This window comes from Ammospiza nelsoni, chromosome 2 (assembly GCF_027579445.1).
Source record: "Ammospiza nelsoni isolate bAmmNel1 chromosome 2, bAmmNel1.pri, whole genome shotgun sequence".
NCBI classification, from domain to species: domain Eukaryota; kingdom Metazoa; phylum Chordata; class Aves; order Passeriformes; family Passerellidae; genus Ammospiza; species Ammospiza nelsoni.
Window position 1 is genome coordinate 79,521,222 of NC_080634.1, and position 72,089 is coordinate 79,593,310.

A 72,089-nucleotide genomic window follows, 5' to 3' on the forward strand; every position below is an offset into this window, starting at 1 on the left:
GTCCCGCCCCGTTGGCTGTTGCCGTGGCGACACGGGAAGGAGGAGGCGGGGCCGCCGCCCCACCCCGGCCGCGCCGCAGCCCGTGAGCGCGGCCCCGCCGCCGGCAGCGCCGCCCAGGAGCCGCCGCGGCGGCCCGGAGCATCCGCCGGGCGGGGAGCGGAGCGGAGGCGGCTGCGGCGGCGGGCACAGGGCGGGGCGGCCGATGGCGGGGGGGTGAGGAGGGGCCGTCGGCAGGTGCGGGTCGGGCGGGCGGTCCGCGCTGGCGGGAGGATGCGCGAGTACAAGGTGGTGGTGCTGGGCTCGGGCGGGGTGGGGAAGTCGGCGCTCACGGTGCAGTTCGTGACCGGCACCTTCATCGAGAAGTACGACCCCACCATCGAGGACTTCTACCGCAAGGAGATCGAGGTGGACGCCTCCCCCTCCGTCCTGGAGATCCTGGACACGGCGGGCACTGAGCAGTTTGCCTCCATGCGGGACCTCTACATCAAGAACGGGCAGGGCTTCATCCTCGTCTACAGCCTGGTCAACCAGCAGAGCTTCCAGGACATCCGACCCATGCGCGACCAGATCATCCGCGTCAAGAGGTGACTTGCCCGGCGGCCGCTCCTCCGGCGGCCGCGCCCGACGCCCACCTGCGGCCCGGCCCGCCCCGCCGGGGCCTGCGGGCCTCCCGCCCCCCCCCTCCGTGCCCTCCTCCCCCGCCCCGGTGCCCGGATCTCCGGCCCGGGGGCTGCCCACGCCCGCTCAGGTGCCTGCCCCGCGGCTCCCTTCCCTCGCCCGCCTCCCTCCGCCCTCCCCCGGGCTGCGGGGCATTGCCCCCGGCCCGCCGCCCCCTCCGCAGCCGCGCCCGCAGCCCCGGGCTCCCCGTGGGCGGGCGCCGGCCGGGGGTGGTGGAGCGGGGGCAGGGGCCGGGGGCTCCCGTGGTTTCCGCCGCTCGCCCTCCTCCCAGCTGCGTGTGCGGGGAGTTTGGGGTGCTCCCGTATGGAATACGGTGGAGAATCTGGCCAGAGGCTGGCAGCGTGGGGGCGGAAAAGCAGTTCCCCAGCGGTGTGTCGGGTCAGCCAGCCCTCGAGTGCACTTTCTTGGTGGACGTGCTGTGGCCGATGTGCAGGGGAAGCACCTGGATGCTTTCGTGCGGCAGGCGAGAGGTCTGCCTGCTGAGATACCTGCATAGGTATTTCCATGAACTTCCCACTCTTAAAAGTGCAGGGCGCCAGCCTCCTTCCCGGTGGCAGTGGCAGTGTGAGTGTTAGGCCTCATGTGTGCTGGTGTTGCTCTTAAATTTCCCACGGTCTCGTTGCCAGCCGCTCTGTTAGGAGCGAGCCCACGGTGGAGAAACACCGGTGCCTACTGCCAGTTTGTTTTTATAATCGCTGTGTTGTTTAGATGTGCATCAATCAGTCAGATGTCGGCAGCTGAAATGCAGCCAGTCGCGCTAAAATAAGGGTAGATGCACCATTTGAAATCATAGCAACCGTTTGAACCGGAGCGGAGATGAGAAAATGCCGCTGGCCACATCGCCGCAGACAGAGGTCTGTTAGTGCCTGTGGAGAGAGGCTGTAATTATATCGCAGAACTGGTTGTAGCTTTGGCTTGGACATCTGAAAGGGAAACCCTTGTAAATAACTTAGTTGGACCACATCTGTTGGATTTGCATCTTAGTGTAGAGTATAAAAGGTGATAGTAATAATGGCTAATCATATGGTCGGGTATGGTCTGTTCACAGAAACTGCCATTCCAGACCAAGGCCTGGGGAAGATGTATTTTGAAATTGGGGAGGAGGGTGAGTAGGGGAAAGGGGAGGGAGGAGGCAAAGCGCTGCTATTTTTAAAGACTTGCAACTTCTTCATAGTGGGTGTTTCTTAATGTGTGTCCTGACTCTTTCAGTGGAGATTTCTAAAGACCTATGTAATGGAGTTATTTTGAATTTATTATGGAAAGTGCATTTTCAGTATCCTTCTGTTCTTATCATTCGCACATACCTTAGAGAGGAAGGTTTTTTCTGTAAGTAGTTCAGGTAGACTTTATTCATTAATAAATGCTTTTGGTTTTCTTGTATTTAATCATCACTATAAATTCATTTAGCTTCTGAATTTATATTTGTGGCTTTTTTAGCTTGCTTTGTACCTTGTGCTGGAGCATCTGCATTCAGACCCCAGCTGACCAGCTGTAGATAGGTGAAGCAGAATAGAAAGCAACTTGTACTTCCATAGTTACATTGACTAAGCACTGCTCAGAGTGGGTCTGAATGCTGCTCTCATTTTTCATCTGCCAGCTCTTTTACTGCAAGACTCCAGCGTTTGGTTAGATATTTTGTGAGACATATGAGCAACATTGTAATCCTAAATTTCATTTATGCAAAGTAATCTAAATGCAGCTGAAATCCTGAAAATTTTAACAAGCCCAGATAATTTTAATTGAGTTGTAGTTGAAAGGAATATGATGCATTAAAAGGATGTAGCTTCAGCGAGGGTACCAGATTTTTACTTGTTAACTTGCCTGATTTGCATATGTGGGTTGTGGTGGAGGTGTTATGTTTTGGAACTTAGGTTTGCAGGCAGTGTAAGACCTAATGTGCTGTAGACTTAAGCTTGCATCCTTCTTACCAGTTGAACCTGAAAAATGCATATTTACAGATACAATATGCATCTGTACAAGGACTTCTAAATTATAATTTAGTCACAGAAAGGCATTTAATCCATGCTGAGGAACAAATAATCGTACGACTTTTTTGGGGGTTTTGGATGACAACTATGTGCTTATATTGATACAAAACCATGTTCTGAAAAGTCTCTGAGCTTTAGTTGTACTGAAAACCAATTGGCCAGTCCCTAAGTGGTAGGTATCTGTGCATTTTACATATTGTCCTTGCTATTTTATTTTCGGATTAAAGAATCCCAGTGTTATAACATAATTAGAGAGTAATTTTAATTACACTCTCTAAAGTAGAAAAGCCTTGAGTCTTCTGCTTCCCTGGTCTAACCAGCCCATACCAGGCCAGCCAAGCTCAGCGAGTCCTTTGCCCTACCTGATGAATCTGAGTGATCCTAGAGGAATGAATGACATGTTCATGAATGAAAGAGAGGAAACAAGTGGACCTTCACTGAACTCTGAAGCTTAGTGGTTAGAAGAGATTGAGATCATTCTTCCCACTCTAGTTTCTGTTCTCTTTAAATGGCTATTTAATATTAGCACATAAATAGGCTTAGTCTGAAATCCAGCTCTGCCAGCTTGCAGAGAACTCCCCTAATGGCAAAACTGTGAAGTTGAGCTTCCTTGTGTAGTGTCTGTAGGCCTTGCATCCCTTTCAGTCATGGTGCACAGCTTTATCCAGAGTGGAGGATGTCTCCATGCCTTTTGAACAGGTATTTAAAAGTCTTTTTCAGAAAATGTTTTAAATGTAAACAGTATTCCTCTTCTCAAATTAAAAAAATGAGTTTTGTTTAGATCTTTCTAAGAGAGAGTCCAGGTGCTTTACCTTGAGAAGGGAGCCCTGCCAGTTCTGGGTGGACAGGGCACCCCCAGCAGCTCTGCCTAGACAGAGGATGAGGAGGAGGAAGATGTTTCTTAGGTGCTCGCTGTACTCTGGGCCAGAGTTTCCTGCAGCACAGAGCGCTGCCAGCGCTGGATGAAGGATCATGGTGGTACGAAATCACAGCTGCCATTCTTCCTCCTGATGCTTCATCTGAAACACCCTGATCCAATCCCAGTTTGGGCACCTGGAACTGGTTTCTGAACCCTGCTTTTGCCAAATAGGTCCTTTAAGCTTCGTTTCTCGATTCTTGCATAGGCTGAAGGTTTGTACTGCTAGGAGGGTGGAGTGTGCATAAGGTAGCTTTGAACACTACTTATTTTCTGTATTCAAGAAGGACAAAGAGAATCAGCTGCTGCTTTACTGCCTCCTGGTGAGGTAATACACAAGGTATGCCACCTGTGCATTGGTGGGTGCTGCAGCTCTGGGACCTTCTTCCTTAGATTTAGGCTTGGCAGCAAAGAGTTGTTTATGCTGCAGACTGAACTCACCGTAGTTTCAGAATGAGCTGTTTTCTGGAGGAACCTTCTATTTGTGAGAGCAGGGCAAAATTGGATGAGTGGGCCCATGCCAACAAAGGTCTGCAGTGAAGGAAGAACAGAAGCTGTCAGAAGAACAGATTGGAAGTGGTACACCCCAGTTAGATGTCGAGATTTAGAAGTAATTAGTGAGTATGAAGATTAGGTAGTGCAAATTTTAATTTTATTTTTGTGGGAAAAGGAGTTGGGTATCTTCTAACACTTTTGTGTTTGTTGTGTGATTAGGAAGCTCTCTAAAGAGAATCTGCTGGTATTTGCCAAATACTGAATTTTAATTTTTAATATGACAGCCAATGTTTTTCCATTATGGAGGTATGTTTAAAACTCACTGGGTATCAATTCTAGGTGCTTGCTTAGCCTTCAATAGTGTAATTTCTCAATCTGTTCTACAGGCATTTTTATAGTGTTTTTTTCAGTTGAACCCCAAGAAAGAGGAAAGTATTATTTCTATTCAAGCAGAAAACTAGTGCCTAGAAGTAAAAGCAAACTCATAGTTCTGAGTTCTTCACTTGTAGTAATTTCTCTAGTGTCTGATGTGTGCTTTAGGTACAGGACTGTTGCATTCACATTTTAGAGACTAACAGAGCCTACTTAAGTATTCATACTTAAGTATTTCTCAAAAGGACTATTTTACTCCAAGTAGTGAAAAAAACTCTCCTTTTCATTAATCTAATGCTTCTTCTCTAGAAGAAAAAGACCAGAAAAATTATTTTATTTAGATTGGATGGAAATGTAGACTAAATTATTTAAGTATATTGCTATGAAATATCACAGAAATGTGTCTTTGAGTTGACAATGTTTTGTAGCTGTGGTTTATGATCAGGATGAAAATCTGCCTCTCAGTCTAGGGATTCTGTGTAATATTAAAACATACAAGAGATGTAATTATTAAAATTTATTAATTGTGAAATCAGCATCTTCAGTCAATGATAGTTGATGTATTTAGTGACTTAATGGTGATTAAGTCTGGAGAACTATATTTGAAATTACAAATTGCTCAAAAGTTTAGTTGAAAATATTGCTTTCCAAATACTTTGAAATTGAAGTTTGGTTTTTATTCAGAGAACATAAGACCTCTTTAAACAAGGTCAAATTTTTCAGTTTTTGAAGTTCTGTGTGTGTTGCAGCCTTATTTTCAGAACGCATTTTTTCTACTTTTAAGAAGTAGTTAGAGGATTCTTTGTAAACACTGGTATAACACTTTCAATCCCAAACATGGCTTCAACCTTTCAGGTAGAAACGCTGAAGTGTTTGGTAGAAGTGAAATAAGGAAAATCCTGTTTCTTCTGAAGTGTACTTGACAAATGTCTGGGGATTTTCATATGTTCTAGCTGTGTAGAGATGGCAGAAATAAGCACACACTGAAATCCTTAAGTCTTTTTTAGGAAGAGTTGTTTTTCTTGCAGTCATCTTAATGTAATGGATTGTTTTGAGTACTCATCTTCGGGTAAAAATGGCAATTTTGGTAAAAAGTATGGCCCCCATTCTGCCCTTGGCCAAGCTGCCAGCCACTCTTGCGCACCCATGAGATGAAATTTAGGAGTTCATTGGAAGAACAGATTAATAGATTCTAAATCTCAGCAAACATTTGCACATATTCAAGTACAATAGAAGAACTCTACTGGTCTCCCTTTTCCTTCTTTCTCAGTTAAGGGACACCTATGGATAGCTCCTTCTCAGGTGGGAACCTCACTGATTTATAAGAACAAAATATAAACTCTTCAGGCATCTGTAGAGATATAGAGGAGGGGTAGGCAGAAGTAGTCAGTCATACCTAATTGACTCTGTGTACAATATCAGAACTTTCAGCTGTCTGGCCATCGCCTTGTGTTTTATTGGGGAACTGATACACAGACTGTCGTCTAGAAAGTGTCTGTGATAGAAAAAGCATAACTCAGATTTGTACTCTCAGGTTTTTTAAACTTTAGAGACAAAAGAAGCATTGTATAAAGCTTAGATTAATTTTGTGTGTATGTGAATCTACCTTTGTTTTAATTTGAAATTAATGAACTAATTCTGTCAGATAAAATTATAGGTTCCTACAAGTCTTATACAGACAATCCTCTAAAAATGTCTGACAATGTGCAATTTTAAGCTATGGAAGACTATTTTAAAGTTGTTTAGCTTAGTCTTAAAATCAGATATTTCGAGGTGCTCGTGCATCTTCAGAACATGTAACCTTTAATATTTTCCTGTAGTAACTTTTGAATTTAATTACATATTTGCAGACAATTACATTGTCTCTTGACTCTTCCCCCTCACACTTTCCCACTCTCATGGTCTTGATAATCTGAAATATACGTATTACTTGGAATTTCTTTCAGTGGAAAATGTGAAAATTGAAGACAATGCTTGTAACCAAAGTGTTCTAATGTGTTGGGGTTTTTTTGGCTGTTTCCCTGCTCCCTACCATGCCCACAGCCTAGTCCAGATAACTTTATAGGTATTCCTTCCCAAGTTTTATTTATTTTTCTCTCTAAGGTAAAATGATGTGATAGTTTTCGTATCCGAACACTGAATATGAATATTTTTTATCCCCTCCTGCTTTTTAGGTGTTCTTTGGACTTTTATTGAAAAAGCCAGGTAGGCAAGCTCCTTTTGTATGTGTGTTTAGTTTAGATTGTGCTAGTTTAGAGTATAGTGATTTTTTTTTTTTTTTCAAATGATAACTGTGTTCCTTAGCATCATCTTCTGGGTTTGGGTCTTAATTGCTGCTGTAGCTTATGTTGTTGTAGACATGTGTGGATAATTTTTGGATAGCTACAGTTATCAAATAGTAGAACAGTATGTGGCAAGACTTTTAAAATTTGTTTTTGGTTGTGCAATATTGCTTGATTGTGTCTGTGTTGTAAAAATGTCATTTAATGTGTTAAAGACCAAATATTTTCATGACTTTGCTTTCCTAACTTAGTTCAGTAATATAGCATTAATGCTTGGGGTTGAATGTTTTCCATCTTGCTCTTCATTAGGCTATTTTGACAAAGATTTTTGAATATTTGGAGAATTTTCTTTTAAAAAAAATATTGCTCATTAGAATTTCTAGTTTTGTCTTTGAATTTTTTATTTTACTGGGAGGACAGTAATTCTTTAAACACTGTTTTTTTTATAGCCAACATAGTTGTCAGTAAGTTTAATATTTTCTTTCAAAATATTTATTCAGTTAGGTAGTGTGTGGATAGAAATAAGCTTCATTCTTTGGTCAAACGTGAAGCAATATGGGTGACATTATGTTTAGTTCAAGCTCCTATGTTATCAGGCATACTTTGTAGACCAGAATTTCAAAAATAGACATTCTTTGGCTGTTGGAAGTTTTTTAATTAAAATGTGAAATGTCTGAGTGGGTGGATCTCCCAAAAAAAATCATCAAATCCTTCCATTAAATTTTATTTCTAGTTTTCTTTTTAATAATTGAATATCAGATTTTTATTTCTTGTACCTAAAAAAGCCCTGGAGTGACTGGTTATTTAATTTCTGGAGCATTACAAGTGTTGCTCAAACAATTTTTTTTCCTCCGTGTAAATGGTGTAGGTGGTGTGTGATGATAACGTTTTGAGAGAGAATAGGGAAGCAATCAGAACTGCAGTGCTAAATTATCCTGGCACGTAGTGACTTGTATAAAGATTTCTGTTGAAAAATTTTTAAGGTAACAAGAACTGTAGCTATCTGCTTCTATGGGCTCTCTTATTCATTAGCTTGCTTCTGCTCTTTTTGGGGGGTTTGGGTTTGTTTTGTTCTGTTCTGGGTTTGTTTTCCAGAGGTTTCCAATCCAGGACTGGTATTCAGTTTTTGCTGCACTAAGGCAAACACTACAGTCTAGGTGCAGTTTACAATGATGAGTGCAACTTGAGCACTTTCTGTATCAAGGGGTTGGGTGCATTTTGGCAGCTGTGTTGTCTTAAATCCTAGTCTAGACAAGAGAATTAAAGGTGTGTTGTGGGCATGTTATCCTTTATCAACATTAATGTCATAGGGCTCGCTCAGTACATTTGGGTGCTGTACTCTTTAAAAATGCAATGGTGACAATATTTTAGTTATTGTCTTGGTTAGCCCTAGACTGGGTGAAAGATCAGGTGAAGGACAAACAGAAGGAATGTTTTTAGGATTGATTGGTTTGTTTTGAAATATCACTTGTGTCTTGTAGATGGAGCTGTAACAATTTTTAAAATATTGTCTTCTGCAAAAGTCATGGTAATGAGGAAGACAATAAAGCATTTTTTAAATATTAGGATCTAATAGGGTAGTGGTCCGTGGTAAAATAAAATACAGTTCTCGCTTTAAAGAATGGTTTGGGGACTTCCATTATTGTTCTTGTTAACAGGTAGCCACCTTAACTAAAAGATTAATAGTGTTTGAGATTCCCATGCGAGTTTCAACTCAACTGCAATTTAATTTGAACTGGAAATGAATTGGATAAGGCACTGAACTTAAGTGCTCTGAATGTTGTGAAGAAGAGCTTTGATCCTGGATTTCTGATTAATTGCAAGAAAGGATGCTTTCAAGAAACAGCCAAATAGGTCACCACAAGCCTATAAGCATGTCTGCTGAATTATGAGCAAGTTTTCAGAGGAGAATGTTTGAATTGTTTGCCCTCTTACCCCTAATATATTTTACAGTAAAGAGTGTAAGCCAGGACTGATCAACCTACTTTACCTCGTTAGATCTGGTTGCAGTTTCCAGGACTGCTGTAGCATCTTTCAAACTGCTGTACAAAATCTTACTTGAAACATTTTATAAAGTAATTGGAATGCTTCTGTCTTTTCAAAAAGCTCTGAACTTTATAAGACCAATATATAAATGCATAAATTCTCTCCTCAAGAATTCTTTTTCTTTTGAAATGTCCTTACTATGTTTTTAATTTAATGTATAAATTTTAGAAACTCCTTGGTTTTGTTAGAACTAAACAATGAATATAAAATGTTGAGGACTTATACCATTTTCCCCCAGAATTTATAAATGAGTGGGAAAAAAAATCTGGTGGGTTTTTTTTTTTCACCCACCTCTGTATTTAATGATGCAAAATGCTGAACAAGTGTATTTTTTTGAACTATGACATCAGTCCTAATTTGTATACTGCTGTTTGTAAATGCATGTTTTTAGGAAGGTATGTTTTCAGTCTGTGGATTACTTTCCAGTGCCAAAAGAACTTGATGTATTAATAGGTTTTCCTAGTATCACCAGGTTCAGAATTTGTCCCTCTTCTGCTGAAATAATTCTGCTGAAGGCCTGTCACACAGTGGTATTTTGTGGTTTATTTGTGGGGTTTTTTTTAGCTTCAGGAATTCAGGTTGGGGTTTTTTTTATAATTTGGAGGGCAGAAGATGGTCATGTTGAACTATTTCTTCTGGAGGACTTTATCAGATGCCTTTTATACCCCTCTAACCCCACAAAGCAAAAAAAACCTAAACTGATCTGAGTGTTTTTTAGTCTCCAGTTAAATCCAGGCTCTCCATCTCAGTGCTTAAAGAAGGCATCTGCTCTGTTATAACAGTCTCAGATACAGTTAGATTCTTGGTAGCTGACATGCATGTCACTCCCTGCAATGCCTGGAAGAGAGAAGAATGAGTCACCTTCTGCTGGGTTGAGGCTGCTGCAGTCCACTGTCAAAGTCCAAGTGAAAATGTGGAGTGAGTTCTCCCATTGCTTTCCTTTGGGTGTGGTTTTAGGTTTGGAGGGAGGGGAGTCGTGGTTGTCAGTGTGGTAGCACTTAAATCTGTTCAATCTGCTTGGATTCTGTAGCAGATGAGCTCCTCAGGATGCATGGAAGCTTTGAAAGTAGGAGAGGTTGGTTTTGTTATTGCACCAAATGTGCAGGATGCAAGCAGGCACTCCTGGCATCAGTCTTGTGAACATGCAGTGCTCTGGAACAGATGCCTTTTTAAAAATATTTTTCCCTGATGCCAACCTTCTCTTTTTATGCCTTTCATTTAGAAATAAATGAGACCTGGCCCTTACAGGAAAAAACCACTAAGCTATTTTGGGTCATTTCCTTAGGAATCTGCTGTATTCTAAGGTTTATAATACTGTTGCAGCAAACCACTCAAACTACCAAATCATATATGCAGAATCTTTTCTCTTGAGAAACAGGCTTGGCCACGCGTCAAAACACTTTAAAAGAATGGGAGAGAAATGGAAGTCAGTATGTCATCATGAAGCAGCAGCTGACCTTTCCTGAAATATTATGGTCACCCTGACTAGGGGAGTCTTCTGGTGATCATTAACTATATGGGATATCAATTTTGCATTTTTGCAGTGACTTCCCTGAAGAGAATAAGCAGTCCTGAGAAATCACTGGGTACCAGTCCTGCTACCTTTCTTTATCTTGTATATCCGATCTTTTTCTGTTGTTCCCTTGGGATTTGTGAATTTGCCTTCTTTTGTTTGTACTTACCTTCATAGTGGTATGTCTTCAACAAAAACATTGAAGAATATATTCTGAACCTCTCTTGCAGTTGAGTGGTTAGAACAGTCTTCTGGGAAAAGCAGATGTGAAACTCCTGTGTCTAAAGGAGGTGTGTAGTGCAGGTCTGTCACCTCATTGATCAGGGTTGTAATCGTTGTACTATGTTAAATGTGAGAAACACCATTGACACCACTTGCTTTTATTCCCAAGGTTTTCTGTGGAAGTGATAGCTGTTGTGGATTTGTTGCATATCTTACTATTGTTGTGTTAGTAGCCTCAGTAAGCAATGTTTAGTGAATTAGGCCTCTTGAGGGACTTGGCTGCTTGCATGAGTCTGCAGAGACCTTAGGTGTGTGACCCTGTTTTGGTTCCAGTATGTGGCTCAGCTGAGCTCAGCTCTAGGCCTTCAGACAGATACCTTGTTTTGACAAAAACTTTGGATGGGTGCAGCTTTTCAAGAAATTTATTGGGGAGCAGTCTCCTGGTCATGGGCCTCTAAACTCTTCTGGAGTCCCAGTATATTTATCTACATCAGTTTTGCTTTCATACCCAGAAATATTTGCCATCAGAATGAGTAAATCTCTCTACCTCCTTTTTCACATCAGTTTCATTCTGTATGCATTGAGCAGTGAGTTTCTGAATGCCTTTGTATGACGTTTTTAGTATAGAATATGGAGTAGGCCAGAGGCTCGATGATCAAATCATCCACAGCATAGGATAAACAAGTCTTGTGCTTCAGATGCTTCCCTTCTCTAGAAGGAGTTCTATGCACAGCTTTTATTATATTGCTGATTATAAAATTTTATTTTGAGTAGAATCTTCTTAGGTGTCTATCCTTATACAAATCATTTGTCTGAGGGGTGATAGACTCTTTTCTAGAAAGAAACTGGAGAAGATGATGATATCAGGATAGCCTGTCAAGAGTCCATAGAGTTTTAATGTTAAGTATCAAACAGGAAGAAACTTGATTAGTTTGCCTTCACTAGGTATCTCTTCTGTCTGTCTCTTAGTTTGGGTGTCTGCAGCCTCACTTAACATCAGAAGCTGGAGATGCTCAGCAGTCTCCTTTCATGCCATCTGTTTCTCCAGTATTTGGTTAGTTAGCCGTGTGAGGGAATCAATAGCCTTGTGCTCCTTGGTCCTTGATGTTCTAGAAAATTTAAGCATGATGATGCATTCTAGAATTTCACTCAATCCAAATTTCCCAGAATTCATTAAAACTGGGGAGAAGCCAGGCTGCCTGCTTTGTGTGGCTATGTTTTGATGGGAGTGGGATTCAAGAGTCCTCTGCTGCCTTTAAAGATAACAAAATGGATCAACTGATAATTTTGCCTGGGCTGAATGAATGGGTTTTTATCTAATGGTCTCACCTTTAGTCTGGTACCATACACGATGTATTTGTCCCATCTGGGATTTTGTAAGCTCTGTTACTTAACAAAGTATCACTGTCTTCTTATATTGTTGTTGCAGATTTCTGAGTCTGTTTTACTATCTAGCAGTTTGTAGACAAACTTCTTGTAACTCTTTTATTTCTCATGCTCTCTTCTAACCAGATCTCTTAGCAACCAAAATCAGATACTTGCTACCTGTCAGATGAGTCTGTTAACAATGGTTGGCAAGGAATGCTGTTCCTATTACCACTCTGTAAAGTTCCAGTTTTTACATTGTGGAATGGTCCTGCTGCCACCAGGCCTTTTGCCCCAGATTCTGCACTGACCATGTAATTGGAAGGCTTGCTCCTCACCTGTGTGAAGGTGGTTTTCAGGAGCCACAAGGAGCAAATGCAGTCCTTGGACTGTCTCCTGATGGACTGGAGCTACTGTTCCTTTCATCTTTTTGATTCACACTGTTTGTTACACTTGTAATTGCCAAGAGCTCAACTACTGGGCTGCAGTGATGGTTTGTAGACAGGACATGTGAACATTTAATGGGAAGCAGGGCCCTTTCTCAAGGGAAGGATGTGACAGACACTTGCAGATGATGTGAACCTTCCATCACAAGACTAAACTGTAGGAGGTGTGCTCAAAGGGCCTGTATCTCTAAAAATTACATCACAAGAAGCTGAAGATAAACATAATGGTAACGTGATGGTGGAAAGGTGGTTTATCCAGACTGCTTCATCTTAGGTACTTTAGTAACTCTTTGAACAAATCCATGCAATTCAGGTTTACCTGCCTTTCCCTTGTGGAAAGGAAAACAACATATACTGAAAACTACCATTGGAGTACTTGAACTTAAAATGGCCAAATTGCTCTGGAACTTAAGGAAGAGAGAAGGCAGGTACTATGAATTGCAAGACTTACTAATATGTCCCTAGGCTTGACAGGAACACATTGGAGAAAAAAAACAACCCTGTGTTTACAAAGTTTTCACCTCTGGAAAGATTTGCTGCATTGTAGGCTCTACAGAGGGAAGAAGTATGATTTTTGAAAAAAGAAAATATTTTATTTCCATGGCTTCTCAAGAATTTAGTCACTCAATATAACTGCTACAATTTATTGCAGGATATTGCCTTTTCTATTTTTTTTTCTCACAAACTATATTTGGTAAAAAAATAAAGAGAAAAGCATCATTTTTTAAATTAGTCTATTCAAAAAAGAAAACAAATAACCTAAAGGTGTGAAATCACATAACTGGGGGAATGTTGAATTCTCCTCCAGATGGTTTTTTAGTCAGAAATAGTGACTGCCACTGTGGTAGCTTCATCTGCCAGAGAGGGACAATGGTGAGCTCAGCCTTGGATGAAAGCTGAGAAGGCACACCTTGAAAGTCCATCATTACTCTAAAATTAAGCAATTGTATTCCCTTCCTAGCTGGGATAATTGGTCTGGTAATTGAAGTTTACATTCTCCTCCAAGAAATGATCAAAACGCTTGCTTTGAAAGACTTTGTCTGTCAGCAAGAAATGTGGTTAGATTAAAAGGACTGGGAACAGTCTAGGCTTCACACCTCTGCACACACCTTCAGATTAATTGGAATGGCCTTTCTGAATAGGACAACTTAATGTGGAAAAAATAATTAATGAACTATTTTCAGGAAATTCTAGTTACCAATTAGTGATTCAGTGAAGAAGGTGTAATGGACACGGGGGTGTGTGTACAGTACCTTTAAACATAATCTCTTTCTTAAAAGAAAACCTTCTTTTTCAAATATTTCAATATTTTTCTAGTATTTTCTTACTGTTACTTTAGAGGGTTAAGTATACAAATTACCATCCTTTCTGTACCTAAAATATGTCAAATAGACATGTAAATATTGGAGTAATATTTTGTTTCTTGGAGTAAAATGAAGAACATGGGCTTTTTTAAAATTAAGTTTGCTCAGAAAGAGACAGTTAAAATGTATGTAAAACATACACACAAATATATGCATATATGTACACAAGAGGTTTTCAGTCTTTTAGCCATCTGGGGTCAGGACTCAGGATAAAAGGAAAAAAGTAATGAATGGATTCTATCAGGTTCTGCAGTCATCTTCTGTTTAAAAAAATTAAAATAGGCTTTGTCTACATGTGAAAATTATTTCACCAAATTGCTTCTGAACAAATTTGTTTAAACCAGTGTAAAGCCACGCTGTTTGTCTCATACCTAATTTGAGCAATATGAAAATTGGTATCCATGCGGGAATTCACAGCATTTTAAAGAAATTTCTTAGATTTGCCTGGCTTGTTTGTGTTTCCCTCTGAAAACAAAATTGTGTCAGTAAGAAACATATGCACTGATTTTGTTCTGTTTCCCTGTGTCACACACTTGTGCATGGGTTACCCTTTGTGCCCTCCCCGTCTCTGGGTGACGGCGGATGGCCGGCACACGGCCACGGCAGAGCGCCAGCGCGGAGCTGCTGCCCAAGGGATGCTGGCAGCCAGAGCCCTGGGCTGTGACCCCAGCACTGCTGACACAGCCTGGGCACAGCCGAGGTGCACACGTCCCCAGAGGTGCCAGCGTGGTGGTGGTGCAGCCCCAGGGGCCAGCCTTGCTGGTAGGGTTAACAGGTACGAGATAAAATAGTCTGCAGGCCTGACTGGCTGCCACAGAGTGTCTTCATGGACAATGAAATGGCTGTCAGACAGGTTAGTAAAACTCTTCTGGGAAAGAGGAGCTTTTTATAACCTAGAGTAGACACAAGGAAATAAACGTTTATACAGTAGTTAAAATATAAATAGCTTGACATCTGAGATGATGACTATATCTGAGTTCCTCATTCTAGATGGCTTCATTTTGATAGTTAATCAAATATTAGATTTGAGATATTCATGCACACACCTGTGTATGTGAGAAAAAGTAAAATTTTTAGATTTCACTGTTTTATATTTAATGTCATCTTACAAACAAGTTCTTACTAGGAAGTGTCTGGATATTCAAATGGATTATATTCACAACACTGATTCAGAATGAAGTAGTCTGTTGTTTTTCTTTAATTGGTACCCATCGTATTGTAGAAAGAATGAAAAAATCTCCTACGAAAATTATTTCTGAAGTTTATGCTCAAGACAATAGGGAAGTTATCAAGAAATTGTTCTCTATATTTATCTTTATTCCATTTAAAGGTAGTATGTTGGGAGGCAGTATCTTGTATTTGAAGATGAACCAGGATTTTATTTTAATAAGAACAAACGAGTAACAATCAAAAAATCCTGGCACTTCTGAAGCTCTTATTTTGGTCTGTTCATCTTTAGATATGGAAACAGTTTCATTTAACAAGATTGTATACATTTTTTGGATACAATTTCTGGAGATAGAAAGTTGAGGTGTTGAAGATGGAGCTACCTTCTTAAACCTGTGGAGAATAAAACCTTCTTGGTGCTCTGTTTTGTCTAACATTCCAATTATTTATAGTAGGCATATGGTAATTTGATAAGTTGTTCTGTAAGGTAAGGGCCACCAACTTTCTGAAGTCATGGCAGAATGGTTTTGCTTACCAAGTAGAAAATAAAATGTTTTAGTAGAAACTTGGCAGTAGTGAAGAGGCTTTCAGAGCATCTGCCCATCATACTCGTCAAGGCCTTGGATTTTTACTTGGTAGAGGAGGGTTTGACTTTGGTCAAAAAGAACTGAAATAAGAATAGTATTTCTGTAATAAAAGAAAAAATGCATTTTATACTGTTTTGTCCTGAATTTTTTTCACTGTATCAGTGTGGTCACTTGCTTAGAGTTTCTGTAAAGTAGTCCATCTTCTGAAAAGTATCCAGAGTTCCACCCTAATTGTACCATTGTGAGGAAGATCTGTCTCAACAGAGCATTTTTTGCTAAGTTTTTTTTATGTGCATTGTAGGATATTTTTATTAGCCTGAAGGACATTAAGCTGTATTCTTCTTTAGTTTCTAGGGCAACAAAAGTCTCTGCTTTGAACTAGACACACAAATTCTTTTCAGGCTATGCAGTATCATTAAAACTCCAGTATCTACCTGCCTTAGCTTCTACTTAGGGACTGATGAAAGAGCAGAAGTTCAGGCCAGGTTGTTTGCAAATTAGCCCTGTTATTTTTGTTTTACTTTCTGAGTTTTAGTGACCTGCAGCTAGGTTCATTGCAAACAGTCAAATTCTTTAAAAAGCAAATAAATAAAAGCCTCTGTGGAACTGCAGTTTGTATCAGTATGTAATGCTTGATTCTGCAGACTAGACTGTGGCAGTCAAATTATCAGAGGTCAGTTTTGTGAGCAAGGTTTGCATTTCAGGGGCCAGATCTGGGTAATGCCAAAAGTCAGGAGCACAGTAAAAGTTTTTTTTTTTGAGTAAAAGGTTCTTACCTTTTTTGGAGTAAAAGGTTCTTACCTCTAAATGGAAGAGAAACTGTTTCTTTGCCTGTGGTTCTGACTGGACAGGACAACATGATTGTTGCTGAACTCTAATCCTTTGGAAGTGGGTGATGCTACTGAGAAGGTTTTGAATTAATTGTTAGGTCTATTCTTGAAGACTGTAAAAGTGTAATTTTAATGAGCTAGAGAAAATCTCATTAGAATAGTTTAAACAAGTTTTGCAGTGAAATTTTTATCAGTGATTATAAATTGGTTAAAGTAATATAAGAGTATGTTGGCTTTGAAGAGTGAACTAATACTTTAGAGCACTATAGTCTTCTGGCCCTTTTAAAATGCATATCAATTTCACTACTTTTTGCTATTTTTACTTTATGTATCCACTAAAAAGTTTCAATTTTATAGTTTAAATAAACAAGGGTAAAGAGTTTGAAGTTGTCATTAACTTATGCTTGAGCTTTAGTTAATTCTGCAAAATCTGGTTAGTTCATTTTGCTTTCAAAATTCTAAGATGTACGTCTATCTCGAGGCCTGTAAGTATGATTATCACTTCCTCTACATAAATGAATAGCTATAAATATTTATGTAACTTTGGCATTTGTTTCTGAACCCATTTTCTATGTAAACAAGCATTATGCAACTCAGTTGTCCGCTTGTCTTATCTTCCTCCATTACCTGCCAGTAAGTTTTGAATTCTGCAGCACAGTTAAACTAAATTAAACATTAGGACAAATTCCCAGAGAGATCATGGAAAGCCTGTCCTTGGAAGTTTTCAGGACTGAGCTGTGCATGGCCCTGAAGAAGCTGGTTGAGATTTCCTGGCTGACCTTGCTCTGAGCAGGGGGTTGGACTGGAAACTTCCCAAGGTCCCTTCCTGCCCAGATCAACATCTGGAATAAATTAGAAATCTAAATAATGGTTAAGTTCTGTCAGAATTGTTGGTGGGAAAGACACACTGTCGCTGCTATATGGAAGAAACTGGCACATGCTTAATGCTATTTATGGACTGGAGAATGGTGAGGGGAAAAGTTGTAGGCAGAAGGAGAAACTAGAGCTTTAGATAGCAGCATTGATAGACTCTGTAAGAAACTAGACCTGCCATTGTGTTCATAAATTGCTTTACCCACTCTGCACTTTATACAAAGTCTGGATGCTGTTTCAGCTTTTTCAGGAGGATTATTAACAGTATTTTGTTGCAAAGATTTTGTTTTTTTTTTAGCTGAGCTCCTGGCATAAACTTAGATATATCTGAATTGGTACAAATCTCTTTGGTGCCTTTCTTTCTCCTCCCTCACCTTTATCAGTGTTTGCTTGTACAGGAAGTTTACAGTATATTTTAAAATATTACAGTAGTTTATCTAAACATTTGCACATCAAGATATGCTTCTGAGAGAAATTTCTTGTGACAAAGTATGTATTGATAGATAAATAGTAATGCATTTTAGGATCACTGTTGTTTGAACACAGCAGTGTAATAACTAAACTGTAGAGCAATTGGAATCCATAGATTTGTATGATGTGCAAAAGGCTCACATTGCTTTTAAGAGATATCTGCATTTTTCACTGCCTTTGTAAAGACCCCTATTCAGTCCCAGATCACCAGAACAGGCAGGTTTTGTGACCTGGTAGAGTTTTGTACAGAGGAGCAAGGAGGAGGAGAAATCCCTCAATGTCAGCGTATGTTTAAAGGTATTGTGAGCCTTTGCAGTTTCTGCTCAAGTTGGTGGTGTTGAAGTGGGATAATAACCTTGACTTTGACCCCAAAGCTGGTGTTCATGCTTCAAGGCACACCTAATCCACCAGCTTTATCCTTGCTGCTGACAGGTTTGATGTTGGCACAGAGTCTGCCCTAATGTTCCTGATACTTGTAAAGAAATCTTGAAATTTTGTGGTGTTCCATAGCTCACTGCTGAGAATAGCTGGGATGCAGGGTGCTTTTTCAGTTGAAGAGCAAGCAAAACTGCTGCTGCATGCTTCAAGATGTTCAGATTGCCTCCATCACTAAGGATGGAAGACCTCAGAAGTGTTTATGTGCCATAGGCAACAGAGGTTAAAGCTGACAACTCTTTTCTTCAGATGGAGAGCAGAGGTACAGAGTTCAAGGGACTTGCTAGAAATTGCACAGGTGGTCTGTAACAGGGTGTGAAACTGAACCCACATCTCTTAAATCACATGTCAGCATTCCTCTTGCTTGATACTTAATGCTTTTGCTCTAAGACATTGAGGATAAAGTTTAATTATAAGTGGTTATGTCTGAAAAAAGTTGTCATTTAAAAGAAATGTATTTTTTTGAGACTTCAGTATACAAATAAAAGATAGATGGTAGTTTCTTTAATTTTAGAATCTTCTATATGTTGCACATTTGGTAGATACTTGACCTATCCAGTCATGCTCATTGTGTTGGAATAAACAGTAGTATATTAGCATGGATATGGCTTAAAATATTCAAGGTAAGAAAACTAATATTATTATTAGAATAATTTTCAATTATGGATGCAAAGCTTAAATATTGAAATGTGAGGCCTAATATTCAGGATGTTGGGCTATTCCTACAGCTAGTAGCAGTAATTTTAAAAAAAATTAGGTGCTAGGAAATTTTTTTGAGCAATAACTTTTTTGTATTTAAGCAACTATAACATGACTCATAATATGTTAATAGTTTTCTTGACAATTAGACTTCTTTCAGTATGAACTGAGTAGGGAAACAGGAGCTAGATGAAATTGGTGCAGCTGTGAGAATCTCAGATTTGTAGGACATTCTGATTTTCTTGTTGCTGTTAGAAACAAGGGCATTAGTCACATTGGAAACAGCCAGGTACAACATTTGCTTTGTATTTACTTGTGGTTATTGCTTCTTAAGCTAAACCAAGGAACAGAAAATTCCCATTTGAAAATTCCAGTGTTTCTGAGTTGCTAAATGTGCCATGCATTTCAGGATTTCAGCAAGATGATGTTGATGCTCAGTTGTGAAGATGAGGATTTTGATTGGCATAGAGAGGGAACTCGAGGATTAAAATCTTGTTTGGATATGCTCCCAGCAAACCTGCTGCTAAGAAGGTAGATTTTATATATCCCTTAGAGTCTTTTCAGTCTTGATAATAGACTTCAGTGTTAGCTATGAATTTTAATGATAGATACTACGGAGAAGTGTCCTTTTTAAGGTGAAAATAAGCTCTTGTTTGTGAAGACTTTAGAGCTTCTGAAATGGCAGTAGATGAGAACTGAAGCTACTTGTGTCATTGTCTCCTTTTCATCCCCAGCACTCAGAAAGCTGATTTTCTTCACCTGTGCCACAGCCTTACTTTGCAGGGAGCAAACAGTGTCATGGGACATAGTTTAAACATTCATGGAGTTCTGCAAACTTAATGAGAAAATGTCTCCCTAACATCTTAATGATCACGGATATTTTTTGGGACTTACTTTAGTGACTAGTGAAGCCTTAGACATGTTGATAGACCTTTGAAATTTCAGATGCTCTTGACATTTTATCTTAAAAAACAAGAGGGACAGCTAAAAGTAGGCTCTATCTATAGTGACTTGCAGAAGCAGGCTGAAAACATGGAAGGAGTTTATTGTTATTCTAGTTCTCCTACGGAATCTTAGTTGCAGAAAATCCTCTGTAGATAGGAATTTTTCTCTGAAGTGAATGGAAATGACCTGTAAAGATCTTTGGTGTCCTTCATACAGAGGTGATGTGCATCATCCTGTTGCAGCAGGGAATGCAGGTTTACTGCATGGCCTTTAAGTGTGTGTGTTGGGTTGTGCAATCCGTGGTTCCAGTCCCTTGGAAGGTCTCAGCTGTAAGCTGCCTAGCAATAATGTGTGCAAGTGCTTTCGTTGAAAAGTGCTTATTGTGAGAGTTGGGAAGCAGATATTTATAGTGCTTCTGCATGCTGTGGTTGGTTGTTGTTTCTTGGGCTTTTGCTTGGAACTATTTTCTCTTAATTTCTTACAAGCACAGCATCAATGGTGAGCCAAATTGGCAAGTGAAGCCAGCTCTAACACCCACAGAACTGAATTGGCTTTAAAGTATTTTATTTAAACTGAGGGCATTATTTCCAGAAAGTTTCGTGTACAAGAACAAAGTTTCTGAAGCTTTTTCAAAAGTGATATGGTGTGGTGTTATTTATTATTCTAATATTATCCTCCCAAGTAGTTTTGCAATTATTATTTAATTTGCTGTCCTATGAGTAAGTACAATTATCATGACTTTATATACCTCAATCTATCCATCTAAAGAGGTTTTTTTTTTCCCAAAGGCTATGTAAGGAGTTCATGTCAAAGCCTAGAAGAAAATGTTAGATCCCAGTCCTGCAATTAGGCCATGCACTGTTCTTTATAGCAAACTGATTCATGACTCAGCCACCTAATTGCAGTGGGACTTCCAATAAACTCTTTAACATCTACTCATTTATAAAAATTATTTTAAGACTATTTTTTTAGTTGGGAGTTATTGCTTAAGAAATTAAATCACTACACAATATAGCTTACAAAACTGAATGTTAAATGCAATTAGTTAGTAAACTGGAATGACTTGTTTGCAGCAGAATCATGGGAGTTTTACAGCTGTTCTGTGTGGTTTTGCCTGAGAAGCTGTAATAATTTCCATTAGAGGGAAAAGTGCTCCAACTTTGCAGAAACCTACCTTTGTTTAGATTTAAGTATCTCTCTGACACATTTATGCATGTATACAGGTATTGCCATGTCTTTATTGGTGTCTATTTGCAGGAGTCTATGGAAACATAATTCTGCACAGTGACCCCCTAATAGCTGAAGTTTTTAAAGCTACTAAAATACAAAGAATAGGAGTTTGGTAAAAGTGAGATGTCTCCTCTGTCTGAGTGTCTTAAGCTAGTAATAGCTTCAGAAGTATGTGTGTATATATATAAATTTTTTTTTTTCCTGCTGCTTTAGTTCAAGAATTGGTAACTTCAGGAAAGGTTTAAGATGGTTTTCTCCTTGAAAATTCTGTGGTATTGCTTCTTCTCATCCTGGTGTTTGAGAGGCTCAGAATCAGGCTGGGGAGCACTCGGTGCCTTTTCTTATCCTCCATAGCTGATGTGAGTTTTAACTATCTAGGATTCTGCATTAAATATCCAAGTAATTACGGGAAAGGGATTAGAACAATTCTTGATAGTTACACTTGGAATATGTTCTTCCTCTAGATGAGGAAACTGCTTGTTCAAGTTATGACGGATTGTACTGAAGGCAATCAAAGTTTGCAAGTTACATTACAAAAGGATATTGAGTTATATTTAGGGTGAGTTTGTAAATAACCTAATAGATTTAACTGTCATTTCTGGTACTTTATTTCATATTACCCATAATTATTTTGCTGTGTATTTTGGCAGGATTTATACCACAAATTTTTTGTAAGTCTAAATTGAAGAACAGTTATTTTTTATTGATTTTTGATATTATTTGCATCATTTTCAACACTACTATCTTTATCCCTTAAATTAATTTCCTTTTTTAAATACTATCAAAACTGACAGAAATGCATTTAAAAAAAAAAGAGAGAGATGCCCTGTGTGTAGAAGGCAATAAAGGAGAGTTAGTACTGGAGGTAGAAGGTAATAAAGGAGATTTAGTACTGGAGACTCCTTTTGATTATTAGTAATCGTTATCCTGAAATACCTTTTGTATTTCAGTGGTTCTTGGTTTTATCATATAAAGCTGTAATCATGCATCTTTCCAAAAACTTCAACAGGACTTAAACTTGTTATAAAAAAAGTCTTTCAGAGTACATGGTATTATCTTGGTTTGTTTTTATTACACAGAATGATTTGGTTGAAAATATTTGGGTCTGATATGAAACTCAGGAAAAAAATCTTAGAAAAGAGACACCACTTCCAGAATGTGAAATTGGAAAACAGGAACCTGTTGGTACTTTTTTCTCTACTGACTACTACAACTCACACATGCACAGAGTGTAGGGGAACTGGGCAATCTCTACCACTGTTTAAAGGAATCAGATCAGTTTATTAGCCTTGGCATGTTTGGGGATTTTGTTTTTAAATTCTTGCTGTTTCAATCTTCATTTTTATTATATTTTCACTGCACATCATCTTTGTTTTTCTCTTTATCCAATGACAGTTCTAACCAGAAATCTGAGAAGTACCTTGTAAAAGAAGTTAGGTACTGCCCATGTTTTTTTGGGTGGGATTGAAGGTGGAAAAGCTGTGAGGAAAAAGTCTCTGAAGATCATTCTCATACCAATCACCTTGACACTTGCTAAATGTTCTAAGCTTTTATTCAAAGTGTACGTAGTAATCTAAACAGAAATGTGGATGATCTGTATGCCGTTTGAGTTAAGATAAAATATAGAAATATTTATTGCTGTGTGACATATAAGGCTGTGTGGTCAGTAGTGTATCACTGGGCCACATAAAACATCTGATGTTTGTGTATTTATTGATTTCATGTGGCTGTGGTGTCCATCCTCAGGAAAACTGAAGGATTTACTGTGGGTTATTGGTCCCAGGTGTTCATTAAAGATGGGTAATGGGGTGAGTTTTAGCACTGAATTTATCTAGAACTGGCAAGCACATTCTGATTGTCTTTATGGGGCAATGACTACCTTGCCAGTAGTGGAAACCCTAGATATGATGGCATTTGACTCTGTACTGGTGCCTTTCATAGGGCTGTAAATGACTGCAGTCCTGCTACCTCTTCAAGAGTCACTGCTGCTCAGTATCTGTCATATTGGAGCTAAAGATAATGAGATCATTTAAACAGGGTGAAGTGCCTTGTTCTTTAATCGTGTTCTGCAAACACGTGTAATTGGTCTTGCAAAAATTTGTTCCTGAGGTCTTAAAAAGTCAAGCCCTCCCCTGCTACATTTTTGAGAGTGTTTCTTACAGGCTCTGCTATATTTGCTCCAGAATACGTACTGTGCTCTTTGATACTGACAAAAGTAGCAGCAGTTCTTATTTTCAGGTGGCCCTCATGCTTTTCATTAGGAAAGATCAGTGCTGCTCAAAGGTTTTGAACCATACTGAGAAAATTGGATTTTCCTGCTCCAGAAATGAGCAGAACTGTGCCACTTTTCCATTGCTAAGGGAACAGGCAGGGGCAGGTGGGCTGCAGCAAAAGGCAAAACTTCTGCCCAGCTCCCACTGTGAGCTGAGCTGCTCTCTCACAGATCCTGTGATGGGAGCAGCAGCCTGGATTCAGGACTTCAGTATGGGTGGTGGGGTTTCAGCCTCTTTTGCTCTGCTACAGGTATTTGTGAGTAAGTTAGATCCTACTGGAGGAAGGATTTGTAAATTCCCATGTTTAATTTTTGTGGTTGTATGGAAGGTTCTGCATTGCTGCTTGGACATTGCAAGGTGGCTCTCTTTTTTTGTTTATTTGTTTTTTCCTTTCTCTTGGGCCACTGAAATTCAACAGGGTGAAAAAGAGATTATCTTCTTCCTTTCAGATTTCATTAGAATCATATAATTCCCCCACATCTGAGAAACTGCCCTTCCCTTGGTGGGCCTGGTGTGCTGCACAGCACCTGAGTGAGGGTGTCCAACATCTGGCTGCTCAAAGCTCTGAGTATCAGGTGGAGTCTCCAGATGCAGGCAGAAATTGCCTCCAGTGAGATCAGCAGCTGCAGTAAGGAAAGTATTGAGCCATGGATCTCCCCTGTTCTTTTCATCAGAAAAGAAATTGCCCAGGATACTGAGGCCGGAAATTCTGGCAGTGTTGAGAGGTAAAGGGTGCAGAGCTAGCTTCAGCTTCAGAGCTTGTAGAGTTTGATTTAGGCAAGATCTAGATTTTCCATAAAGTGTTGCCAGAACTCAAAACTGGAAAGTGTGAAGGCCCTTAGGACTCTGAATGAAGACACACAGTTCATCATCGCCTTGGTACTTGGGGAATCTGATACTTAGAAGTCTGGTCTGAATCCCTCTACTCAGCTTGGGTCTGGCAGGACTGATCCTGAGCTGGAGCACTTAGGTCCAGCTCATACTAGAGCCGGTCTTCTGCTCAGTATCCATGGACTGTTTTTCCATTATTTGCTGTATTCTAGGTAGTAGACACTGACTCTTCTATGTAAAAAGATAAATTGCATTTATAATATACAAGCATAAGTATATATAAAAATCTAAAATATGTGTCACACAGATTATGTATATATATAAAATGTTTTTTTTCTGTAAAATTAACCACTCAAAATCTAGGTAGTACAGGGATGTATTCTGCAAGGGCAACTTTATTTTTGCTAAGGAGACATAATGAGAGCTTTGCAGAAACACTTTCTAACACATTTCAGTCTTGTAAAGCTATTGGTTATTGGGTGAATCTGAATTATAAGGTGAATAAGGCTATTGACTGTAGCATCTCATTTTAGGTGGTGAGGGTTGGTAGTGAATTGAGTAAATGCAACAGGAAAAGCAATGCAGAAAATTGCTTCTGTCAGTTCCACCTAATAGTTCCTAGATGGTCCTCTGCAAATAAATTAAATTAGGCTTTTCACATCTTTTCTGTCAGCTCATCAGTTCTTTCTGTTCTTCAGTACAAAATATCACTGCTCCATTTCCCATGTGCTGAGTACTCATAGCATACCGACACTCAGATATTTAGTTGCCCAGCTTTTCTAGCATTCCTAAACCTTTTAAGCACTTGAATTTTTCAGGGGAACTGACTATAAGTCTGCAACAAGTGTGTTTGTGTTTCCTTATATGTTTCTCAACAATTGAAGTGATGTCACAAAACTCAGAGAAGTGATTATGTGTTTTAATTCTGGCTCATCTGTTTCTTCACTGGGCATTTCTCAAGCACCTGCTTTGAATTTCTCAGTTTTACCAGAGGGCAAGCCAGTGGAGAGTGAGAGGAAGTTCAGGGCCTTCAGAAATCAAGTAATGCAGTGAAGGGGGTACCCGATTCCATTTCCACTGAAGGATTTTTTTAATGCTGTATAGCAAATACAATAGGACACATGCATCTGAACAATAAAGATAAGACAGCAATTCAGTGTTTCTTTTTATCTCTTGAATGCCATCCATCTTATGTAATTAAAGACTGTGCTATCTTGTGTTTAAATGCAGGAGGACAGATTTCAAGATGCTTGTGTGTATTTTGGTACTTTATTAATGGCAGCTTAGCTCTTGCAAGTGTTCCAAAGATATCATTGTGCTAAACACTTATCCATGGAGTGAGAAATGGATTGTGTATCTTCAGATGGTAAATGAAGGCAGGATAAATGGTAAAAGTGAGGGGAATTCTCTGCAATTATTGATGACAGCCCTGGACTATGGATTAAATTACATTTTCTTAGTAAGCAAAGAGGCATAACAAAGTTTAGAATTTCAGCTACATCTTATGACATAGTTGGACAAATTTTTGATAGTAGTCTGGTGATGTAAGAGTTGCTGATGTGATTTGAGACATTATTGGCCTTTTTTCCTTTTGGACTCTGGAGGAGCCCACTGTCCCTGCAGCAGGAGCACACAGGGTACCTGTTCCAGTGCACAGTGGGGACAGACGGGGAAAACAGGCTGTTCCCCTCAAACGGATGAGGCAGATGCACCAGCACTGCTCTGCTGCCTTGCCTGGCAGGCAGGGAGGATGGGTGGGAGGGATGAAGAAGGTGGCTTAAGGAGGGTGTCGTCTTCAGCAGCTGCAGGTGTCAGCTGCGTCTTTTGTCTGTCCACAGTTCAGTCTTACTCCAGCAATTTGACTCAAAGCAATACTACTAAGAAAATATGAAGGAGAAATTCGGGTTTAAGTTAAGAAGGTACCATCTTGCTTCTCTTAGGTCTGGTTTGAGTGCTGAAAAGTCATGAGTGGTTTACTCTCAGTCCTAGTTGTTTTTGTGAGAAAACCTGTGTAAGAGGATTTTGGAAATAGGCCCAGTGTTTTCTTCTCTCTTTTCTTTTCTGTGGCAAATATGTAAATTTGAAACCTGATGGAACTCTTAGTTTCATGTCTGAAGAAAGGTTTATGAATGTGAGGTGGAAAAAAAAGAATGGCAGGCATTTCAATTTTGTAAAAAGATTTGGCAAGGATCCTTTCATGAGGAGGTGCAAAGTAAAGAATTCCTTCATAGCAACATGATCTGTTGTGCTGTCCAAGTTGATTATGAAGCAGAACTGTGATAGTATTGCCTGGAACTTAATTGTGATTTTTTTGTCTCTTCAACTTCTTTAACTGGCATAATGATGTGAGTGCTGCAAGGGAGAGATACACATTCTGTATTATCTAATACATATTTTTATGTAACAGTACTTATGTGTGTATGCGGTACTTGAAGTGGACTTCATTTCCTGAAATTTGGAATTAATTTACTGGCCCTTTGTTTGTGTCTCATTTATTGCTATTCAGAGAGTTCTGTGTGTATTGACCAAAGGTAAATGTACTCTTGAAAGGGAGAGTGTTGCATCGTTAGCCCAAGCAGGAGATACAAAATACCTCTTCAGGGAGAAGGCGGGTGTAATGTTGAAGGGAGGATTTGATGTCCATCCTGTTCTTACACATGGAGATTGCAAACAGAGAAAATAGTATTATATTCCTCATTTTTGTAGTGTGGAAGTATTCTTGCCATGTTTCTTGGAAGGAAGGAAAATTCAGGGGAGGATAATTTTTGCGGAACTCTGAAAGCTCTGAGGGGAACAAGATATGCAACAAATTGCTAGAATGTGAAATACACATTTTTTCAAATGTAAAATTTTAAGGTCATTCAAGTGTCTCTTTCCATTTGGGCCTGTATTGTTTGCAAATAGATTTTTTTCTTCTTTTTTTTTTTTACTTGAAGAATGTTGCCATTTTTAAAAATTTAATTATTGTTGTTGTTGTTTTTGTTTTTAAACTGTAGGTATGAGAAGGTGCCAGTAATTCTGGTTGGTAATAAAGTGGACCTGGAAAGTGAGAGAGAAGTATCATTGAGTGAAGGCAGAGCCTTAGCTGAAGAATGGGGCTGCCCATTTATGGAGACCTCTGCTAAGAGTAAAACAATGGTGGATGAGCTCTTTGCGGAAATTGTTAGACAAATGAACTATGCAGCACAGCCAGACAAAGATGATCCATGCTGTTCTGCATGTAATATACAATAGCATTAAAAATGACCTAACCTGGACTTAATTTGCAGAAATTTTGTAAGGTGGTAAAACTGTCTACTTCACTTCCTGGTTTGTGGGTCACTTGAAATACATCTGTAGTGAAGTAGCAACATTAACTCAGAGCTGAGCATTGAAAGTCAATCACTGACTCTGAATATAATTGGGTTAAATGACCACATCTCACCCGTTGTTCCCTTTGAGCACCTGCAATTTTATGGCACAGTCAGTTGATCTACAGGGTCGTTCCAGTCGAACGTACGTGTGTTGTCACGTCAGACAGCAACAACAGCAACTATTTCCGAAGAGGACAGAATCCTTTTGGAAACGGAGACGAAAGCAGTGGAGAGGATGTCTCTGAAGACCTTTCATGACAAGGATAAGCATGAAAAGGAGAACCAAGTCTTTTGGTGTCTGATTACCACGCTTCAGAATGGACACTATCGCATGTGACTGAGTTTGTTCAGTCAGTTATGTTGATTTCACCAGAACTTCTGACAGTGTTGGAGGAAAAGGCTACCAGAGACCCATATAGTTTGGATTCTTTTCAAAATCAATGCTATTATTTCTACACTTTATCCCACATCTTGAAATAGAAAACATTGTATCAGTGTGTGAAATGAGAGGCAACATCTGGAAACAAGTGACGGGTGAAGAAACAGTCTGGCATTGGAATGTTTTAAATCTTTCATTTTGCTGCTCAAAAATGGAGGATCACTTCAGGTTTTGGTCTACAAAAAGCCAAACAAACCCTCTGTTTACAAAGCAGGAAGCATCTTTATTTTCACTTTACTGAACCAGGAGGAAGCAACTGTGATGAAAAAAAAATTGCTGAGCCTTACTAACAAGGAACACTTTAATAGATTAACTAGTACCATCTTGTAAGGAAAATTAAGCCATGTTTCATCCATATGTTCCCTTCTGCAGAAACCTCGTGGGACAGTATGAACATCCTGCATTTTTAAGTTTGTTAAAGACAACAGTTTTTCTTGCCTTTAAGGGCTACATTCTCTGGTGTGATCCCAAACTAACATTTGAAAATCCAGTTTGCTATTTGATAGCTTTAATGTTGAAAACTTAAATTGAATAACCACGTGAAATCATTTGGTTCAGAGGTGAAATAGTTACGGTTGTAATTCCTTAGGTGAGTGTGGAAATGGCTCTTTAAATGCCTGACACACTATTCAAAGGTTGCCCCAATTATTGAAGTGTTTAATGGTGGGAGCAAATATTTTATTTGGAAAGGATGCTCGAGCTCTGACTTGCTAGTTTCATAGCAGTGAAGTATTTATCATTTGCATGACTAATGGCACAGAAATACCTATTTCAAAGTCTTACAATCAAAGTATAGAAAAGTTTTCAATCGCAATGTTTAGATTTTAAATGCTGGAGAGATTGTCTTGAGCTGGATCTTTTATAGGTAAAATTGGCCATAAAATACAGTCACTGAGCCTGTGGTCTGAATAACACCATGCGTTTATTAGTTTTTAAATCTTGTGCAGTAACAGTGTAGTTCCTTGTGTTTAAATGAGTGAAAATAGGGGTGCTGGGCTGTGTGTGTGTGTTGAGTGTGTATGTGTGTGTGTATATGGCCCTTAGAAATGCTGTAATTGGAGTTAGGTTCGAGAGTTTTGCCTCCATCTGCAGAACTTCCTAAAAGCGCTCTCATCTGCCACAAAGGACACTGGAGTAGAAAACACTTTGCAGATTTCCATACATAAATATCCTTAACATTTGAATTATAGTTCACTGGATGATAACTAAAGAAAATCATTTTCACGGAAGAGAACTGGCCAACTCTGCCCTTAATCTTTCAAGACCTTTCCACAACCGGTGTGACAAAGGGCATTAGATGTCACAGAGCATTAAGCCTTACAACGTAAATGTAGCCCATTTCCCACCTACTTTGCAGAGCTTTTGTTACTGTACTTTGTTCTCTTAGGGAGATAGGCACACCGTTTATTTCTGGCATCTGAATGCCCATTTTGGGTGCTCTGAATCGCCCTCCTAGAGGCACCTACCTCTTTCCATTGACTGTATAGCAAACTTAGGCTTTTAACTTTAGTCCTCCAAGTCACAGAACTCACATGCCTAAACTAGATGGTATGAATGTTCTCTTACCACTCCCTGCCTGCCCATTGTGTCAGCTGCCATGCTTAAACAAAATGTGAGATGTTGGATCAATGATATTTCAGGGTTTCAGATATCTAGATTTCAGATATCTTGGGAAATGGTTAATCAAGCAGCACAATCCATCCATAAAACAGCTTGTCAGTGTGAGATCCACTGCATAAGCACTTGAAAAAGAAAAACCACAAAAAACCAAACCGAGTTGGAAGTGCATGTTATGCGAGGTTATTTACAGAGATGTTAAAAATCTTACCTGACAGATTGTTCATCAACCAAGAAAATGGCACAAAGTCGAGGATGAACAGCCTATCATGAAGTTCATGATATAAAGCAGATGGGCTTTAAATATAGGAAAAATTGCACAGTAAATTTGTAACAGAAATATTAAAGAAAATATCTCCCAGTTTTGTTGCTTCATTACACTCTTACATTTTCAAAAGCATAGGCCATATGTAAGCTACCATGCAACTTGGCTGGGGGAGCAAAGTGTAAGTGTTGTTTTTTATTGTATAGTTCAGAGGAAGTAGTTATGCACTATTTGTATTTCCACTAATGTGAAGATAGTGGAGCTTGAATCAATGACAGTTGCACTCGACAGATTTTTCAAGTTATAGGGGTAGCAGGAGGGGAGGTAGGTGAGCCACACAGAGGCTGCATGGCCACCCTGCAGGAATCACTGGTCTTGGGTCACTGTTTCATTTGTACCCTGATAGGATTACCAATTATAGTATTTGAAAGTTTCTTATAACATGCCTTAAAATATTATGATTTGTTCCAAAGACCCACTTTTCCTTTGGCTGTTCTTGTAGAGCTTTGTACTTTTCTACAAAGACAGCATTTTTTTCCAGTTTTGTTGGTTTTTTTTTTTTTTAAAAAAAGTTGCAACTTTTATTCTTTTAAGCTATGATAGAGCAACTGTTTCCTCTTTCCCTTAAAAATACACACAAAAATTATTCAAAGCAAACAAACCAGAATCAGATCAAGAGTATATAACTTGCATTGGATTTTGTTTGAGTTTTTTCTGTTGTGCCCATCCCCCTGCCCACCTCTTCAGAGCATCAAGAAAAGAAATTTGGTGACATTTTCTGTTCTGATTCTAGCCTCTCCCTAACCCCAGTGCTACAGTTGCCATTACTTTTCTGTGGGAAAACTACTGGTATTTGCTTTCCTGTATAGAATGTTACCTAAAGATGTCAGCCATTTGGTTGGGGGGTTTTGTGCATGTTTGTTTTTAATTTTTTAATTTTTTTTTACCAGTGTGCCATCAAAGCACTGGTTAGGCTTTAATTGTGAAACTCCGCAACAAAAGCAAATGTTTGACAACTGCAGGAGGCTTTTATCTGCATTGTTGTGCATCTGTTAATTCTTGATCAGGGTTTGAAGAAAGACTGAAGTGGGTTCTGGAGTCAGACTTAATGCTGTTGATTTGGAGTTTCCTTGGGTGAATTAATGTATTTCACAGTTAATTGTTGAGCTCTAATACAACTGGCAACTTAAAATAGGGCAACAGTTTGTTTTGTAACAATGTCAGTTGTTTAAACCTTGATGTTTCAAATAAAACAAGAATTGTACATAGAACTCAATGCAAACTCAGCAGTTGTATTTGGAGTTAAATTATTTTAACAAATAAATTTATTTAATGAAATCTTCTTGCATTTTCTCTGTTGTCCATTTTGATTTGATTAAAAACTTTGTCCAAAGCTGATGAGGGGGCCCAGTAATTGGAAACAACATTGTCAACTATATTCAGATCAGGAAAGTATTTCCTGCTAAAATGGTCTTCTGGTACAAATTAAGTAGCAATAAGTAAAAATCAAATTAAATTTATTTTGGATGGATGGATGGATGGATGGATGGATGGATGGATGTTTTGATCTAAGTTATGAACTTGACAAAAAACAATAGCAATGGAGGGCAGTTTTCACTTTTCTTAGTGGGATACACACTGACAACAATCAGTAATACTCAGTACTTGATAGGATACAGCTCTTGCTATGGCAATATATATAAATATATATATTTACATATATATATGTAAATATATAATAAAATGTTCCATATATAAAAAATGACCACGTAAAAACTTGTTCAATATGTGATATAGTTAATATGCAGAACTACTTTTATAGCACTGAGACTGCAAAGGGTTAAAGGACGATTGTTTGTTATATCAGCTGTTCGATTGATTAATGTTTTGAAGGCTTTCATCGCCACACAAAAGGAGTTAGTGTTAAAAGAACTTCAAATACAATTAGTGTTGCAGAGATTTATAAATGAACAGTTGAGCTAATGCTAACAGGATTATTCTAGCTAATTGGCACTGATCAGCAGTTACATTTTAGTCATGCCAGTATCACTAAAAAACCCTATTTTCAGTAATGATGGGTGCTTGGTAGTCTCTTGTTCTCATGTCATGCATGCCTTAAGGAGCAAGAAGCCTGAGGCTGGCACATCTTAAATGCTTTTAGTTCTATGGATCATATAGAAGGCTGACACATGCTGCTAATTGCATGTTTTTGATTTGCCCATTCATTCTGTAAATCAGTTCCAAGGGAACTTTTGCTGATGGTTTCTTCCAGTCCCATTAGCTTAGTAATATCCTTTTGCTTTGCCCAAGAAGATACCTATAGAGAGACAACATGAATTTATTGGGCTGTTCTGAACAGTTAAAAAAATTCCAGTGTGTGACATGCTCTTTTCAAATAACTGAACAGCTAGAAAACTTTGAACTTTTCACTCCTAGCAAATGTTTTCTCTCTCTGCACTCTTCTCCCCTTTTTCTTTTTTTTTTTTTTTCTTTTCTAGGTACTGCAGGAAGATTTTTACTCTGTAAAATATTTTGGTTGGACATAATATCTTGTTATCAGTCTTCCACAGGTATCAGTCTAACTGGTTCACCAACCTTTGGTCAATATTTTTATTGCTTGACCACAGAATCACTGGACTCCCTCTCCTATCAAAGTTACCTCAAGTAGTATTGTGTTCTTGCTGGTTACCTTGTGCTTTGTTCTCCATCAAATGACATCTATTTTTCTGAGTGCAGGAAGAATTATTTTGAAATTGATGGAAACTGTGCTTGTTGCGCTGTCTTGCCCGTAGCAGTGTAGTCATCTCTTCCTTTGGCAGGCACCATCTTGCTCATTCTCATTTAAGAAAGAAATTTCCAGCTTCCAATGACTGTTTGAATGCACTAGTGTCCTACTCAGTTGTCTTAAACATAATTCCTGTTTTGCCATAAAACCTGTACAAAGAACTTTTCTTGTGGTATTTTTTGCTAATTGCAGTCAGACATTCAGAACTGCAGATTTCTTCATAGGGAGGCCAATTAATATGTCTGGATTTTGACTCCAGTTGTTTAGGGTTTTAGTTGTCTGATGGCCAACACATTTTTCTTCTCACATTGGAAATAAAAAGTACTGAGTTAAGAGTCATAGGCTCATAGAAACATTCAGATAGAAAGGGATGTTTAAAGTTCATCTAGCTCCAATCCCTGTGCCGTGGGCAGGGATGCCTTCCACTAGACCAGATTGCTCAAAGCCTGGCCTTGAACACTTCCAGAGATAGGACATCCTGTGCAGCCTGTTCCAGTGCCTCACCACTCTCACAGTGAAAAAATTCCTTCCTTGCAATCTAAACCTGCCCTCTTTCAGTTTGAAGCCATTCCCCCTTGTCCTGTCACTACAGGCTCTTGTCAAAGGTCCCTCTCCTGCTCTCTTGCAAGCCCCTTTTAGGTACTGGAAGACAGCCAGATGGCTCCCTGGAGCCTTCTCTTTTCCAGGCTGTGGGTTGCATTTACAGGCTGGCTTGCAAGTGGGTGGAAGAAACACCGTGTTGTTGTGAGCCAGGCACTGTGCGATACTGGAACTGCTAACGGCACATCTTCATTCCACTCTGCTGGAACAGTTTTTCTGTGTACTTTCAAGCACATGCTTTGTGGTCTGACTGGAATATGAAATAGTCTGTGGGGCACTGAGAATTTATTTCAAATTTTTCACGGTGCAGTGACCACGTAGGTAGACGACCAGACAGCCACATAGGAGTCTCTCACTGAAGAATGGAACAGTGAGCTAGTTAGCTGGCAGAAGTGGAGGAGCATGGAGGTAGATCTGGGTTAAAGAGGTAAGTTTATAAACCTGAAAGACTGCTGAAGAAAAATAGGTAGGTAGACTGAGTGTTATGTTGAGTGGTAGAAATAAGAGTATTAGGATTAAGGACATTCTTGCGCAGAAGTGCTTATTAGGTAATCAGAGAACTGGATCTGAAGTGTAGTCTTCTTCAGGACATTTCACTGAAATAAGTATAAAGCTGCTTCTTGAGATGTTCTATGGAAAGATTCTGAATTTTTCTTGCTTTACAATCCTTGTACAATTTAATAACCGAAAGACGTTAACTTCAAACGTCATCCCCAAATACTTGAGACATGGCACCTTAGCTTTCTAGTTGTACAACAGAGCTTAGAAAAGCAAAACATGCTTTCATCCTACAGCCAAGAATATACTCTAGATCACAGCTCTTTTGGTTATTACATAGGCTTCTTTTTGCTACTCACCCTTTGTTCTTGCAGATGGAATAATCAAACTGAATAGAGGTTGCCTGGCACTTTCCAGTGTGACACAAGGCGATCTTTTTTTTTTTTTTTTTTTTTTTTTTTTGCTGCTTTCCAAACTAATTAGGAGAGCTCCAGTTTTTTCACGATGATCTCTCTGTCCCAGATTTGGGGGTGGTTGTTTGTTCTCTATTTTTTTAATGGTTCAGCTGTTTCTAAGGATAAAACAATGGAAGATGCACCATTCTGAATGTGCTAAATTCTTGAAAATATTCTCTCAAAACCTGGCACCATTTTGGTTTGAATGGCTGGGAAATAGCCCAAAACACCACAATATTGGTACATGGGTCTAAACTTAGCCAAATTATAAGCCTCTGAAAAAATGGTTTGCCTAATATAAGGAGGGATAAATGTCTGCATCCAGACTCTTCAGCTGGATTGGATATGCTTTTTGCTCTTTGTATTTCATATATAGTAACTGCTGGGTACAAGGCACAGCCCTTGTCTGTACACACTGGCTTAGAGCTGAGAAATAGAGTGGGAAAGAGTAGGATGAGACTTCAGCAGGGAGGATTTCCAACTGTAGATCTTAATGTTTCTTGTTTAAGGAATAGAAATCAGCTTTGCTGGCAGTGAAGTCATCTAGGAGCAGATTCAGGGGCAGACTTGATTAACACCAGTAGTGGAGGGCTAGTCTGAACACAGGAACCTCATACCCTGCCTGGTGGCATGTCACCAACACAGAGACACAGGAAAAACTTTCCAAAAGTGCTAGTGGGATTTTGCCTAGAAGTCCTTGCCTAAGTAAGGCAAGAATAAGTTAACCTTTATAATATTTGCTGTTTGGAATTTTAAATACAGGAACACAAATAATTGATTAAAGTGAAGAAGATAAGATTCCACACACCAAAATTAATGATACATAAGTGTCCTATTGATAGAGAGTAAATAGATGAGGACACTCAATGCTATGTGAATTAAGGTGCTTCTCAAATTCTCCATGAAGCCTCAAGACTTGTAACAGATGCTGCTCAAACTGGGCTGGATTCCTTCTAGGCCTTTGTATTTCTCTAACTGGTTTTTAGGTAAAGTTTATTTCTTCCTGTGTGGTTCTACTGAAAAAAAAAATTTGGGGGGGAAGACAACATTTAAGTGCAGTATTGATATAACATTTATCTTTGTGTTTTAAGATGGAAGGAGAACACCAGAGACTCTTCTGGTTCTGCCTGATTTTGCAGGAAAAGATACACTGTGAAGATTCAAGGATTCATAAGAGTTGGCACCTCTTTATTAGGGGAACTCAATCAACCTTGATGAAGGTGCTATTTGTGGTTATTTCTAGGAACATGCTTATTCAAGCATGAAGAGTGGGTGGGCACTTACAGCATGTTGTCTACTTGTTCCCCTTTGCAACCAGGGAATGCTGTGCTTGACATGCATGATAGTTTACTGAGATAATTCCTAATCTCTGCATTTAAAGTTAACCCCTCAGGTGGATATCCTTCATCCAGCAAGACAACATCCACCTGCAAATAAGCTCTCTATGATGCCTGTGGGGAGGGGACTCTCATCTCTGCATCAGATCTAAAGCAAAATGCTCATTTTCCTTGGCATTTTTAACAGCTGGAGGAAATCTGAAGAGCCATAAACATTGCTTTCTTCCCATTAGGTGAGGTATCCCCAGTTTCACAACTCTGATTCGTCCAAAAGCATACACTGGTAACAAACTTCCTACTTGTCAGTATGGAGGAAGGATAGTGACAGGGAAGATACACTGCTCATAAAGGCTCTTCACTCCAGGGAAGTCACCTCTGCCATTGGGTAAACATCATGTTGTCATGTTCATGTTTTTTCTATGTGGAAAACAATTTGCTTCATGTAAGACAAGAGAGATTATTCTTCGTTTATTCCCTTTTTTGTCTGTTTTGGTTTTTTTTCTTCTTATCTTGTATAGGTTTTGCACAAAGCAACCACTGTGTGCCCTTGAATCAATAGTTCATGGCAGAAGCTGCATCTCCCCTGCTCTCTGGAGACATTCTGACTCAGAAATGTACACAGCCTATGCATGACTGAAGCTATAAACCCAGTTTGCTTGTTTATAAGTGCTAGAGTTTTCCGATAAATTATGAAAACCACACTTTCAAAAAGTTCACAATGCTGCTCCTTGTTAAACTTTTTTCATTTGTTCCAGATTTTGGCATGTTTGTCAAAAGTTTTAAAACACACCAATGAACAAAAAACACCAAATAGTAAAAACAAAGCAAACAAGATAACCAAACAGTACAAACCAAATTCAGGTTTCCTCATCTTGCTATCTCCAATGCAAATTAAAAGGAGGGAAAAGGGAAGACTTGGGGAGGGGAAGAACTCTTACAACTCACTGAGCCAAAATAATCCATGAAGTTCCCTGATCAAGTATAAAAAGGAGATGGTGGCAGCAGGTGCTCACTTGGGACTCAATGGCAGCGATGCTAAGAAAAGTTCTAGAAAAAAGAGAGTTCCCTCTTCTCTGCCCATACCAGTGTGCCTGTAAGGCAGTGCTTGAATGAACAGTGTCTGCCACACCATGTGGGCACTGGGTGATGAGCAGCCTGCTCCTGCACTGTGCTGTGAGTGCTGAGAAAGCTGGATTAGCACTGCAGCAGCTGCTACATTCACCTTCTTTAGCAAAGCTTCCCTGCAGACCACAGCTGGCACTTAGTGTGTTTAGAGACATGCAGCTTCTTTAACTGGTCCTGTAATTGCTCCTGAACCTGCATTTTCCTTGAAAAACCACCTTCAGGTGCTGTCCAGCACAGAGGAAAGATGTCCATCACATCTTTCTCTCCCATGTGTTTGTTAGTCAGGAACTGCAGGACCAGATCATGCTGAGCATTTGTTCTGCCTTGCAGAGCCACCACGGAGGGTGTTTCCAGTTAAGCTGGGCTAATCAGGCCAGCAGGATTTCAGAGGCTGCTGCTCTGCCACCCTGTGAGAGGGGCATGGCCTGTGTTTCCCCCTGACCGGCTGTGTGTCAGTATGGCCCCAGCTACCTCTGCTACTGGATTTCTGCATCAAAAGTCTTAACCAGTTTTCTGCCACATCACCCAATATGGGCAGTAATTGACTGACCCAAAGATCATTTGGTAGCCCTTTCTGTTCTGTGTGAGAAATAATCTTTGAGATCAGCCCTCTTAGACTAATTAAGCAGAGATCCCCTCTAATCCCCTTAGAGCAGGCCTCCCATTGCCTTGGCTTTGTGTGGACAAACTCCAGGAAAGCTCTGGCTGCTGCCTGCTTGCTGAGGCAAAACCTGGGCTGTCTGAGACAAACATTCTGCCAAAGGTGTATTGGTGGGGGGACCATTCAGCATCCTTGCTGGCAGCAGGTTTGGATGCATGAACTTCTCTGAGTGGCACCAAGAGCAAAGCAGCTCAATGCCCCAGGTGCTTGTGTGGGTTTCCAGCACTGTGAAATGCCCACTGTCCTGCACTGTGGGTGCATTGATACCCCCGTTCCTCCAGGATGTGCTTCCTGCACATCCCCCAACAGCATCCTTAACAAACCCCATGTGCTGCTGCAGACACACCACGCTGAGGGTGGCTGGCCCTGGTCCTTGGTGGGCCCGCCCTGCCTCTGAGCCACAGCTGAAGTCCTTGGGGCTGCAAACATTATGCCACAGCCCCAGGGGACCCCACCCAGAGGGACTCCTCACCAAGTGGGATGCAGAACTCAGTTCTCTACTTTTCAGGGTGCACAGAGAGGATCTGGGCACCTGCAAGTCACTGAAGGTGTGGGAGGTGAGAGGAGTCCTTGTGTCAGGGCACGAGGATGTTTTCCCTTTCACTACCAGCACACCTGAGGTTTTTCAAAGGATGAGGTATTTCTTACCTGTCCATTTACCTGTCCAATTCTCAGTTAGCACAACCTACTGTCACTGGCAAAACACTCAATAATGGCTCTTCATACTAATACTGACCTGAGAGCACAGGAGCTTTTCCTATAGTTAACTAAATAGTCATGGAAACTGAAAAGTTGGAGGCTCCTACAGAAAAGCTGAATTAAAATCAAATTAAACTTAGCAAGGCTTCTCATCTAGGGATTAGAGTACAGGAGCATTTGAAATGTTCTGCCAGAACTAGTCCAACAGTGATGGTAAAGCTGATTTTTGAAGGCCTATCTTATAAGTCAGTGAAAACTAAAATACCCTGGAATATCTGTTGAATGCTTTGGAGGAGGTAATCATTGATATTGAATTAAAGGAAAGTTTCCAGCTAAGACTTATTTTTCCAGCTTCTGTTTTCTGCACAACTATTTAAAAATATCTTGGAAAAGGTGAGCAGTCGCATTTTCCTCAGCTGAGTGGCTCAAGGATGAGTTAGTCTAGGAACTTAGAGTCAGCTGTCCTTCCCAGCTTTTTCCTATTGAAGCAAGGAGACACCTTTGCACATGTGCCATGTTAAAATCTGGGAATAAGGAATCCTTTCCTCTGCTTGTACTTAACAGACCCTTTACCAGTAATTTATCCAAATGTGCGCATAAACTTTATCAGCAGTCTTTTGTTTTAATGGCCTAACAATCTCTTGCAGTGGAATAACAGATTTTTAGCCTTCTCTTTGTGGAGTTCATTGTCTATATTTATATCATGCTCTCAGGCAATGAGCTTTAAGCTCTTGAGTGGAATGTGTGCATTATATCCTCATTTCATTTCATGCTTGTGGAAAGTTGTAGAAACAGATATTCATCCAAAGGAGAGTTCCATGGCTCAACAGATACTCCCCTCATTGAGAGTTATTCTGCTAGTAAAAATAACTGACAAAAAAAAATTAAACCCTGAAACTAAATAAACTTGAAAGACCATTGGTTCTGAAACCACCCTGCTTCTAAGGGCATCAGCATATACTGAATGTAAAGCAACAAGGGAGGAAATGAAGCTGGCACTGTTTCTGTTTGTTAAAAAAACTTGGAGCTTCAATCTTTCTTCTTCCTGTGTTTAAAAATCCTGATGCAGTCAGAAGTGGCTCTGTAGATCTTGATGTACTTATAAAAGTAGTCTGGGTAAACACAAACTCTACTCTAGTGCTTTCAGTGCCAGCGAGTATGTGGCCAGAGAGACAAAAAGCATTTCAAGCGCTCGAATGGGGAATCTCCTGGAAAGGGACAGCCTGAATAGAGCCGGCCTTTGTGGTGTCGGGGAAACATGAGGTCAGGCTTAGTAAATTGCCAGGAATTATTTCAAAGAGCTGTTACAAATGTAGAAGGGTACATTTTTGTGCATTAACATGTTTCTGCTCACAATTTAAATGGTCAGAGGGAATAAAAGGTGCTTTTTAGGGGTTCTCTGTGCATTCTGGCTGGGTGGATGGAAAAGAGGGAAGCGAGGATGGAACTACTCTGTTGCACACATCTTGGTTGTAGATGCTGAATTCTGTTCCCGATCTTTAAGTTTTGGGGGAGAAGGAAAAACCAGAGCAATGCTCTATGAACCTGGTGTCACAGACTGCCTGAGTAGAAGCAAGCTCACCAGCCTGTTTGGCAGTGTGTGGTGAATAATGAGCCTTCTGGGAGCTCTCCAGCCCCTACCAAGGGAGGCAGATCTTCCCACAGCCACTATTTAGGCAACCACTGTGGTGCACTCCAGCTTATGAGTACATGGGATACCCTGAACGGACTGAGGAAAGAGTGACTCCACAGACAGACTCCTGTTGTCATGCAAATCCCAGGAGAAATCAGGAGAGAAGTTTGTACTAACAGTAACTGCTTTTACTGATAGAGAAATTTGCAGAGGGAGAGGGAGCAATATAAAAACAGCTACAGGAGACAAGTCAGTATGTGGAAGTCCCTCACATAAACAATGCCAATCCAATGACATCCACAAAAAAAGAAAGCTAAGTAGCTATTCTTTTCTAAAGAGGAAAGCAGAAGTGATAGCAGAAATGCCTGTTCTCACTATCAAAACTGCCTGTGTCTGAGAGCTGCTCTGAAGGGCCCTTGTGAGGTGATTTGAACTGGCAGTCTCTGCTGGCATGTACCTACTGGGAAATGCTTTCTTAGAGCTGCTAAAAACAGTTTTTAAACCCTCTCCATATTTTCAGGCCAGCTGATATCCCCCAGAAAATTAATTTACCTAAAATGGCCTCCAAGGGAGGAAAACAAAAGGAAATTCAATCTTGTTTCAGACTCACACACCTTAGAGTTGGGCAAGCAGGAGGAATGCAGACACCAAAGTGTCTTTCCACATGAACCTGTCAGGAAGTTCAGCTCTGCCGAGTTAGGGCTGGTGTTGATGCCTCAGGTTTTAGCTTTTATATTTTTCAGATTCTCTGCTGCTTTAGTGTGTGGGTCTGGGCTTTGTATTAGGGGATAGTAAACTCTCTTCACAGAGTAGGCAGACAAAACAGTTCCTCTCTAGCTGGGGACCAAGGACAGCCAATCCAGATCTCAGGCCAGAGAGCATAAACAACAGTGGACTGAGTAGAGAAAACCAAGAAGGATGGGACTTCATAAGCTAAAGCTGTAATTAGACAATAACTCCATTATGCTAATGGACCAAAACTTATAAAAGTGTGAGACCCCATGACTGGTCATCCATTTTGTGACCATTTTTGGGTTCATCTTGGGTGTAGCCCTGGCTGGCTCTTGTGCTGCCCAAGGTGGATCCATTGAGGCCTCCTAATAAATGCCTACTTTATTCTTCAGCTCTGTCTAGTCTCTGTTCCAGGTCAGCCTTCACAAGGCATCAGTGTGAGGTGGCTGACACTCCTGAGGAAGGGTTTGGCCCTGGCCTGAGTGGACAAGATGGAGAGACAAAGCAAAGGAAGCACCCAAAGGATTGCCAGGTCCCAGCTGGGAGTTTGGGCCAGCACCACAGTGCCCCTGTGGGGCTGCTGGCCACCTCTGCTGGCATCAGATCCCCCATGGACCAGAGCCCTGGGCTCAGGCCTCCTCCCCAGCACTGGCTGTTTGCTGAGCTGCAGCCACAGGCTCTTGTCCCTGCTAATGGAAAAACACTGACAACCAGTCCTGTGCCCTGCCGTGCACACCAGCTCGGCTCCTTGTGGAGCACACACTGGGGAGAAAAACACTTCCTTGGGATGAGAGCCTTGGCTGCCAAGGGCACTTCTGTTTGTACCCTCACAAATGAGGGCTGTGGTCAGGGAGGGTCTGGTATCTGCATCACAAGCCGCATGCTCATTTTGCAAAGCGTGCCTGTGTGTCCTTGCCTTCTTCATCTTCATCACTGAAGAGAGATCTTTGCTCTTGGTGGGAGAAGATGGGTACAAGCTCCTCTGAGGCCACATGCAAAACCTACGCTCGCTGCCTGTCATGCAGACAATAATTATTATTAACTGCAAACAGCAAAGCATGGCCCCCCTGCCTGACCTCCCTCAAACGCAATCAGTGAGGGCAGCCTTACATGGGTGACAGTAGCTGGGCTTTATACTCCGCTGCGCTCTTCTTCTCTTCATATTTTTGGGCCAAAAGCAGTTTTAGTCAAAGCCCTCACAGCCTCTGTCACTATCCCTTTAGTAGACAGGTGATAAGTTTTAGTGACAATGTGGTCTCCTTTCTCCACCCAGTAAGTTTTGAATGAGCTCTAGCAGCCCAGGAGATGGGTGTTTCATGTTTGCTGTGAGCATTGCCGGTGCTAATTGAGATTCTCGGCACCGAGGCTGTGCTGATGGGATGCAAGGTCACAGGGTGTATCTATTCCCTGATTGAGTGTGGCTTTTGGAAGAAACTTCCTCTTGCTAGTGCTTGACGTGAATTTGAAATTCACTTCCAGTGCCTGTTCTGCAGGCATTTGAAATTCACTGTTTTGCAAACTCTCCTGCAAAGGTTGGTTTCTGGGTAGCAAATGTGATTAAAGCCTTTGCAGGGTGTTCTCCTTTCTGAGAGCCTCTTCTGTGGCCATGGGAAGGATAGTTATCAAGCCTCTGCCTCCTGGAGCTACCCTGGACATTCTTGAACTCAGATCAAGTGATTGCTACATCTTCAAGGCTGGCTGTTGACTGTTTGCCCAGCCACAATCATAGGAAATAGTACTGCTGGAGACAAAAGGGGGGTATACTCAAGTGCTTCCACAAAATTTCACCCTACTCACACCACAGGAATCTGCTAAGTTTATCTTCCCACAACTCCCTTCTCTGCTCAGAGCCAGGTCCTGTGTCCTGTCAGGGTCCTCTTCAGTCTGAGCCATTCTGTGACTTGGTCAGCAAAAATCATGAGGCAGAATAGCTCGCTGGCACTGTCAAACCTGTCATTCCTACTCACCGAGTAAAGGCCCTGAAATCGCAAGAGTGGGCAAAAGATGCTTCTGAATATTAACTGAAACAGGCAGGAGACAAAGGAGGAAGGAGAAAGTATTCATATTAATGCAACAAGAGGTGAGGAATTGGGTATGCTCTCCTTCCAAACTGGCAGCAATGATTAATGGAGCTGTTAATGACCTGGAACAGCAGAGCGGGTGCAGAACTGGCTGGTAGCAAAATATACAGCTACTTTCATAAATGCCAGGGAAGACTGGGAGGTTATGGTCCTAACTGGGAAAGCTAGATGCATAGCAGAGCAGTGAGTGGAAATCCTTTCCAAGCTGCTTGTGGAAAGGGATGATTTGAAAGTTTTCATTATATACAGACCGTATGTCCTAGAGAAATTGCAGTCACCTTGATCCAGGCACTATTACACTTCATTGTGTTCAATAACCTGGACTCAAAATAGGCACCAAATCTGAAAACTGACAAAAATGTGGAGCTTCTTTATAAAATTATTGTACTCCCACTTGAAAAATTGTAGAGCATTATTAACCTGCCATTTCACATCATACGTCAGCAGCAGCAAAGTGAGCCAGAGACAAGAATGAAAAGGATTAGTGATACACAAAACTTCTGCAGTCAGCAGTGGGAAAAAGAGAACTGCTCAAGACAGACATGAGTCTAATATGATGAGACCGAGAGGTGAAGATGGGACAACTGGTGAGCAGCACAGTGCATGTAGATCCAGGAGAGTCCATGCACCAGTTGTCTCATACAACTCCACAAGAGAAAACATCTGAAGACTGCACAAATGCAAGGCAGTGGAGTTTGTTGCATGAGATAACCACAGTCAAGGAATTGATAGTGCTGAAACTGATACAACACTTAAATGCATAGTGATGGGAGGGAATAAAAGCACAGCAGCAGCCTTAATGCTCCAGAGCTACCCAAACCAATGTCTTGAATTTTCAGTAGCCGCTGCTGGACACAAGGGAAAACACAAAGTGCCTCAAATGTGCTGCAATCCCTTGGGAGGGATGGTCCAGTAGAGTCAGTGAAATGTTCTTTATATCTTTGTGTCAGGAGTAGCATCTGCTCTTTCTGGTGACCTCCTCCCTCAGTGGCACTGACAGTGCAGGTTTGGTACAAACCTGATGAACACAGCCTGAAGGAGAGCAAAGGCCTTTCCAGGAGCACCATCCATTCTGGACCTGGATCCTTTTAGAAAAAGCAAAAGGCAGTAAAGCTGAAAGCCCTGGCTCATTCTGGGAACGCTGTCGATACTTTGCATTTAATCCTGCCATTATTAATGACTGAAATACTCTGGCAGCTGGTGGGTATCTGGCAACCTGCGTGTCTGAGTCAGATCTCCATGGAGCACCTGCTCCAAGCCAGCTCCAGCACCAAAGCACTCTCCTTGTTGGAAACCTCCATGGAAGAGCCAGCCAGAGGACAGACTGCAGGTCTGCTGGCTAAGAGAGAATTTTCTTGCAAGCAAGTTGGCACAGTGCTGGCCATGTGTGCTGTGCCTGTCCTCACACAGCCCCCACCGCCCAGCTGCACCCTCAGCAATGCCCAGGTGGGCATCCACAGGCAGTGGCAGCTGAGACAGAGGGTAGAGGTTTCCTGGGGCCCTGACACAAATGCCTCAGTCATGTGAAAGTCCTGTATGATGGTGCATTGTGGAGTGCCTGGGACGCTTATGCTGAGATCCAGCAGCTTCCTCACTATCTGAGTGTCTCTCCTGCCATGTTTCCCTGGCTTCAGAGTCAGAGAATGGGGCAGCAAAGCACCCACTTATGAAAAATAAGGCACAGAAAAACAATGTCAGACCCTTCAATTACAGAGATCTTCCGAGTCTGAGGATCTGTGGGTCTGGCTTGTTCAACAAAAGGCATATGTGTTACACTATAAGAAACCACCTTCATAACCACCAGCTTCATAACATTAACTTCATAAGGGTAGAAGGGAGGGAAGGAGAATGGGATGTTCAGCATCACGAAAATCAGGATTTTTTGAAGTGCATACCCTGCATCTTGTCCTGTTAAAGCTGATGGAATGCTGGTGACCATCTCCTGTGTGCAGCAACAAGTCTTAGAGCAATAAAAATTATAATAACATATTCTTCAAACTCATCCAGAAGTATTCAAGTATTTGCACATATGAACCTTCAAATCTCCCTGCCAGCCAATTCTGTAAGCTGATCTCTGACAAGAGCAACAAAATACGTCTAATTTTGAAATGCAGCTTCTTGGTTAAGAGATGCTGTGTGGGGCTGGGACTTATCTTAATACATGCCATACGCAAAGGCAACGCTGACCTTGCATGCCAAAAGAGGCTCATTTGAGCCTCGCATTACAGTGCTGTGCTTACAGGCAAATAAAGATAATTTCTCTGGATTGTTACTATTTGCTTTACCAGCTGTCTCTCAAATCACTGGAGCAGATAATCTGAATGGCCTGGCAGCCACTCTGCTGCACAATCATTGCTGCCCATTTGGCAGCGATTAGCAGCGAGCAAAGATCAGCCCTGCTGGAGGAAGGTGAGCTGACCACCGCCTCAAACAGCCCCCAGCACGGCTCTCTGTGGCTGCACAAGGGAGAAGGGCCTTCTGCTGGCAATGCAAACTGATGCAAGGAGCACGTGTCTCCCTCCAGGGAAAGGGCTTGGCAGCACCCTTTCCCAGTGGTCCCACCAGTGCCCAATGGTGGGCAAACACAGGCACAAACAAACTCTGCAGGCTGGGGGCTCTGTGGTGAATTCCTGAAATGAGTAATTTAGGCACTACTACCCCAAGCAGTGCTGCAGGAGGACGCTGGCTGGGATGGCAGCTGATGCCAGCTGTCTGCTCAGGGCAAGAACGCCCCAGAGAGGCCCTTCAGCCCAAATGGTGACCCAGAGGCTGACGCTGTCTCGGTTTTCTCTGTGTGGCTGAGTCCTTCAGGGTGTTGTGCTAGCAGAGGATGAGCAGGTGGCCAAGGAAGGCACCCTGACCCAGCTTCAGCACAGCCCTGAGAGAGCTGTGAATGTGCTGCCTGTGAATGTGTTTCCCTGCAGCACTCAGTGGCATTTGGAGCTCTGGGGAGAGGACTGGACATACCCAGCACCATATGGCCTCAGGGCACACAGAACTGAGGGCAGCCTGGTGGTGCCTTCGTGAAGCAGCAGCACTTCTTTAACTTGAGATCCCACCATGTTCCACTCAGGGCTGTATGAGCTGGTGCATTAAAAATAGCACCAGGTACAGAACCAGGCAGAACAGCAGGGTTAGCCACACACACTGCTCGTGCTGCTGTGAGCACTGTCATGTTCAATGCACTGGTAGAAAAGGTGGGTCTGGCACAGCCACCCAGACCTCCTCCCTTTGGAACTATTCTGTCTCCTTCCATTCCCATCCCCAAAATATTTTAAAAAGATGCTACGTACATTTTCAAGAAGAGACAATTAATACTGAAAGAAAAAATCCACACTATTGCTTCTGCTGTTCAGGCACAACAGGGTGACCCATCTACTGTTCCAGAAACTTGTGTATCTAAAGCAAAACCTAATTATTTCCTTTTAACTCTAGCTCCAACTTCATATCTTAGAGTCAGCATAGACAAAATGAGCTGTTTGTCAGGAGAGGACTTTGTACCACTGGAGAATACACCTGGCAGTCTCCCCAAAATCCTCATAATTTTTAATACAGCTTTCATGTTTGTTTTCACTTTCCCCTTTGTTAAACATTTTAGGCAACTCAAATGAAGCCCTTGCCATCAAACCAGCCTTTTAGCAGTAATGACATAAATTACATTGTTCTCCTGAGCTTGCAGCACCCAGCTATTAAATCTAACCACGGGAGTTTGGCAAATCTTTTCATGCATGAGGCAGCTGTTTCCTTTCTCCCCTGCTTCCACCCTCCACCCCCTTTTTTTGCCTTGCATGAGCACGATCTGCACTCTGAGGGACACACTGTACCCAAAGCCCTTTGCCTGAGGTGCTCTGCACAGAGCCACAGGGCTCCCTGAAATGCCCCCAAAACAGAGGGACGCAGACCTGCTCTTGGTCACAACCCACCACAGTTCTCCAGGAGCAATCCCAGGTGCCCAGGGTGGTTTCATGGTGCAGAGCTGACAGAAGCACCATGACTTAGAAAGTCACCTGCATCACCCAGGGGCAAATCCTGGCTCCTGCTGTTGGAACACTCCAGCTCAGTACAGCATGATTTGGGGATTTATCATACAGGGCTTGGAATGAGCAGCCAAGAGTCTGTGCTCAGTTAAACACTCCTGACAGTTTCTTTGTTTACCTTGGGGTTCTTCTGTAAGCATTTTGACTTGTGTTTTCTCAGTGTAGTTATCTGCCCAGGCTGAGCCAGCATGGAAGAACCATCACCTTGCAGAAGCTGTAACTGTGCAGATCCTGCTTCAAGGGGAACTTACTTAAATCTTCAAATTGCCCTGCCATCAATGGGAGTTTTCACGCTGTGCAGAGTTCAATGACAATTCAATGTATATTCAATGACAATGCTCTAATGCAGGCTAAAGGATGGTTAATTTGCAATCAGTGCTGTTTAACATATACATCAAATGGTAGCATGCCAGTCATGTACTGCCCCTTGGGATAGTTGTCTCTCATGGGAGTGCATGACATGTAACCCTGGCTGGCCCCAGTGCAGCAGGATGAGCTGGCTGCTGCCCAGGACACTCCTGGTTATCCTTGTCCCCATGTGGTCTCGGGACAACTTGCTGGATGGATCAGTGTGCCAGGGGACACCAACCTGGTCCCCATTGCCATCCTTTCCCAGTTCTGCCACTGCATCACTGCCAGGTGGCCAAGAAATGGATGGGAAGCCCTGTGCTCCCAAGACAGCATCTCCCAGAGAGCATCAGCTGCAGACTCACTGAAGGAATTGAGGAGCCCTGTGATTGGTTTGGGCCTCTCTGCAAGGGAAAAAAATGAAACTCAAACCCAAGCCTATTTTTCTTCAAGCTCTGGCATGAGCAGAGAGGCTTTTCTCCTGATGAACTTTCTTTTTCTGTGCAACAGTGACCAAAATGAAAAGAGCAGCACTTAAATGGGGTTTGTTAGTAGACAAACAAGGTTAAACAGGTTAAGCAGTGGAAATAAAAGTCTCAGTGTTCCTATCTTGGAGCAAATAGATGCCTGAATGTTCCTGTGAGACATATTTGCTGCTACTGCAGTGCAGAAAGGCACTGCAAGCCTTTGCCTCAACAAGAAAAACATCTGTGCTGAGAAGGGAGGGAAATGCTTTTCCTCCTGAGTTTCAGAAAGCTGGTTTTAGAACAGAGATTAGAGGAGTCAGAAATGGCAAAGTAAATGCACCTCCCTTGCAGTTCCACTGGACAAAAGAAGGAACAGCACGGAGCCATTCTGCCCTGGCTGACAGAGGGGGACATGGGGCCACACACTGGCATGGATGCCACCCCCAACCCCACACATGCTCCACCCCAGACACTGAGCAACAGGAGCAATAGAAAGGAAGGGGTGAGTGTTTCCCCAGCCCTGTGTCTGCCGCCCAGCAGCTGTGCTCACCCACCCCACCTGTGGCACAGCATGTGGCGCTGCCCAGGGGCAGTGGCTGCTCTCCCTCCAGCTCCAGTGCAAGAGCCATGAGGTGGGGACTGGAGTAGTTTCTCGGGCCCAAGGATGGAAGGAGAAAGTGTGTGATGGGGAGATAACCAGCTTTGGCTGGCTCTGTGACTGACCTTGCAGAAAAGCCTCCAACTTGTTTACTAAGTGCCTGGGTTTAGGGCTGTAGGGATTTAGGAAACCTTTGGAGAAGATGAAGGTTTTATCAGTCATCAAAGAGAGGATTTAGGTTCATTTGGTAGACTCCTAAATTTATTCCTCTTACCTTCCAGTGTAGGCCTAAATCTGAGTGTCTGAGTTACTCTTGGGGCTCCATGAACTACAGTGAGGTGTAGGTATCTGCTTTGCCTTCAGTTTTAGATGTGCACACTTGGGTGAAATCCCACCCAGGTGATCATTATTTGCCCTTGATGGGCAGCCATGCAGGCAGCCCTGTAAGGGATTGTGTGAGTGCTCCAGCTCCCTTTCAGTGCCAGCTCCCCAGGGATTTGGGCAGAATGAAAGGCTGCCACAGCGGCATGGAGAGCCTTCTTACAGCTCTGCTGAGGCCCTGCTCTCATGGTGACAGCCCCAGATAGTCGGGGGCGCAGTCAGCTACCAGGGGACATGATGGCCATTCAGACAGCTCAGCCTATGTCTGCAAAAGCCTTTTGGCCTGAAGGCTTGTTTTCACATCATCACAGAAATGCGTTTGCTACCGCTCTCCTTGGATCAATTCTTTCCTGCCAGGTTATGTCTGGCTGACCTAGGAGGTGCAACCCTCTATGTGATCCCAACAAGAGCCAGTGCTCTGCTATCTCAACACTTCCAGCCACAGCCAGGGGCCAGGGCAGATGAGTCAAGATGCTTTTTCTTGTACATCTACGCCTGCCTTGATAACCTTAACAGATAAAAGCTACAGGCACTTACAGAGGCAGGTAGACATAAAGGTTTGTTCACAAGATGAAGTAAGCAATCTCCAAGTTCAGCAAATAACTGCTGAAGAAATAAACTCCAGTAAAAGCTAAATGGAAGTGAATTAATGCAGTTAATCTACTTTTCAGCTTGATTAGCTTCCACCAAATAATCAGCAAATTCTTATATGTTTTTGATAATAATGTTGCAAAGTACTCGTGGGTGCAGGACAAAGAAAACTGATGTGACATCCCTCATGGCAGCACAGCATGAGTACAACATTCATCACACTCTTGCGGCAATAATAGGCATTTCCAGGAATGGGACTTCTTTTGGCAAAGGGACTTCACCTGCATACCTAATCTACCAGTCTGGTGGGATAAATGTTGACAAGCTTAGAAATAGAAAAGTTAAAAAAAAAATTTAGAGGAGGAGATTATCTGAGACTCAGTAAAGCCATTTGCTTGATTTTATTACAGAGACAGAGAAAAGCAATTTAAAAGTAGAGATATCCATGGACAAAGGAATGAGAAGAGGAAGGACAGAGGGAAAACCCAACTGTTGAAAAAAGCTTTCATATAGCCTAAGTGCAGAGGGGGAGGAACTGGGCCTGATACAGGTAACCATGTGCACCAGATCAGAAACACACAACTGCAGTGTTTGCACACTTGTTAGGGAGCTGGTCAGGGTGAGTGAAGGGAAGAAAATGTGGACGTTGTATAGACAATGGTGGAGCAAAAGCAATGACCATGACCGATAGATAGAAGGTAATAGATGGATAGATAGACAGACAGATAGGCAGAAGGAACAGCGACCAATCTCTGAGCTGTTAAGGAAACAGAGAACCAATGCAAACAGAAACAAGGGATGTTATCAGCTAATTTTGGAAGAGATGACTGGGGAACTAGGGACTGTGAAACAGACTCGGTCACACACTCCGAGCAGCAACTTTTGAGGTGGGAGAATGCTTTGCAGCTTCAGCAGAAACAGACACTCTTGAGAATTGTATCATTGAAAAGACCTGAAGTTCAGAGCTGCTATCTGGAAAATAGTTCTGCTAATAGTCACAAGCCCCAGGTATTTTTGGATGCAGCAGTTCCCTTGTCATTGAACCAAGCAAGGGTGATATTACCTCAACCTAATTTGTCATCCATTGGACTGGTTATAGAAAATCTCATTGCAGAAGATGACCTTGGACCAAAAGGGCATGAGCAGATTTGGTTGAAGTTAATAGATAAAAGTAAATTATAACGATATGCTAATGAGAAAAATTTCTCAAAGATGAGCAAAATGTTGTGTGCTTGGGACAGGAGGCATTGCAGCTGGCTGCTGGCAGGGTAGGGGGGCCACAGTGACAGGAGCCCCAGCTCTGTGGGAAGCCCTGCCTGATCCTGGCTGCTCCAGCACCATCCATATGGGCTTGGGACAGGCAGCTGGGAACCCATGAGAGCATTTTGTTCTGGTCTTTGCACCTCTTTGCAAGCAAACCAACAAAACTTCTTCAGAGCCACTCAATTCCTCCTGTTGATTTACCTTCCCAAATGAAATTATCTGTGAGATCCTGACATTCAGCTTCCTGCTCAGGTTAAAAGGAGTAACAATTTATTCAGGTCTCAAAACATAAGAGACTAGCTTGGTGCTGCAATTCAATAAGAATAATTATCTAGACTGCAGGGTCAGAGCCAGGATGACTAATGGAAATGTTCAGAGAAATGGAAATTACCCTGCTACAGATGGAAGCTAAACTCTGAGTTTAATATATTCCAGCTAAAAAGACCAGATAATCTCCATCCCCAGAGCTGAGGGAACTGGCCCATGAAATTGGCAGTCTGATAGTAAGGATTTCTGATCTATCAAATCAGAGACAGATAACATAACGCAGGATTCCTGTTAGTGTGAGAAATGGGAAGGAGGGTATGATCCAAGCTGTTTACACACTCATTAATCCGACCTCATTGGTTTACAACCCCATAAAACAAATTTTGAGCGAACAAATAATTGAAGACATGGCAGAAGGTGCAGCTAAAATGTAGCATAGGCCAACCGAAGGTCAGTGGGATGGCAAGCTCACTGGCTCAGGATGCACAGACCTGAGGGATAGCTGCAGCTTGCTTGTTGGAAATCCAGGAGAGATCCTGTTGCTCATTCTTGGGCTCCTGAGCCTGGGTGGCAAGGCAGGAGGGTGGTGGCAGTGCACACCCTGCTGCAGGGAGGCTGCAGCCTGCAGGAAGGCAGCCTGGCATGTCCGGACACTGGGAACTGAGTAACTGAGGCTGCTTTGGGCACCTTTACTGTGCTGCAGGTCACGTTGTCAAAACAAGCAGTGCTCTTACACCAGTAACTCTGGAAAAAGCAGTACCAAAAACACCCCAAAAAAACAGCAAAACCAAAAACACAAAGCAATTTCATCAGAAAGCCCATAGGTATCTTGAGCTAGTGGGTGAATGCCCAGTCATTGCTTCAAACTCTGTAAAAACACCCATCTAAAAGGTAATTTCTGTTTCCAAAGAGCAAATGCACTTGGAACCTGGACCCGCATTTGCAGCAAGCAGGCGACTGTAGAGTCTCAAGCTCTCAGAGGAAGGGCTGGGCCCTGCTCTACAGTCAGGGACCTTTCTTTATTTGTGGTGCTCAGCAACTCAATTTCTAACAGCTTTGTTGATATACCCAGTCCTCATGTTTGCCAGCATGAAAATTCGATGGATTTTGTATGCAAGCCCAGCATAAATTTTAGCAACTCTTTCTTTCTTTTCACTTTAAAGAGTGATTTCTCCTTTTTCTTTTAGAGGCTGCTGGCAGACAGCCTATAAGACAGTTTTTAACATGGAAATTTTGCTTAACTTAGATTTGTAGCTGTGGTGGGTTGACCTTGGCTGGATGCCAGGTCCCCACCAAGCTGCTCTATCACTCCTTTTCCCAGCTGGACAGGGGAAAGAAAGTAAGATGGAAAATGACTCACAGGTTGCCTTTACTTTACTAAAGCAAAAGCGAAAGTTTGCATGCACACAAGAAAAGAAAAAAAACATGGCTTTATTCTCTACTTGCCATCAGTGAGCAGTGCCCAGCCGCTTCCTGGGAAGCAGGGCTGTAGCACCCTCAGCATTGGCTCTGGAAAGCAAACATTGCAAATAATGAATGCCTCCCTTTCTCCTCCTCTCCTGAGCTTTTATGTCTGGCTTGACATCACATGGTGTGGTGTCGGAACCCAGGACATTCCTCTGACTGCCCTGGAGGACTCGAGACCCTGGCAAGGGGGCTCAGAGACCTTGGCACAGAGTCAAAAACACCTGTGCCTTCGATTTTAGCCCATGGAAACAATTACCAACTTTGTATGAAGAGTTACAAGCCACAAGAGTTTGAGTAGAATGTCAGTGAATTTATCACAGGGTGAAAAAGTAGAATTTTGGGGTTTTAGAATGGGGGTTCAAGAGGCAAGATGGAGGAATCTGGTTGTGTCCTGTCCTTCCTCCTGATTCTTCTTGTCCTCCATCTTCTGCTGTGATGGTGACACTTTTGGATTGGTTTAGAGTAGAGACAAATTGTCTGACATAGGTGATAGATATTGGAAAATTATTGTAAATAATGTACACGTAGTTTTTACTATAGAAAGGTAACACCACCCCAAGGGCAGGCAGTGTGCCTCAACCCAACCTGCTGGACTGACCTCTGCCGGTCAGAGAAAGAATGGAACAGATAAGAGAAAATTGAAAAGCAGAACTGACGAATCTTGACTTCTTCTTCGGTCTTGGGGATGGGACAAAAGAGACTTTCTAACACCTCAGGGCCGTCTCAACACCAGAGACCTCAACAGTGTGGAATAACCCTTTGGTTAATTTGGGTCAGTTGTGTCCCCTCCAAGGATCCACCCCCAGCCTACTGATGGCATTAGCACCGTCACTGGTGGGCTCGGCCTCAGCCAGCACTGGGTCCATCCTGGAGCTGGACACTGGCTCTGCTGGTCATGGGGGAAGCTTCTGGCAGCCTCTCACAGGAGACACCTCTGTAGCCCCCTGCTACCCAGACCTGGCTGTGCAAACTCAATACAGGAGTTTTATAGATGCTTTTCCCATGGGACCAGTCACTGCAAGGCCGTACAGATGTGGATGCTGGGACATGGCAGACAGCAGGGAGGGGATGGAGACAGGAGGTGAAACACTGACAAACTGAGCTGTCCCTGCAACGTGTCCACTGCCCAGGCTCTCAGACCCCACATTCCACCAACGCCTCACAGAGTGACGAGGCATTTTCAGGGTATTTTCTTGCCATTGCCCAAGGGAGTCCCAATCTGAACAAAAGATTTAACAAGTCTTAACTATTCACAAGAAAGCCTTGGCTGCAAATGGTATTTACAGACTGACGTAGTTGTACAAAGAATATAGGTATGTGCCAGCACTGCTGTGGGGCTGATCTGCCCAAGTGTCCCACATCAAATGGCACATTAGTGCTGGAACTTTGGCCCCTGTTCAACAAAGTGCATATCAAAATGAGCTGTACCATCTTCTGCTGCTATGTTTGTCAATTATCTCTGAGCTCCATGACTCAGTCCTGGCCCTGCCATAATGCCCCCATGGACAGCAGTACTGTGGCCAGTTGGTATGCCGAGGATTAAGGATTTAGTCCTGCATTAATTCTACTAATCAAGACAAGTCAGAATAAGATCAAGGAAAAAGAAGTAGGAAAAAGCTAGAAAATATTGCTGTGGTTGTTTTACTTATCCCCCTTTGTTCTGCACTGACCCACAAACTCAGAACTCAGGAAAAAACCAACACAATGCAGACATTTGCAGGTCCATAAACAGAAGATCTGGACAGCACTACTCAGAAGGAGGGTCTCAGAGGAATTGCTCTCCTGTATCTCCTCACTTCCTTCCCTTGCTCTAGACACAGCTTTTCTCAGACTTGCTGCCCTAATTCTTCAATGCTTTTTTGTGGTTTTGCTACTTTAATTTAACAGCAGGGCCCCTGTCACACTGAAACCCAAGGAGCTTGGAGGAGTGCACAGGAGCTTTCCTGAATTGCTTGTCAAAGCTGATTGCCAAGGTGCCTGTGTTCTATAAGAACAGTTCTATTAACTTCTGACCTGTAAAAATTGACTCCCAGCTCCATGCCTGGGCAGCTCCAGCATCCCAGAGAGCAGCAAGGCCAGCATTTACTTCCCTTGCAGCTACAAGAGCAGCTGTGGCTTGAGCTGGGGCTGGGATGCTCCACAGCTGCCTGCTGTGCCTGGAGCTGCAGGAGCAGGCAGCTCTGGCTGCCAAGGAATGACCAGGGTATCCCATGGGAGAAAGGAGCAAGCTCCTAGGGAGGACTCAAGGAACCAAAACCAAGTGCAGGTCTTGTTGGGCATCTTATGCCCAGAAGCATTTTGATAAATCCATAATATCCTTTCAAACCATAAGAGGGGGGAATTGTTTGGGTTGTTTGTGTTTAAATGTGGGAAGAAAAGAAAAACTTAAACATTTGGAGCAGGTTGGGATCTTTCCTCCTAACATATTTTCTTTTACTATAGGGATGTGTATACAAACAGGAATTTCCTGATATGTGGTTCTAAATAAATGTTCCAAAATATTTTTCTGATGAAAAATATCTCAGTTCTAAATCAAAATTAATTTTTTTCTGACCCAGAAGTGATTCTTTTTTCCACTATGAACATGGTCCATAGGGAAACTTCGATCTGGAACACAAACGATGTAAAAAATCTTGAATCTGTTGCAATCTGGAAGTTTGGAAACCCACCAGAGGAGTTTGGAGACTTCTATTCCTTGTTAACAGGCTGAGAAAGGAGGGCTGCTCTGCCTCACAACAGATTCCCACAGTGAATGAGATGGAAAACTAGACCCCAGAATAGGTTTTGGTGTCTGATTATAGAAACACCTCCCTGTTGTGTTAGAGATGTGTGCCCACCACCACCTCCTCATATCAGGACCCAGGGCATCATATTTCCTCTGGCATAATAATCACAAATTAGCCATAGCTAAGGGCATTCCCTAACATGCTGGACGCCCTCACTAAGATTTCTGAATTGATTGAGGAGTGAGTGTGGCTGAGACAGGTGCTCCCAGTACTGTGCAAGCTCATTAGAGCATCCTCCATGATGCATTTTTTACTTGTACTTACCCACAGGGAAATCACTAATTTTCCCAGTTCAGGAGATTTGTGCACACTGAAAAAGACTTAACCAACAGTTAACCTACTCACAGCACCAGCAGACAGTGACTGTACATTTGAAGGTGAGTTATTATCCATTGGGCTGTAGTGCTATCAAAATCTAACTACATATGTATTTCTTTTAGCTTCATATGTATTTTTCATATAAATACAGTTTTAAAGACTTTTTATATGAGTGTATACACACACACATGCAGCATATATTTATCTGTACATGGGTAGAAGATATGGTACCTGTAGTTTTAAGCAAAGTCACACCCTTAGAAAGGGCTCTACCAGGAATGGTCAGGGTGAGTCACAGACATTCAAGCATGTGAATACACTGGTGTTCTATCTGACCTCATTAGATACCTATTCTGGATATGATTTTATAAAGCATGGTGATGAGTTAAAGACAGCACCTCCCGTGCAGTGTTAAACAGAAATGCAGGCAGAATGAAACCAGGGTGAGGAGAAGAGCATGGAAAACCAGATGAAACTCATTGGGTGTGACAGGCCACTGAAAAATAGCCCAAAATTTGGCATTTCACATAGGTATGGTGTCTGACTTCCCTAGAGTGATGACCAGCCCCCTCCAAACAGTGTCCTCAACACTCAGCTAATCAAGGGGGCAATCATCCCTTGTCATGCAGTCATCCCTTGAATGTGCAGTCCTGATGGAAACCACCTATGAACCACCTTCACCTTCCCCTCACTGGCTAACACTCCTCCCTCAGGCCATGGTTTGGCAGCAGTGCCACAGTGAGCCAGCTGATTCCCGCAGCCAGGTGCCCAAAGGCACAGCTGGGCAGATGTTTGATGTGCCCAGGAGTGGGCCCAGCTCTCAGCCTCTATGGGAATGTTAAAATACTTGTCTGTCATCTGAAAGTGCCTCTCCTGCTGTGAAGGGGCAGCAGCACATGCTGTGCATTCCGAGACCAGCACATAGATTTTGGGCACTTTTCTTCCATTCCAGGATGACATCTGAGCAGCAGGAAAACAATTTAGTGACTAGGCAAGAGGCTCACAGGAGGAGGAGGAGGAGGTCATTAAAACCCTGTGATTTTTTAAAGCCCTTATGAGTCTGATGCAAGATTCTCCCACAGATTTGCCACCTCTCTGACCTTAAAGCAGTGTGTTTATCATGTCCTTACTGCTGGAAGCACCGAGAGTGCACCAGTGTATGGCATCTTTTTGTACAGTGCAGCGTTTCCTGAAGAAGCCTCCAGGATGGGTTTTTCAGATAAATTCAAAGAAAAATATTTCTTGGCTTTTAACCCCTTATTGTCTTTGCTGAACAGCTCAGGGAGCTTTTTTGGCCATAAGCATGCCATGTTTTAAGGACCCTTGCTGTTTTAGGTCCGCCAGACAGATGACAGCCAAAAATGCCAAGCAGTCTGGAGTGAGGCAGCATGGGGCTATTTTAGGTTGCATGATCCTGTTTCAGACCAGTAGCAGTTTGTTTCACCCTCCACAGGGATTCCATTAGTGGGGTGGAAGTCTAGATCCATAAATTATCATAAGTTTTCAGATATTGTCATTTCGTTTTTGCTCTCGAGCCTGCAAACACATACAATCACATTTAGCTGAGTGCAGAGAAATCCCTCTGGCTTCAGTGAAATAATGACAATGCCAGCTAGTTGACAGTCATGTTAGGCAGTGCATCAGAGTGGGTTTAGCCTCTCTTTGTGAGGAAAGGTGGAAAGAAACAATATAAATAAAACCCAAACAATGACAACGCTGATAATCAACAGAGGGATTTTTGTTCTCAGAAACTCAGGTTTGGTTCTCTATGAAGAGAAATGATCTCATCTGTTAAAAGCAGAGCTGGAAAACAGTTGGTTTCCAAGATGATGAACTAGTAATAAAATAATTTCAGGAGGGCAGGGTCTTCTGTAGCTCGTTGGACACACACATTCCAGAAGAAAATATGGATATAAGGAGCAAAGAGAGGAGAAGAGTAAAACACAGGGAAGATGCTCTGGGAAAACCATTAGATACTGCAAAAGGGATTTTAAAGCCCTTTAAAATTGTCAGCTGACCTCATGCAGCAGAAACGAAAAAATGTGAGCTCTACAGGAAAATAGAAATTCAAATGGAGAGACAGAGTAGTGTTTCTCTTTGTTGTAAGCCCAACAAAGGCAACTTTGCTGAGTTTGGGCAGAAAATGTATCTGCTTTTCAAGCAATTTCAAGATTGAGCAGCCCTTCTAGAAATTTCTGTGCACATGGGCTGTTACAGATTATCCTCAGGAGCCAGGCCCTGGGGGAAAAGGCGGCCGAAGCCCCACAGGCACTCTGCTGTGACCTGGGACCTGCAGACAGACCTGGGACCTGCAGACAGACCCACCATCCTCTCACTCTTCCCACAGCCCAGAGGAGAAAGAGAACAAGCAAAAGGCCATATTCCTCCAAGGACTGGAGGCATTGGCATGGGTCTGGCACAAGAAGCACAATCAGGCTCCAAAAGTCTTTGCTGCAGCTTCCCCATCATCCTCACTCAGCTGGTGAGTCCCTCCACTGTGAGCTCAGCCGTCTGGCTCATGTGGAATTTGCTCTTCTCGGAAAAACCATGTTCAAAAAGCTCATCAGCAGTGTTAATGAGATTGGTTTCTTTACTGTGATGTTTCACTACTGAGAAGAGGAGGTGGGATGAGCCTTGTCTGTTCATCAAAGCTTGAGGGCCAGGGAAGGAAGACACATCAAGTGTGGTTTTGGGGAGCCTCTCCAGGCCTGCAGGTTCTCAGGTCACACCTGGGGATGCTGGCCCAGCCACAGTGTCTTGTGCCTGAGACCTTAATCCATCCACCTACAAAGCACAGCTTTGTTCTCTTGCCTAAATAGAAGGTCCAGACCTGAGGGCCCTGTTTTGTGAAGAAAAGTAGGAGAGGAATGTCCTGGCTTGTGTGGATATAGGTACAAATTTGAGATAGGATCTCAGGCCACCTCTATTCAGGTAGTGTTTTACTCTTCTCCCAGGTGAGGGTGGTTTTTTTTACTAAAATGCTGGCATTAGCAACAGGTAAAACAAGGAGTTCAGCTGGTGACCCTGCTGGGTTGGTCAGCCTTTGTGCTAACATTCACACCATTGCTGAGCCCCAGGGCATCTCCTGGACTGAAAGAGCTACCAATTACAGAAACTCCCATGTTCCATCTGTTTTTTGTTGGAGGGGCACTGGGCATTGCAAGCACATTGAAAGCGAATCCCTCTGCTGCAGGCTGGGAAACACTCACTGGGCTCCCCAGCCTTGGCACACAGGTCTTGGAGGACAGAACTTTCCTTGCCACAAACCTGCCAGGCTTTAACCATGGAGCCATCAATATCACCCTGCTGGCTGTCTCTGCAGCAGCTGAGGAAGCAGGTTCTCAAGGAAGCACTCTCAAAGCCACCAACCTTTCTGCTCTTGGCAGTTACCAGACAACAGCAACATTACAGGCGTATTTGATACACATATATTTGTGCATATTGTTCTCAGCAGGGTGCTGATGACATCAAGGATTGGGAGTTTTGCTGCATGGACAGAAGCCAGGCAGTTCTTGGGGACAGGAGTTGCTCCTCTCCTTCCTTTATCTACTGTGTTTAGAGACAGAGAAGGATCAGTCTCACAGGCTAAAAGAGGAGCATGAGGACCAGCAGGTGTAAGGACCTGGCAAATATGGATGGTTTGGGAAAGAGCTGGTCATCTTCCACAAAACCACAGTAATATGGATGGTTTGGGAAAGGGCTGGTCATCTTCCACAAAATCACAGAGGGGACCCTTTTCTTCGCTTCAGTCTTTTTTCTCTAATTGAACTTCAGAAGCACTCAGGTTACCACTTTGCCCCTTGTTCACCGTGGCTGGCCAGCAGCTGTTTTGGTAGCGAGGAGCAGAACAAGCTGCGTGTTCTCCTCCACACCCTTGTTCAGGCGTGCTGGGATCTGCGTGGCTGAGGCATTTCCTTCCAGGGCTCAGGGGGAGCTTACCCAGCATTTGGGCTGAGAGGCACGAGGGCAGGGCAGGACAGACCTGGCCAGACTTGCCCTCTTCCTTTTGCTCTGTGCTCACAGAGGACTGTAAGAGAAAGGAAGAGGTTTTTGTAATCAAAACTGAAAGAAAGCACCTCCCTGAACCTACCAATATTATTTTTTTATGATCTCCAGTGTTGCTGTAGCCTTCTGCGCCTCTAAATTAACACTTGCAAATCATGTGGAGATATTCACAGGTGACTTGTTTGATTTTTGGTTTCCAGTAATTTAATTTTATTGTCAAATATGTGGCATACTGCTTCGTTTTCAACCAAAACATATAGCTGCAAAGGAGAGAATTTTTCACCAGAAGGGATGAAGTGCCTTGTACCAGGCTGCAGTAGAACTTCACCCATCCCCTACCACCCTGCCAAGGTCACAGGTGGGTGAGCAGGCATGGGGTCAGGGCTGCCTCCACACTAGGGAAGCAGCACCTCATGCCCCAGCTTTGTCTTCCATCAGCCTCTTTGGCAAGGAGGGGATTTTTCCTTTGCTTGCATTCATGCCAAAGAAAGAAAAGATTTCTCCCAACAGATCCCAGGAGCTACAGAGGCTTTGAGGACAGGCAGTTCTGCCTCACTGAGGACCAGTCATCTCTGTTACAGCACTCGATTTATGCTGTTTTTAAAATGTTTCCAACTTTTACACATTCGTCTCTCTTTCCTTAACCAGAATAAAGAAGTGTGTAAATAGGGAAGGAGAGGCAGAGAGAGTCCATCAAAGACCTTGTAGAACTGATGCCAAAGGAGCAGCTCTGTGGGGTAATATGAATTGGTGCGTGGGGAGGTGCTTTGCTTTCAGCATGGTTTGGTTTTTTGTTGGTTTTGGTTTTTAGGTGGTTTTTTGGAGGGGGGTTTTGTTGGTTTTGTTTTGGGGTTTTTTTGGTTTTTTTGTTGTTTTTTTTTTTTTTTTTTTTTTATGGCTAATACATTTGTTGCTGAAGGTTTATTTTTAGCTAGAAGAGAAATCATTGTTATGCCATGGCAACCAGAACTGGGAGGTAAGCTAGAGCAAAGTGGTCTGACTAAAATATATCTGAAAGCCTCCAAGTTGATTAAATATCCTAAAAATAAAGATGATAGCTGTTAAGATAACACAATGCTGATGTTTGTGATTTAGAAACACAAACAATTTCTGTTCTGGCGTAGTTTTTTTCTCCTAGGTACTGGCTGCGAAGGGAGGCCTGGAAAATCATTACTTATAGTCATAAATGACTAATACTGCCAAAGGATTTGCAAAACGGGTGGGATGTTCTGCTGGAGATGTGAGGAAATAAGTCTTTCTCTTTTGAGATGCAATAAAACTCTCCTGCAAGCCCTGCTTGAGGATCCAGCTGCAGCACTGAGCTGATCAGCTGGTGGGAGGCAAAGGACCTGGTGGGTGGGGTTTTCCCCTTCCTCACAGGGGCTTGTTTAGTGTGTGCTGAGCCAAATCCTGGCTGCAGAGGTCCTGGTGCTTATGGGGATGTTGGGGTTCATCCCCCACATGTTGCAGGTGAGTATGGTGGGTATGATGCCCATCATGCCTCGTGGCTTTCCAGCAGTGTCAAAGAGAAGAGCAGCTGCACAGAGCCTAACCAGAGCCCCACACAGCCCCATCCCTGGCAGCCACCTTAGGATGCTGAGAAAATGGGAGCAGGCAGTGGTCCCCAAATATCCTCCTGGTGATTGGCTATTTTAGCCAGTCCTCTGGACCATGGATGTGCCATTCATTGAGTTCACATGCCAGCATGTGAAGACATTGTCTTTTTGAGCTGAGAAAGATGGAGGGCCTTGAAGGCCTGGGCATCACAGGTGATCCCCAGCTGGTGTATGCTGTGTGGGCCCCTCCATGCCAATAGATCTTAGGCGGGACCCCAGCAGTGCAGGTGCTGGACCATGAAAACAAACCAAGGCAAAATGGAGCAAAGTCAGAAGCAGAATGAGGGGCTCTGAGCCCAGGGCCTGAGTTCTCCATCCAAGGGAGGCGGCTTCGGCGGCTTCTGGAAAGAGGAAGATACCAACAGAGCCCTGTCAGCTTCTCCTCTGCTTTTATCTCTCTCTTGGAGGCTTTTCCCCATCAGTAGTGGGAGGAAAATAGTTTCCATGAGCATCCCTTTAGGTAATGGGTCTGACCTAAATGGGTAAGACAGGGGAAGAGGAGCAATGGAGCACGCAGGTCCTACAGATGGTTAGTTCATGCTCCTGTTGCCATGCACAGATCCTGCCTTGGTGAGGGAGGAAGTTCCCTTGCCCTGAGCTCTGGATTGTTCTGAGGCAGTCAGACTTGGTGAACTCCAAACAGGCACTGTCAGGTGTTTGGCACTGGAGGATTTGCTGTGAAGCCACTTCACCTTAGCCTGTGGTTAACCCATTCACTCTGAAGTGCCAAGTCACACAGGAAGGGACATCAGATCTCAGATCCAACTTATGGCTCAGAACTAGGTAAGCACTGGCTTCAGACCATGTTTGTCCTATTGGATGCTGGAAGCCTCCATTTACAGACACTGCACAACTTGTCAGGGCAACCTGTCCCATTGTTCAATCATTCTTGCATTTTGTTTTTGTTTCCTACACCTAGTCAGTGCCAGCTCCAGGTTCTTTCATCCAAAACATTCTCCAATGGCAAATGCATTTAAACTCTTTCTCCTTATACCTTCTTTCAATCTGTTAATTGAGCTCCAAAAGTCCTCCTTTCTCACTGGCCATTATCCTAAAAGAGGAATTCAATCAAAATTACAGTAGAGGCCCTGGAATTGAGACTTCTTTCCCAGCACCTCATAATTTAGTACTGCATAATTTTTGCCATTCAGATGCTGCTTGGTTAAAGCAAAAACACTTGGGGAAAATTTACATGGTCCAGAAAACACTGTAGACCATACTGGTTTTCTTCTACTTGTGGTGAACTGTCAAGTATGAAATTTTGACAAACAATGTCAATATTTGTGAATAATTTACTATTTTAAAAGAGCATCTGATGTGCTTTAGTATGTTTTATATTATATGCACAAGAGAATTATAATATTAAGATTTGTGAAAATAATTTATTCTTGGTTCTCGTTAACACAGAATCAGTAAGGTCTGTGAGTTTTTTAATTTTGAAATATATACCCAAAATTACATATTAATCTTTTTCAAAAGATGCTCCATAATTAGACTCCTCTTGACCTGTTTCTACAGATATTTTTTTTCACCTTTTATGCACAGTGGTTGGATTGACCCTCTGTTCTGATATCTATTTAGAGTTGTTTGACACCATGGGAAATACTCTTAATGAATACCTTAGTAATTATGCACACACTTAAAAAATCAAGCCTGAACATAAAGGTGAACACCAAGCCTGAGCCAAAAAGTTTTCATATAAATGTTTCAGAGGGCTGGAATAATTTCCTCCTTTTGCAAAGGCTGCAAGAACATGAAGTGTTTTAGAAAAAGAGACCATCTTTGGTCTGCAAGAGGCTACAAAGAAAGGCCTTGATCTTGCAAGTGGCTTTGAGCAGATTTCTGAACCAGTGTGCATCCGATCATGGCAGCATGAACAAAGGGCCCAATCTCAGCTCTGTGCCTCAAAATTTTCCCTTTCTGAGGGCTGCAAATCTAGATGTGAATCTCCACATATGTTCCAGGGGAGTCATGCTCTTCCTTGTTCCAGGTGGGTGTCCTTTCCCCTCTGATCCCCCTGGACACTGTGGCATCCATACGTTGCTCATTATAGCCCATTAAATACTGGCAGCCACTGCAAGAGACACTGGTCATTCTCCCTGGCCCAGGCTTAGTCATGTCCCTGTTCCATTCCCCAGCCAGCAGAAAGGGAGTTTTCTGCCAGTTTCGCTGGGTACAGGGCATTAGTGGGAGGTGGAGGGACGAGTGGGAATGGCTTTTTTTGGGTGGTACTCATTAGCTGGGAGTTGATGTGTGTTACCCCACACTCTGTCACACCCAGGATAGGAACCATACCAGGCACTGGACCCAGGATGTCTGTGTGCTGAGTGCACAGGTGTGACCTCAAAAGAGAAGTATGGACTCAGATAAAAATGGCCTGAGGTTATGATGAGCCATTATTTTCAGGGTTTTGCTGCCTGAAGTCTCTAAGGTGTTTTCCCCAGGGCTGTGAAAAACCACAGTGTTTTTTCAGAGTGGCAGAACCAGGAAGGGAAGCATCTGTGGGGTCTCCTTCCTCCAGAGCTCTTGCCAGACAGGGCCAGGTCAGCACTCACAACAGGGCAGACATCAAAACCCAAGGACTTCAGCATCCCCATCCTACCAAGGTGTCCACCTTGTATTTCCTTCTGCTTTACATCCTCTCCTTTCCTTGGGACAAGGGTCTAGTATGGTCATGGGGGCACAACCCCTCCCTCACCCAGAGCCTGTTGATGTGGCTGGTTTTGCTCCCTGTTTGGAAAGCTTTCTCCAACACCTGGACTCTCAGGCATCGTGATAATGAAAATAAGATGAAATAGCACTTAGTTCATTTGGTGAAACTAAAATTAATTTTTAATTTTTAATAGGTTGACTCACCACTCGTGGGCATTGCAGAGAGTAGTTAAAAACTACTTTGCACTGGAGTCAGAAAGTCAGAACTAATTAAAGAATATGTCCAGAAAAGCACAGCTAATAGACTGAAGGGAAGACCTTAATTAGAAATTTGGGAGGTAGTAACCCTCGTGTTAATAATGCTTAAATGACATTCGAGAGCCATGCAAAATAAGTAAACAGCTTCTCCCTGCATAACTGCAGCTGAAGACAGGAGACCAGAAGAACAATGTAAATAGGGTCTGGATGCTGCCACTCCAGAGCTGCAACAACCTCCTCCTCAAAGCAGTCTTCAGGCTCATTCTCTTCCTAGTAACAAACAGCACTGCAGCGCTTAAAAAAGTCTGTAGAGTACGGCAGCAAGGTGACTCCAAGGACTGCAAGGCATGAGCAATAGTTTGCAGAAGCTAGAACACCTCAGCCTACACACTCTGACTTACCTCAGCTCCCACAGCAGAGCTCCAGGCACACCCTCAGTTATCTGGCAGGCACAGCCAGCCAGGGCTCGGGAGAAATGGAACTGAAGCAAGATAAGTATTTCAGGCATGTCAGCGGTGATGCAGTGATTTGGTAATGGCCCATGCTGAAAAAATAACCAGGCTAGGAGAATAAAATGTTTTACAACATTTCATTTCTATTCAGAAGAAAAATGAAATAAGAATCTGATTGTAATGTGCCCCTCAACACAAGCCTGAAGCTCTCTATATTAGCAAACCTGGACAGTACTGTAAATCACAAGGCATGCTGTCATTTAACCTGCTGGGACAGACCCCAGTGTAATCTGCTCTGGCCAACCATCCTAAACTCCATCTCTCCCCCTACTCCAGCCAGCTCCTGCAGCAGCAGCAGCAGCACTGTGGCTGGCACAGCTGGGGGAGCCACAGGGATCCACGGGTGTCCTGGCTGCCACAGCACCCTCAGCTCCATCAGCACCTCCTCCCCTGCACCTGGAGCCAGGCTAGGCAGCGTGGGTGCTGAGCATGCTGCAGGAATTGTCTTTCGACGAGAGCTGTCTCAGAGCTGAGATATTAAAAATAACAATCGACGTGTTCAGGCACGACAGCCCTCATACAAAAGAAGTTCCGTGAATTTCACCATACCTTCTGTGTTGTGGCTGCTAGTGCAGAAATCTACTTAAATTATCACATTGTTTTGGGGGGAAAAAATCACACAGATTTAAAGTGTGATAAAATAATGCAAATGAAAGGTTTCCACTCATTTTTAGCACATTACTGAAGGACCAAGAGCTATCCCATTTCTCTACTACTCTATGAAACAGGAGTAGTCTGAAGTTTGAGGTGTTTCATGATCTCTGGATGTTGTGAGCTACATAAGCCAAAAATATCAAAATGTTGAGTTATCTGTTTGTTGATGCCTGGCAGTGTCATAGCACCCTTTCCTAGGCACTCCTTGCAAAAAAAAAGCATAAATATACTGTACCAGAAATATTTAAAAACTGAAAATTTTATCAAGGTCACAGTTCTCGCATGTTTCGGATTTTCATTAGCGAGCCAATTTTATTTAAATTTTGGGGAACTTTCAACTAGTCATTTAAAAAATACTAAATATGGGTGATTACATGGAGAACACACTAACAGCAGGCTTATCAGAAGTCTCAGCCAGGAGCATCCTTCAGTGCTCTGCATGTTCAGCAACTATTTCTTCCACCCCCACAAAGCAGCCACTATTGCAGGGGAAAGATGAGAGCCTAGTTACAGTCTGGAAGCTGCATCTGAAGCATTTAGGGGTGTTCAACCTCTCACTTCCACTCCTTATTTGTGGAGTCTTGTCTTGGAGGCTGACAGGAGACTGGGTTGTGTTCAAGTCATTTTTCTCATGAATCCCTTTGTTACACAATTGGATGTCCCTATCTTTAAAGTTTAAAAAAAGTAACTATTAGCACAAACTATTACTGGCCTTGAACAGCCATCAAAAGTCTGAAAAAAAAAAAAAAAAGAATCAACTTTTTATCATCTTCCACCTTCTTTTTGTAGTGGAGGGCCTGTTGTCATCTTACATCTTCCTACAGCTTTTAAAGAATGGGAAACCTCACAGCAGAGCAGTACCTGCTCATCCCTGCTCTTGAAGAGTGAATGGTCAATATTTTGCCTAAATCATAGGTAGGAGAGACCATTTTGATTTGTTGCTTGATACAACTATTTTCAATCTGCTTTGTGGTAAAATAAAACGTTGTTAATTTCTGTTAAAACAAGGTTGTTGTGCCCAAACTTCCTGCAGCAAAAATGTGACAGGCATCAACAGGGGAGCTGGCATCTCAGCACCAGGAAAAGCTGGGGATAATCAGCATGTGTGCCCTCCCTTTGCTTCACAAAGGCCTTCAGGAGAAGAAATGAAAGGCAACGTAGCAGGCTGGTATTAAGCAGCCTCAGCCATTCAGATACTTAGCTGAATTATCAACTTTGTCTGAAAAGAATTCAAACCAGACCATTGATGGTAATTATCAACTGCACTTTGTGGGCTTTCAGTCTAATGAATGCACAAATGAAAAATCAATGGAGGAGGCTTCCAAAAATGAACATGGCAACAATCTTGATCTTAGAATTGGCTCAAAGACAGCTCCTCCCAAACCAGCTCTAAGGCTGTCTTCTTACTGTACATTTCTGTTATTTCAGGGCAGGAGGAACTCATTAGTCCTTTTATTCATAAAATAGATGCAAGTTTAATTTTCAAATTAAAAAAGCATTAAAATAATTACATCTCCAAATCCCCAGTTAAAAATGATAAGAGATCAAATCTGTCAAAGGCTGTAAATGATTCCCCATCTTCTGAGGGTCAGTTGAAAAATTTGTTCAGAATGAAGCAGCCACACTGAATAAAACTTTAAATAAAGAGGATTAAGCTCTGCAAACCACCAAACTCAGCTGAACTTGCAATCCAACATTATAAATTGCCAGCTTCATCTCTTTTTAGCTGGAGAAATACAATATACATTTGTCTTTGTTACAAAGAGGTTCTGCAGCTCAGAGATGAATACACCATGGGACTAACAATGGCTAATCGTGTCCAAAGGCTCGGGGAAGGCACGAATCCTGTCCCTCTGGGGGCATTTTGCAGGCTCTATTACCTCTGTATAGCACAGTCAGGCAGACTTCTGCTACATACCTGGTATCAGGTCTGAATTATGTCTTGCCTGGAAAAAGGCAATGGCAGGGAAAAAATTCTGTTTCAGCCAAACTTAATTATCTGTGAATTCTGAGGAATATTCCCTGCTTGAGAGAAAACTTGAGAAAATTTGTGCAACCACCACTCAGAAAACCACTCAGCATGGAGAGGCACTTCCAGCAGTCAGGACAAGATTCTGAGGTGTGACGTGACTTAGTTTTCCTTCTTTCATTTATCTTTTGCCCCAGGTCAGAACCTTGGTCTATCTGCATCCTCCTCCTATTTACACCACGCTGCTGAGAAGAACATTCCAACCCTTGCCCAGATGAAAAGAAAGCATACAAAAAACAATTGGGGGTTGAATATAATATTTAAGTTGATTGAGGAAATCCTTTATGTTTGTCCAGAATTCAGAAATAGTTTGATTTGGGATGGATCCAAAATGAAATGCTGTATTTGGTGTAATCACAAAATTATAAAAGCAGTGATTCCTTCTTCCTCCTGACAGCAATTGAAGCTGATCTCACATGGCACATTTTGTGCTGCTGCTGCCTCCATTGATTAAATTTTTCTTCAACCAAGTAGTTGCATCCATATGCAAGTAGGAGAAAAACTTGGAGTGATCTTTTAAGGAACTTTGGGTCAAGTCATAATTTGGCTGCCAATAGCTCAGAGGCAAACACATCTGCTATTATCCACCTAGCAGCAGTTTGTCTGTATCAGCTTTCCAGCCATAGGAAAAAAATTGGTAATTAGGTGTAAATTTTTCGGCGTTCTTCTTTTCTCTTTGCTGGGCTGATTTATGTCTAGAGCTATTTCAGAGACGCTGCTTGTTAGTTTTCTGTGTTTTTTTGCTGTTTAGGTGGCCTGGAAAGGCCCAGGGATGGCTTTAGAGAGCTGACGCTTCAAAGAACGAAGAGAGACTTCTGATTTTGTTTCGGTTTCGGTGTTTATTAATTGTTTATCTAAAAGATTTTCTTTCAGCCCGACAGAGGTCTGCACAGCAAGTCAGCCATGAGCACACTCCCGAAGCCCCCGGGTGGTCACTTATCTTTATACTCTAAGTTACGTGTACAATATTTATCATTTTTCTCCAATACTTTCTACTCTTATTAACCTGTGCACTTCTAGTAATGATCAATTTTAAAGTGCCACCACCACCACAAAAAATAGAAGCTAAGAAGAAGAAGAAGAAAGACAAGACACGCCCCAATTCCTCCATCTTACTTCTTTAAACCCCCCTGTACTAAAATCTTAAACCTTGTGTTTTACACTCTAATTAACTTATCTCTTCACCATTCACTTAGTAGAATCTTCTTATCTTCATACAAGTCTCATCTCTTGTGTAAAATCAAAATCTTGCCACCAGACACTTCTAGCAACATTCTAAGATTCTCGAGCCCCCCAAAAGTAGTCTCAGCTTCTCTGCACCTCCATCCTGAGGTGCTGAGATCTCACAATTAGGAGGCCTTGGGACAGAGAGAAGTGGTTGGATAGAGACTCAGTCAAGCATTCCTAAAAATACTTGCTCTGAATTCCCAGTATCTAATACTTGCTCTTCACCACACTCAAAAGTGAGTGAAGAGCAGAAGAAGCAAACATATTGCAATGCCCCCACAGGTGCAGAGCAGCTCTGTTTGAACAATTACAGTTTCTTCCTCATAACTTTAAACCTGTCTCAAGATTTTGTGTAATATCTCCACAGGAACATCTTGTATGGTTGGTTAATCACTGCAGCCAACAGAGGACTTCTTACACATTTCCTCGTGCTCTGTCACTTCTGATGCTCACTCGGTTTGTTTCTCAAACCGTGGTGTGATCAGCACTGAGACATGCTGAGGAAGCCAAGCTCACTATTTCCCTAGCTGCAGACCACTAGAGCTTGGGGATGCTTCACCCCCACGGTGATGCCCACAGATGACTGTGGTAAGACCACAGGGACTCGTTTTCTGCCACTCTGCCCGTCGGGTGATAATTGGCGCTGCTGACTTTCATCTCTGAAGGCTGGACCACTTTTTCAAGAGGTCATTGAAAACTGGAAAATCTAGGCACAAGGAAGAGCAAAGGCAAAGGCAAAGCAATGTTTCTACAGTGCCTATTTCATTTTGACTTCAGTGCTCTGAGCAGTTTGTACGTTTGAAGAGGCAAGCCTGCTGAAAGAGATGCACCCTCTCCATGTGGGAAGTAGCTTGTTGGATGCTTGCATTAGTCTTGGCTATCACCTGGGAGCAGGTAGCTCAGACCAGCCAAATGAGAAGCACATGAAAGCTGCTGAGCCCACATTGGTGCCTCTCCAGCTGGGAAAGCTTCTCAATTCCCAGTTCTATGAAGTGGAGCAGTTAAGTATAGCTTATCCAGATAAAAGGACTTTCCTTCTGAGAGCATGAATTAAAAAGCAAGTTATAACTGGTGCCTGATGTTAAGCCTATGTCTCTAGCATATCATTAGCTGGGTTTCTCCTTCTTTTGGGTTTTTAAAGCCATGAAACCCACCACCCTGGTGAGAGCTATGTGCCAATCCCAGCTGGAAAGTGTTGTGCCCCCACAGCACCCACCTGTGTCCCAGCATTCAAGCCTCTTTTCAAGCAAAATGTAGAAATAAAACCCGCAGAAATGCAACCCTCATCTGTGGGAAAAGATGGGCGTAGAGATATTACAAAAAAATATAAAAGTTCAACATTATAATAAGCCTTTTCTCTCTGAGACACGTATAAAAGAAGTTTGTTTCATGGCTTCTTGCTCTGAGAAGTGGAGTTGCAGTAGTTGAACCTTGTTAGACTCAGGAAGTTTCAGAGCAGTTGAAGGATGAGATCATTGTTCCTTGAACAGCCATGTTTGGGCACGGTAAGGTAGGAAGGTGCAACTATTTCCAGCCTTTGTTCAGCTGCCCCAGAGCCCACTGGCCCCTCCATGCTGGTGCATGCACTGGAGCCAGAGCAGCCTGGTTTTTCACTGTTGGCACTGAAGGAAATGTGTTTTTCTCTGTAACCAGCTGCATGTAAAGGGTAGTAAAAAGTCTTGGAGAGAAATTGTAGTTAAGATCATTTCAGACCTAATATTCCTCCAGCAGTTATGCAGCCCACTTTGAAACTGAGCTTGATCCTTGCATCTGTCACAAAGATGCAGAGTAGCTCCAGAGCTGCAGAACTCCACTGCACAAGCCTTTCTCTGTCTCTCATATATCACTGCCAAGAATGCACAGTGTAAAAGTAAAGAGAAAAAATCTCTGGATGAAAGAAAAATACCAGTCAGAGAGACCTCTTAGAGGGTCACCAGAGGGGAATTTGTCTTCTCATGGCAGGTCACCTGAGCAAGATGAGGTCATCACACTCTCAGGTGTCTCAGGAGGAGCCAACAGAACTAACTTTGAGAAGAAGACAACTAAGTCCAGAGGTAACATGAACATGCAATGGGAGTGACATGGCAAAGTCCATTCTAAAGCCTGGAGCTGATCCTAGGTGTCCCCAGACTGCCTTTAGTGCGGGAATTATTGTGGAATCAATACAGATGAATGAGGTCTTAGATATGCTTTATTTGAAATGATATCTGAGTATCTTAAAGCAGAGTGGTGCACAGGTTTATTGCAGCAGCATTAGTATGTAATGACTTTGAATTGACCTATTCAACTGTATAGAAATTTCATTTGGAGGAATTCAATCCTTGGGAGATTGGTTTCTGACAAAATGTAGCTGTGGCATGGGTGTTTATGGTTTCTGTCTACATCTCCAAAACTAAGCTGATAAATTAACATCTCGCCCCAAATTCTGTGTGGTTGAACGATGGCCTGGGAAGGTTGTGCTGAACACCAAGGTGGGCAGTGCTGAGTGTCCAGATCAGCCCCAGCCAAGCTGAGCAGCAGGAAGGGTTGCAGCCATCTGCCACACAGTTGGTTGACCCACCTGGGATTAATCTGCTCTCAAGAGGACATACAAGGAAAAGGTGTCAGTGTCCTCCAGCCTACCACCACTAATTAACTGGCATCGTTGCTGATGTTAATTGATACTCTTGATGCTGCAGGAGAGAAGCCAGAAACCAAGCAGGGATGTCTGTCTCCTCTTTCTGAATGTGAGCTTCTTGCAACATGGGCTGAGATGTGTAATCCCAAAGGTGAGAAGAAGCTGTGCCCAGCCACTGCCTGATGGCAGCTGCTGTATGGCAGCATGGAGCTGCCAGTTCCACAGGGATGCCAGTCTCGTGGAGGATGTGAGTCACACACAGCAGGTTTGGAAAAGCCTTGCCCTCTGGCCACCAAAGCAAGGTAACCCTGCCACAGCACCACAGCAGGTGTAAAACAGATGCGTGGAAGAGTCAGAATGTTGGTACCTTTTGCAGACAGCTGCTGTTATTTCAAAGCCATGTAAAATTGAGACATTTGATCCACCTGACTTTACAGCCACTGTTAAGCATCACTGCTGTAGCTCCCTGTCCATCTAAGTACCCCATTTTGTACAAAGCAGAGATTGGCTTTGGGACATGTTTACTTTGGTCCAACTTGACCAATTTTCAAGAACATCTGAGTAAAAAGAATAATTGCCTTATCATTTATTAACTCCAAAAGTGATGATGATACTAAAGGAAGCCTGGGACAAAAACCCGGACACTGCTCCTCTTGGGACACTGTGATGGCTGATACAACACTCCCCAAAACAACCAAGCAACTTTCTATGTGAGAAGGTAATAGAGAATGGTGACATTGATCAGTGTTTGTCCTGCATATGTGAGCACCTCTTCTGCTCCTGCCTCTTCCTTGACTTAGGTGAGCTGGGTTGGTGCAACCAGCTGGAGCCAGGCAAACACAGAGCTCTCCTGAAGTCCCTGAGGATGTGCTTGTGCCACCCTCTTTGCCAACAGGAGTGTGAGGGGGAGGTGGTCACTTCCCTCGGAGAAGTCATGGCATTTAGCTGGAGTTTTCCATCAGCTGATCAGTTTGCAAAGCCAATGCCTGGCTACAAGCAAGTCAAACAGACGGGGAAATGACAGACAGAGCTTGGTGGGGTGAGCCTTGCCCGTTGTGCTGCCTTCCTGGAGCCTGCCCTCCAGCAGATATTCTTTCCCCCAGCCTCCTCCTGTTCCCTGGCTCCCAGAGCCCGCAGAAGTCCAGCCTACATTCACCACATGCCATGGAAAAATGAGTCAGTCATTAAGGCTTTTAACAATTACGCAAGCACAACTGACACACGTGTGTCTAGTGCGTGGGATAGGAGCAGCAGAGAAACCTTGTACGAGTGACTGATGTGCCAAATTTCATTTCACTTGCTGCAAAGAGAAATTGTGTCCATTATCAGTGAGCAGTAGGCAATTTTTAATAGCTTTTTTTTGTTAGCTGCAATTTTATAGTAATCTGTTCCACAAATGAACCAGTCTGCATTCTTACAGGAGAAAAAAAATATTTTTTTAGATAGACCAAGATAAATGAGGCATGTTTAGCTATTCTGGTTCATGGGTTTGATTTCTCTGTCTTTCCTTAAAGATGGACATTTGATAGGAAACTTCTGTCATTTTTTCCCTCACATTTGTAGGGGATGAATTTGCCTCTCATGTAATTATTCCTATGTGCCAAAGTTAGTGGCTGCTGGTCTTACAATTATGGAATGAAGATACATGATATTAAGCGTGATTTGAGTGAGGAAGGAAAGGCCTGCTC

The 72,089-nt window shown here is 42.4% G+C and overlaps 1 protein-coding gene across 1 annotated transcript; it reads left to right on the top strand.

The window, feature by feature from the left end:
* Positions 1 to 270: 270 nt before the first annotated feature.
* RAP2A (RAP2A, member of RAS oncogene family) lies at positions 271 to 31,040 on the top strand. The gene is made up of 2 exons (XM_059492761.1): positions 271 to 584; positions 27,025 to 31,040. The coding sequence occupies exons 1-2, from the start codon at positions 271 to 273 to the stop codon at positions 27,260 to 27,262; spliced, it is 552 nt and encodes a 183-aa protein (XP_059348744.1). The 3' UTR covers positions 27,263 to 31,040.
* The last annotated feature ends 41,049 nt before the right edge of the window (positions 31,041 to 72,089 follow it).

Coding starts and splice junctions, on each gene's coding strand:
- RAP2A (XM_059492761.1), top strand. CDS start 271: ATGCGCGAGTACAAGGTGGTGGTGCTGGGCTCGGGCGGGGTGGGGAAG. Junction 585..27,024: donor CAGATCATCCGCGTCAAGAG/GTGACTTGCCCG, acceptor TTTAAACTGTAG/GTATGAGAAGGTGCCAGTAA.